Source organism: Pollachius pollachius, assembly GCF_949987615.1.
Source record: "Pollachius pollachius genome assembly, chromosome: 12".
Classification (NCBI taxonomy): Eukaryota; Metazoa; Chordata; class Actinopteri; order Gadiformes; family Gadidae; genus Pollachius; species Pollachius pollachius.
In genome coordinates, this window is record NC_136945.1 from 3,004,480 (window position 1) to 3,075,306 (window position 70,827).

Genomic DNA, 70,827 nt, shown 5'->3' on the forward strand with positions numbered 1-70,827 from the left:
CTCGACAAGCAAGCAGCGCAGAAAAACAGTGAACAAATGTGAATCTATACAGAGCGCCCAGTGGATATTCATCCACCGTAGCACCTGGTTTTCCTGGTCAGTGTGTAGAACAAGGTGTTCATAGGTGAGTTATACAAGAAGAGGTCAAGATGTCGGCGAGGGTTCAGGAGATCTGGTCGTGTTTGGTGCCGGCACACTGACCCCCCCCCCCCCAGCCTCTGTATTGGAAGCAACAGTCAGTTCAACAGATGGCATTATGGCTCACGGTCAGAGGACAGTACGGGAGGCCAATGGAGGGACACACAGGAAAATAATGAAATACAGCCATGTATGTTACATTCTTACAAGGTTACATACAAGGTTAAATAAGTTAACACATGAGAAACATACAGGAGACGGTTATGAGGAGGAGAAAGGAAAAGGGGGGATGGTGATTCATGTGGTCATAAAGATATTGAAAAAGACTGCTGAGTTCTGTCTTTTCCAAAATAAGTATGTGAAGAACTGTAGCAACACATTTTTTAATTTCAATGACCAGAATAAGTTTCTAATTAATAATTGATCATTGAAAATAACCTAGTAGAACAGACGTTTCACCCTTAAGCTAGTGAAATAAGTTTCAGTTGATGTGTTCTACAATCAAGACTATTTTTTCCTCTTTCTGCGCTTAATTTGGTTAAAAACACATTTCTCTGAAATGTTTTCCGAAAAACTAAGTGAAACCTTTCCTCCAAAAGCTCTACAGAAAAGATACGAGGCGAAAATATAACAATTAAAAATAATCTAGAGACATCGTTGCCATGAGGATTTATTTTACGGATTTGAGTTAGCACAGATTGTGTCTAAACTCTTTGAAATGCAAACCCCTTATTTAGTATGCACATGTTGTGGGGAGAGCCAGACAGTGTGATTATGAATTATACATTCTTCATTCTGTTGCAGTGTTCCCCGAGGGAGCATGCGCTTTGGGATTAGTTCCTCGATAAAGGTTGGGATGGGGAACAACCGTAGAAATGAATACATGTTGCATTAAGCAACGAAGAATTACTCCCTTGTGCTTCTGCTAAAGCGCCACACTTCAGGAGTGACGTATGATCTTTGGTGAGGTGGCAGAAGTGGTTGGAAACCTGCTTTCCAATGCTTTCATCAAAGATGGCCAGCAAAACCTTTTGCTCAGTTAGAATAATTTCCAGTAGCATATAACTAATTTAACTTCCCCCTGCCTTATTTTCCCGCCCTTCGTCTCTTGCTCTTCCTCTCTCGCATCTGCCTCTGTCTCATTCTCACGCCCTCGCTGCTGCTGTATCTCCTCACTCTCTATTCTTCTAAGGCAGTCTTTTTTGTGTCTCGAACTTCATTGTGGCTCCCTTGGGGATGGTTGCTTTTACTTTTCCCTCTCTTCTCCTCCCTCCCCTCCCCTCTCCTTCTCTCCCCTCTCCTTCTCCCTCATCTCCCCCCCTCTCCCCTCCTCCTCCCTCATCTCCTCCTCTCCTCCCCTCTCTCCTCCACCCTTATCTCCTCCTCCCTCTCCTCCTCTGCTGTTGTGGCATGTGATTCTGTGGACAGGGCCTCTACTGACAGGGGAGTAGGACAGAAAAAGAAAAGATCAGACAGATAGAATAACCTTGTTTGTTGAAACCTCAAGGGGGGAGGGAAGTGGTGCTGGTGGTTGGTGGAAAATACTCAACCAAGAAAGTCTAACTTTGTATGGCTTAGATCTCATAAGAAGTCTCCAACTTGTAGTTTACACTGTTTATCTTTGCCATCCAATGTGATTGAAGTCAAGTTGAATAGACGGATATAGCCTGGATGTGAACTAAGTAGAAGTTGAGAAAGTAAAAATATAACAGTGTCTAAAACTATAGCCTAGTTTCTGTCACTTAAATAATTCAAGTTTGTGGTGATTTAAGGTGGATGAGGGGGATTTTGGTGCGGAGCAATAACGTCAGCTTCATTAAACAAGAAAGGCTTGTGGAGGCCGCAGACAGATGGAAAGCTGACTCTTCCAAATGGGTGGATGGCACCTCGCCTTTGGGGCTGAATAGACCGGGTAGCTGGGGGCAGAGTGGGGCTCATGGTGGTGTGGGGTTTTGTATAGCCTTGAAAGTAGGTGTACAGCAGCTTTTAAACTACCCGGTTGGTGGAAGGTGGATGTTTGTTCATCGGGGAACACAACGAAGTCAACAGGGTATGTTAGTCGACAGCTGTATGATAATGAGCTCCCGCGCGTCGCTGAGTACCGGCACGCGCCACACAGAAGGCGCGAGCTCGACAGAGAAAGCGGCCGCGTGCTGCGGGTGACAGGAGCGCTCGGTGAGACTATGCACTCGCGCAGTGCAGAAGGATCTCTGCGGCATCTTCAGAAACTTTAAGGAACGTGGCGGTTCAATTATTTATTTGTTTTATGTCACATTAGGCGATCTACTTTTTTATTTTAGTTTGCAAGTCATTGAAACCATTTTTGTGGTCAATATGCTTCTGGATTCCGCGTTCGTGAAGATGAGGATGTTCGAAAGACTTCATTGTAAACTGGTGAGAATCATTGAAAAGAATGGAAAGTTAAATGATGCGAGTTATTGATCTAGGTGTGTTACTGTGCAATATGCGGGTGTTACGTGAGCCGTGAATGGACCTTCAGTAGGCCTATCCCGGATCTAAACATTGCAACAACTATACATTGTCTCTCCGATTATTTTTTTGGCCATGTAATAAAATAAATAGGCCTAAAGCAAAAAAAAAAAAAACAGCATAACTTCGATGGATTTAAGAGATCGGTGGAGAGAAACGGCTTGGTCTGACTATGCTGGTTTGTTCCGGGTATGTTACGGTACAATGTTTACGTTACCGTGTTGATATTGAGTCCAGACCTCGGGTCACCTGCTGAGTCGGAGACGGAGAGACGGGAGAGCGGCGGGGAGCAGACCCGCCGTCATTGACCCTTTGGCCTATTTTTGCTTGTATTGTTATTTAACGTATGCTACCCAATAACAGGTTTGGTCTCAATTGTATTTTGAGCAGCTTTGCACACATCGGTTAGATTGCACTCTTCACAAAAATAATTACGACTGCATTACGCTTTCTATAGTCGCCTATGTGTATAATCGTGTTGACCGGCGTTCAGTTACACAACAATACTCTCGAACCAGTTTTTGTAGCTTGTTTGTAATGATATCTATAATGGTGAATTTCTACATTTCGTATTTCTAGTGCACACGTGTGTGTGTGTGTGTGTGTGTGTGTGTGTGTGTGTGTGTGTGTGTGTGTGTGTGTGTGCGTGCGCGTGCGTATTTGTGCGCTCACGTCTATGTTTGTGGTTGACCATATGGTAGCCTACGGTCTTTCTCGGAAAGTGGGAGAGTGAAACATAAGCCTTAGCTGACAATTCAATCTTGGCCTTTTTGTATTTATTTTCCACTGGGCAGGTGGTGTTTGTCCATTCACTATCAATACCACATTCCATTTGAGCACAAAAGTGTTAAGGAAACAGACTCTAGTATGCTCTCAGCTAGAGGTTTGAGGCATCATGCTGGGCTTGTAGTCATTAAGCAAATGGTCAGAAGGAGAACACAGACCTAGAGGCTTGTTTGTGCTAAAGATACTTAAGGTCAGGGGCCATGAACAATAGGCAATGACAGCTTACTATATGTACAGTAGCCTACATATAAACTAAAAACTTTTACAACAAATGTATTTTGATTCGACCAGCGTTAGAGGTTATGGAAGTCTTAATGACATCACTTAGACTTTATAAGTCCATATTGAAATAAGAACATGTTGTTTAAAACGGGTTATTGGTAATATTGGTAAAAACAAATTGTACGTAGTCCTGGGTAAATGCATGATTCAATGTATATGTGTTTGGGTTAGGGTTATGTGTTTCTGGGGATGACTCGTTGTGTTGACAATTATACAATACTCCACAATGTTCCAAACTAAAGTGTTTGTGTGCATGTTCCCCAGGACTTCTCCTATGATGACACTAAGGTGGAGTTCAACGTTGACGCTCCTAATGGCGTGGTCATGGAAGGATACCTGTTCAAGAGGGCCAGCAATGCCTTCAAGACCTGGAACAGGTGAGATAGAGACAGAGGATCACCATGAAATGCCATTATAGAGATGGAAGGGACTTCCAAACCTCTGCTCCATTTGATTTTAAACCACACTCATGGCTGGAATCTTTTTTTTTTTTGATGCTGTAAGGAAACAGCATCAGTAGCAGGTAAAAGCTCATACAACAACTGCCCGGACACAATAATTAATTAAATGCAGAAACGGAAAATAATTAAACTATGTTTTGTCTGACCCATCACATTTTAATTCCTGAAAACATAAAGCATTTCGATAGCGATTATTTTATTTCCGGAATAACTCTTTTAATAATCATCACTTCCTTATTCCAAGTCAATATTTCCCTCTTTGACTCAACTCTTTTCCTCCTTCCTTTTAAGGCGATGGTTTTCCATTCAAAACAGCCAACTGGTTTACCAAAAGAAACTCAAGGTATAGTTAGCTGAGTTAGCATTTGGACCTGACTCACTACATTGCATTTCACTAACTACAGAACAGGGTTAACTGGCCTCTTGTGTTCAGGACTCTCTGACCGTTGTGGTGGAGGACCTGAGGCTATGTTCTGTCAAGCCAAGCGAGGACAACGAGCGGAGGTTCTGCTTCGAGGTGGTCTCACCTACAAAGTAAGTTCATAGTAGGACCGATGTAAATCTTACACACAGAGTACACAGGACTACCCCGGTTCCCTCATACACTTTCAACACACGCTTTGCAGATATACACTTTTAACACGTATATATCTTTGTATAGTGTAGCTTTATTTTTATGACTCTCCTGTTCCTTCTGCGACACACGCTTGTCCTGTATCTTATAAATAACATATTTGTGTACATTATTTGAATTATTTTGCTAACTGTTAGCTTGTACCATCTGAGACATGTAGCAGTGTTAGCGTGCTGGCAGTGATTGTGTTGTTATGGGTAATACATTGTTGCATCTTACACCCATGTCTAGGAGCTGTATGCTGCAGGCCGAGTCTGAGAAACTGCGTCAGGCATGGATTCAGGCGGTGCAGGCTAGCATAGCCTCTGCATACAGAGAGATCACCGACAACTACTACATAGAGGTACACACAGACACACACACAGTGAATAAGTGAAAATACATTCAGATGGAATGGGTTTAGACGTTTTATTGATGAGTCGTAATTGATTTTGGAGAAAGTGACACATTTATTTGTTGAGAACTGATTTAAAAGATGCTGTATGTAAGATTTGAGAGTTGTAAAGAGAAAGATCACAAGAGAGTATTACTGAAATACTAAACAGCCCAAAAATAATTTGCATTTCATGCACCTGTTATTGAAAGGCAAAGATGAACTCTCAGACCCAACCAGGGAAGGTATACCCTGATATATCAGAAACAACTCGGGACTTATCTGAACACAACAATGGCTCTTTCAGAAGCAGGCTCAGTCAACGTGAAATGAGAAATAATAGCCCTTAAATATGACCTACGGCAGTTTTAATTGGGGGATGTATTGAAGGTTAATCTAGAGTGAATATATTATCTATGTAATTGTAGTGGTGGAACCCCAGTGGATCCAGTGTGTCCTCTCTGAGTCTGACCATCCCTTCTCCATCCCGTGACAGCGTCTGGACCGCACTGCCTCTCCCTCCACCAGCAGCATAGACTCGGCCAGTGAGCCCAGGGAGGGCAGAGGGGGAGAGCGGGCGGGGGACAGGGGGGTGCGTGGGGGAGGGGAGAGCCTCCTCCAGAGGGTCCAGAGTCTGCCCGGCAACGACCTGTGCTCCGACTGCAGCCAGACGGCCCCCTGCTGGGCCTCCATCAACCTGGGGGTGCTGCTGTGCATCGAGTGCTCCGGGATACACCGGTAAGAGGCAGTGGGAGCACACTCCGTTGTGATTGTGTCATGTTATCTGGTTCTGTGATGGTCTTGCATTATGGCCTTGTATTGTGTTCAGATGGGATAAGATGGACTTTATTTATCCCAGGGAGGTTGTCTTGTATTGTGTTATATATTCAGTCGATAACCATCACTGGCAGACGAGAGATAAAGTGTTAATAGTTATCAGTGGATAACCATCACTACGGGTGGCAGACGAGAGATAAAGTGTTAATAGTTATCAGTGGATAACCATCCCTAGGGGTGGCAGACGAGAGATAAAGGGTTAACAGCTGGTTGGGAGGCAGCAGGTGATCCATCCAGTATGTCAGCATGTTTTTCACACCTTATCATGGCTGTTTCACTGGCATCATTTATATTGCATTCTGCGTCGCTGAGTGTGCCTCAGAGCAGGAGAGACATTGACACAGAGAGAGAGACACAGACAGAGAGAGAGAGAGAGAGAGAGAGAGAGAGAGAGAGAGAGCGATGGAGAGAGAGAGAGAGAGAGAGAGAGAGAGAGGGAGAGAGGGCAAAACAGCAGATGTCGAGCCCAGGTTGGGATGGAGAGGTGCACATTGTAACACACCTGCGGCAAGAAATGGCTGATGGTAATCTAGAGGTGAGTGAGAGGAGAGCCCTCTGCTGGGGGTGGATGTAGTTTATATGTCACTGGGCCCAACTAGTGCTCCTCTTTGATAACCCTGTGATGTAGGATGTGTTTACACCAGATGGCAGTTTGCACGGTTGTAAAGCAGCGCATTCTGTGGGAAAGAGCAACAGCAAGCTGATCTGGTATTAGATTGAGGAAGACACAGGGCTCCCTGGTCTCTACTGACTGTATGTTGTGTCTCAATATCGGAAGGTGCATCAAAAATATGTCTAGTCTGAAAATGTGTATATATATATATATACAGTGGGGCAAAAAAGTATTTAGTCAGCCACCAATTGTGCAAGTTCTCCCACCTAAAAAGATGAGTGAGGCCTGTAATTTTCATCATAGGTATACCTCAGCTATGAGAGACAAAATGAAAAAAATAAAATCTTGAAAATCACATTGTCTGATTTTTAAAGAATTTATTTGCAAATTATGGTGGAAAATAAGTATTTGGTCAATAACAAAAGGTCATCTCAATACTTTGTTACATGCCCTTTGTTGGCAATGACAGAGGTCAAACGTTTTCTGTAAGTCTTTACAAGGTTTTCACACAATGCCTCTGGTATTTTTGCCCATTCCTCCATGCAGATCTCCTCTAGAGCAGTGATGTTTTTGGGCCTTCGCTGGGCAACACGGACTTTCAACTCCCTCCAAAGATTTTCTATGGGGTTGAGATCTGGAGACTGGCTAGGCCACTCCAGGACCTTGAAATGCTTCTTACGAAGCCACTCCTTCGTTGCCCGGGCTGTGTGTTTGGGGTCATTGTCATGCTGAAAGACCCAGCCACGTTTCATCTTCAGTGCCCTTGCTGATGGAAGGAGGTTTTCACTCAAAATCTCACGATACATGGCCCCATTCATTCTTTCCGTCACACGGATCAGACGTCCTGGTCCCTTGGCAGAAAAACAGCCCCAAAGCATGATGTTTCCACCCTCATGCTTCACTGTAGGTATGGTGTTCTTTGGATGCAACTCAGCATTCTTTCTCCTCCAAACACGACGGGTTGAGTTTTTACCAAAAAGTTCTATTTCGGTTTCATCTGACCATATGACATTCTCCCAATCCTGTTCTGGATCATCCAAATGCTCTCTAGCAAACTTCAAACGGGCCCGCACATGCACTGGCTTTAGCAGGGGGACACGTCTGGCACTGCAGGATTTGAGTCCCTGGCGGCGTAGTGTGTTAGTGATGGTAGCCTTTGTTACTTTGGTCCCAGCTCTCTGGAGGTCATTCACTAGTTCCCCCCGTGTGGTTCTGGGATTTTTGTTCACCGTTCTTGTGATCATTTTGACCCCACAGGGTGAGATCTTGCATGGAGCCCCAGATCGAGGGAGATTATCAGTGGTCTTGTATGTATTCCATTTCCTAATAATTGCTCCCACAGTTGATTTCTTCACACCAAGCTGCTTACCTATTGCAGATTCAGACTTCCCAGCCTGGTGCAGGTCTAAAATTGTGTTTTTGGTGTCCTTTGACAGCTCTTTGGTCTTGGCCATAGTGGAGTTTGGAGTGTGACTGTTTGAGGTTGTGGACAGGTGTCTTTTATACTGATAAGGAGTTCAAACACGTGCCATTAATACAGGTAACGAGTGGAGGACAGAGGAGCCTCTTAAAGAAGAAGTTACAGGTCTGTGACAGCCAGAAATCTTGCTGGTTTGTAGGTGACCAAATACTTATTTTCCACCATAATTTGCAAATAAATTCTTAAAAAATCAGACAATGTGATTTTCTGGATTTTTTTTTTCATTTTGTCTCTCATAGCTGAGGTTTACCTATGATGAAAATTACAGGCCTCTCTCGTCTTTTTAAGTGGGAGAACTTGCACAATTGGTGGCTGACTAAATACTTTTTTGCCCCACTGTATATTTATTACACGGCTCTTCTCAATGCCGTGGAACGTTCCGTTCACTTGCATAGGCCCTTCACAACTTCTGGCGGTGAATTTTATTTGATAATTCACCGTTGCTAAGCAAGTAATGACCGCTGTCAAGGAAAGTGGATTTTTTGCTGTCTTTCGTATCACTCCGCAAGTAGTCCAGTAATTTATCAACCCCAGCGTACTCGGTTGCTAAGCGACATCAACGTCTTTCGCAGACTATTTCTCTACTGTTAACAAATACATTGTAAAAAGCCACACCGTGTGAAGTTATTTTTTCGTTTTGGCAAGTAGCTGTGTAATAAGCGGGATAATGTATAGAACGTCGCCGGTCATTATCCAAAATAAGCGAAGCAAGACACCTCTGCTTCGCGTCGGTGTCCTGTTCGCCCTGTCGGGGCTTATTTTACCGATAATGACCGGCGTTGTATACATTATCCCTTACATATATACCGTATATATAACATAAAAAGTATAATATATTTCATCATATAAATGTTTTTGTTTTAGATTATCTAAATATCGTCATCTATAATGTGTGCTGAACAAGGCTGTGGTGGTGCGTTGGAAGTATCTCAAGAGCAAATAACGTCTGACGAATGGCTCATAGCAAAAGAGATCCTTCTGAAGAGGTTCTCACTGTGTCCTCTGTCCTCCAGGAGCCTGGGCGTCCACTGCTCCAAGGTGCGGTCCCTCACGCTGGACTCCTGGGAGCCAGAGCTACTCAAGGTCAGTCGGCCCTCGCTGCTGCCATGGCGCTCTTGTCCAAATCATTCCGAATCATACTGTCATGGGTCACACATGTATGCTGACGTTCTTCTTTCCTCTCTCTGCCCATGTTCTACCATGTTCCCCGTGGCTCTCGGGTCCTGCTCAACCTGCTCCCCCGCTGCAGTTGATGTGTGAGCTGGGCAACACTGTGATCAACCACATCTACGAGGGCACCTGCGAGGCTCTGGGGGCCAGGAAGCCAGGGCCCACCAGTTCAAGGTCAGCCTCCTGAGCCTCACGCCAGAGAGACAAGTCATGACAACAATAGCCTCTCCTAGGGCCTTAGAATGGAACTGGTCATCGTTTAGAAATATTTAATTCAGTACATTTGAAAAAACATCAATTATATATTATAAGATGAGTGATACAGATGTTGGCAATTTACATTACTGCAGGCCTGAGTTTTGGGCAATTGTCTCAGAATATTTGTGTTTGTAATTTCTAGTTTAAGTAATATTGTTCATTTAACTTTCATTTTAGTTTTTTGTGTTCTTTATTTATTTATTACATTATTATTTCTATTCATTTCTATTTTGTTATATAATCATTTGCGTTATCGGGATCTGCTGTTACAACATAATTTCCACTCGGCGATGAATAAACTCCCCATCATAGTAATCTAATAATACAATATAATATTTTATAATTATAATAATAATACTGCTCTTGACCCATCCTCTCCGTCATCAGGCAGGAGAAGGAGGCCTGGATCAAGGCCAAGTACGTGGAGCGGCGCTACCTGAAGAAGATGAGCGGCAGCGAGGCATTGGTGGAGGGGGAGAGGAAGTCCCGCCCCTGGACGGTGAAGAAGTGCCCGCAGCACCGCAGCTCCTTGCGTGCGCCCCACAAGGCCCGCAGGAAGTACCATCGCTACGACCCCAGCGGCCCGTCCCCCGCCAACCTCTCTGCAGGTGGGTGACCGGCTGATGCACTGCCATCCCCTTAGTGCACACACATATATACATATACATACTTATGTATATATGTATGTATGTATGTATGTATGTATGTATGTATGTATGTATGTATATATACATATATATATGTATATATATATATATATATATATATATATATATATATATATATATATATATATATATATATATATATATATATATAATGGTTTAGAGCTTTACACCAGTAGAACATTATAGCTGGCCTTTGGTTTGAATAGAAGTTGGCTCTGCGAACATTTAACGAAACTATTGCCATTACATAAACACTAATACAATGTGTTTATGTAGAAGTAGGATTAGAAAATATTGGGGATACCCATATCAATATGTGGCTCTACTTAAGGTGTGACAATATTCAAATAATACAATTAACAAGTGTGGTACTAAGTTCAGTATTTACAGATCACTTTAATCCCACCCTGACCTTTGACCCTGTGCTCCCCAGCAGCAGCAGCGGCCGCGGCGGCTAAGTTCCGTCGGGACTCTCTGTTCTGTCCCGATGAGCTGGACTCACTGTTCTCCTACTTCGACACCGGCTCTGGGCCTCGCAGTAAGCGCCCTTTGCCATATATCTACTGTTACGTTGTGTTTGTCATTAAAATGATCCATCCAATACTTCTCCTGCAATTACATGAAAAAGAATTGTGTATGATGAGAAGTGAAGCCAAACATTCAGGATTAATCAAAAAGAGTAAGGTTAGACTTGTTAAGTTAATTGCAAAAAGTTCATTTCAGATTCCAATGGTCAGGATATCCCATCTTCACTCCAAGGCTTTTGTCCCCAAAATTGTTTGGATGAAATAGTCCTACTTCTCTTCAGTGAGCTTCATCTAGTAGAATAATATCAACGTTGTGGTCGTTGAATTGGTGGGTGACATACATCAGCATTAGTAGGGAGGGACCCCCTTCATGGTTGTATGGTTGTCATGCATGTGTTAGCGCCCCGGTGTTGCAGAGATTAATGTGTCCGTGGTCTGGGCTTTTCTTGGCCCGGCAGGGCTGAGCAGCGACAGCGGCCTGGGAGGAAGCACTGACGGCAGCACTGACATCGTCTTTGGCGCCGTGGTGGACAGCGTCACGGAGGAGGGTGAGTTTGTGTGTGTATCGGTGTGCTTGTGTGTGAATTAGGGCTGCACGATTCAGGGAAAAATCTGAATCACAATTTTATTGCTTAGAATCAATATCACGATTTTCTGCCACGATTTTTTTCTCACAAATAAAAAAAACATTTTCTTTTTATTTATTTTTTTATTGCACACATGAACCATGACAACAAAAAGGTGCAGTATCAAAAACGAGTATACTGAACCAACTTTAACTTTAACATAAATAAGCATAAATAAAACACAAATGTTTTCTTTGGAACATGGGCCTCTCATATGACCCTATATGTGACCCTGAACATGGCACTTAAAGATTCCTGGCCAGAAACACAAGTCTGTCCACATGCTCTGGCTTTAGTGATGCACGGTGGCATGTCACAATGTTGCCCGCTGTACTGAACAGCTGCTCAGAAGGTGAGCTGGTAGCTGGAATGCATAGGTATTTCTTCACCAACACAGACAACGGTAGATATACAGATGTATTTTGCCCCCACCAGATTAAGATTAATCTTCACCATATCCATAACCATATCCTTTGCTAGATGGTAAGCAATTACTAACTCCTACTGGAGTTATGTGGGTATGGGTTTGCCTTGTGCAAGGTGTCAGTAATGGATGTCTGTGTTGTTAATGTTGGACGACTTTCAGACTTTTTCTTGCCTTGTACAGCTTCATCATATTGCACTTTGTGGTGACGATTGAGGTGCTGGTATAGATTTGTGGTGTTACTTTGCGGTGCTGCAACGATCGCAAAGCATGCCTTGCAAATCCCTTTAGACTGACCCTCGTTGTTTTGCTTAAAGCCAAAATACTTCCACACCACTGAATGCGAGCCTTTTTTTGGAACAAGTTCCGTTTGTGTCTGAGGGGTTGGCTGATTCTCGCCACTAGTAGCTGGGTCCTCATCATAAAAATCCATTTTGTCTTCACTGTTTATCTCTTGTCGCACTCGCAGTCGCACTATCTTTCCGAACTACTGCGCTCTCTGCTGCTCCATGAGTGAAACACGTGACTAAAAGGTGCTTCGTCATTGGCTGAGGGTGAAGCCCTTCTCAGAACCTAGAAGGGAGAGAGTGCTTGGGAGTGCTTTTAAACCATGGACCTATGTTTTAAACTCACAGAAGAAAGTCGCGTTTGTCAGTTGGACTCGGCTCATAAAAAAAAGAGAATCGAATTAGTCGATTAATTTAAAACTTAAATCGACACAGGGGTGAATCGAGATCGCGATTTTATAACGATTTATCATGCAGCCCTAGTGTGAATATGAGATTTAAAGCCAAAAGCTCAGAATGAGTTTTCAGTTCATATTTGTACTAAATTCCAAGACCTGGGAATGTAGCAGGGCTGTATTCTTCATCCTCGCTTCTTTTAGGACTCAAGTCTATATTTGACACAGTATTTCGTGTTTTTCCCGACATGATGCTTTTTGGGCTTAATGATATTAATTTATGTAATATGCAGTATAATATGTGTTCATGATAATGTATCGTCATAATTAATTATTATAATTAAACAACTGTATCATTACAATACCATGAGGGCACGCAATTTTTAGCACAAGGATCGAACCCCTAACCCTGGCCGTGTTAAGGCCACACCCTCCCAGTGGAGCTGGACAGGAGGAGGCTTCCCTTATGGTATCACAGCGTTTTATTATGCATGCTACAAACTCTAGTATTCCTCTCATCTCTCTCTCTCTCTCCCTTGTTTTCCCTGCTGGCCCTCCTCTTCCTCCTCCTCCTCCTCCTCCCCTCCCCTGCCCGCCCCTCCTCCCCCCTCTCAGAGGAGGAGTCGGAGGAGTCGTCCAGCGGGGACGTGGAGATCGAGCAGGAGGTGGCCTCCGACCCAGAGGACCCCCGGGAGCTGCACCCCGGGGCCCTGCTCCACCGAGCCTCACGCCTCCACAACCTGCCGCTCATGGCCGAGGCGCTGGCGCATGGTGCTGACGTGCACGCCCCCGGCGAGCAGGAGCACGGCAGGACGCCGCTCATCGAGGCCGTGGTGGGGGTGAGTGCCGGGGGGGAGAGTAGCAGGGCGATGAAAAAGCAACATGCACTGAAGTCAGATACATGTCATTAAGTAGCAGGAAGCCGGCCACACACCGGCGCCAAAGCGCAGCGGTGCGCATTTCACGCGCGTCAATTGCCACCCCTAGCCCCAATAGGAACGGGCGCGCTGCAGCACCGTTGTGATATGTTTTGAAAGAAGCAGATCAACAAACTTAGTCGGGATAGGCTACCATACCGTCATACCAGTTGTTTTATGACTACATATATGGCCCTGATGCCCATGATCCTCTGTTTGTGCTTACAATGATAGTCACATTAATTCATAGTTACTTTATGTGCTGTCAGGCACTTTGTTTACGGTTAGTCACTTTACACACTTTATTAACTTTCATTGCTTATTCTTTTTGCATTGTGGAATTATTCATCTAGTGCATCAACAATCTCCATATGTACAGGACCTTGTATCAAGCCGAGATGTACAAAACAGCTTTAAAAAAGCAATTTTTCAGGGGCTAGGGAATAGAACAGTGGCGTGAAGCCTAGTTGGGTGCAGTGCGCCGCGCGTCTAGTCGGCGCCGGTTTGGGCTAGTACGTCCGGAATAATGACAGCGTTCTTTTTGCGAGACACAAGAGAATTATGAGACTTAACTATGAGGATGGTAAAATATTCCAATGAGAAGCTATTCGAGAGGATATACTTGATTCAGAGGATTGATTGATATTAACTCCCTTCCTCTCTGTCTCTCTTTGTCTCTCTGTCTGTGTCTCTATCTGTCTCTGTGTCTCTCTTGTGTCGCTCTCTGGGCCTCTCTGTCGCTCTCTGTGCCTCGCTGTCCCTGTGTTTCTCTCTGTCTCTCTGTGTTTCTCTCTGTGTCTGTCTCTCTGTGTCCCTGTGTCTCTCTCTCTGTGTCTCTCTCCAAGGGCTCTTTGATAGCGTGTGAGTTCCTGCTCCAGAACGGGGCTGATGTGAACCAGAGGGACATGCGGGGGAGGGGCCCACTACACCATGCCACCAACCTGGGCCACACCGGGTATGTAACACACTGTCTGACCCTGTGGTTTGCACCCTGGATGTTCACCGTCTACCTTAGGATAAGGGACATGGACTTCATCTATTTTGGAAAGAATTCATTGTTGGATTAATTTACTTTGCACATATTTCATGCTGAACATTTGTTGACAGGAAATCATTAAATTTCCAATAATGTCACATGTGATAAGACGAAGAAGAAGATTAATTTGTTCATATCTGAAGGTTGTTAATAGAGGAATCAATGAAAGCCTCTCTTTGAGCACGTTTATGCACAACACTGGTGACAGTAATAGTAAATCTAGGCCTATTTACTGATCTACACACTGAAGTTTTCACTTCTATTAAAAACATTGTATTGGAGTCCTACATCCTACACAGTTGCATATGCATGTGACAGTTGAATGCTGACCTCACTTGTTGACTGTGACCTCTCTATCTCTCCATCCCTTCATCTGTCTCCACAATCTGTCTACTCCTCACAGGCAGGTGTGCTTGTTCCTGAAGAGAGGGGCATCGCAGTCAGAGGTGGACGAGCAAGGTCACGACCCTTTGAATATCGCTGTCCAGGCTGCCAATGCAGATATCGTCACCTTGTGAGTCCACCTCATACCCTTTATTTCAGAATCAGAATCAGTTACTTTTATTACATTTTAATGTACAAGTACGCAAGAGTAGACTGGGTAGCCCCGCCCATTCTGCCGGCGATTTGAATTTGCCCTGCAGAAGGGTCTGGAGAGGAGCAATACATTTCTTTCTGCTTCTGATACTTTTTTGCGGGAGCTAATCACCAAGCTGGCTTCTCCCACCCCTGGCGCGCTATTGGCTGGTTTAACACAATGACGACAGGGAAGCGGAGGCAAGCAGCCAATTGCGTACAGTCATTTAAACTAGGCCCGATGATCACGCCTCTTGAGCTGAAGAAAATGACATCAGCTTCCCCAGACCAACGTGCAATCTACAATTGAGCCTAAGAGTACAATTCTTAGGCTTGGTTCCTCAACAGTCACATAGCAGGAACAATACAAGATAAACTTAATAAGTAAAATAAATAAAAATAAGTAAAAATGAGAAGCAGCATCAATAGATCACAATAATAAATAATAATACAATCAAATAAAGTAAGTGATAATGAGTAGAGAAACTAAACAGTGGTCGAGGTGTTGTAAAGTGTAAAGTGTAAGTGTCAGTGTAAAGTGTTCAAGTGGTAGTGGTACCAGTTGATACTATAGTGGAAAAATGTTGTGCAAATTACAGAAAAATAAGTAGTAAAATAGTCTGTTGTGGTAGTGTGCGTGGGGTTTATTTAGGGCAGACGTTTCTCTCTGTGAATGTGTTTATGCGTGAGGGTGTGGAAATGAATGAATAATTTAAAACTTGTTCTTTGATATTTTTGGGATAGTGAATAAGAGCTTGATCGCCTGCAGCAGCACTTAACTCACCGACGATGATGTCATGTTGTTCTCACTTTCACTGCCGCCGTCTTGTCTCCCCTTCCTGTGGTGTCCAGGTTGCGTCTGGCGCGGATGAACGAGGAGATGCGTGAGGCCGAGCCACCGCTGGGCCAGCCAGGTCAATACCCGGGCGGCAGCCCCACTGAGCAGCAGTATAGGAAGTGCATTCAGGAGTTCATCTGTCTCACCATAGAGGAGAGCTAGGGGGCGCCATGAGCATCCCAGGGAGTAGCTTCCCCGTCCCTCCCTTGTATTTATTCCCAGACACCCCATGGTGTAAAGCAGTGTAGATGAAGTTGCCCCTCAGCATGGGTACACAGTCTCGTTCCTCCTCATTTGCAAAGTCAGTGGAGAGGTACTAGTTCAAGTTTTGGATCTGTGGCTCAAAGGCAACTTTGTGAAGAACTTGAAGGGTTTTATTGTGAAAAACCTCCAACTCCCATGTGGGATGATCTTCCTTCCTGGCATAAACTGTTTCTGTTTCTGGTCACCAACTGCTTTTTTCCCCCCTCTTAACACAACTTGCTTTTCTGCTTCGCTATTACGAACTCTGTGTTGCTTACTACTGCGCTAGACATGCACAGAACAATTCAATGACGGCTGCTCTGGGATTAAGACCTCTTCTCTGTATGCTGGGGTTGTGCTAAACCTGCATTGCCTTCTAACCTGTTGTTTCTAACTGAGGTCTAACCCCTTCCGGGACACTAGATTCTTCCCATTGCACTTAACATCACCGTCATTCAGGAGAAGCTCACTTACTCACAGTAAGAATAGATTCCACTCAGGCAGGTAGGCTGGCGCCAGAAGGGATACAAACCCAGGAGCCTTTGGGCTGGAAGTGAAACAGCCTAGACACCCCAGGCTCCTACTTTTGGTTCACCAAGAATTACAACGGTCATCTCTGAATAATTGTATGTTCTACTCTGTGTGTGGATATATATATAATTATATATACACATCCATAACACACAAGCCATCGGAGGGGTTTCTTATATATATAGATTTAGGACTTCTAAGGTCAGTCTTGAAACTGTACTGTGGCATGAGGTGACGCTGAGGCGTTTCATAGAGAAAGAAGCGAGAATGGAGTGGTGCAGGTGGTTTAGGGCTGATGTTTACTGTGTGTACTGAGCGGAGATCTAGGGGTTTATTGTTACAAACTGTGAAGCTGATGATGAAAATGGATTGTCAGGAGGGAGGGGGGACACATGGCTGCTTTACCATATACCGACCATGTGATGGATTTGAGCGAGAGAGAAAGAGTGAGAATGAGAGAGTTAATGAGTGCATGTGTCTAAGAATACTGAGAGACAGAGTTAAAAGCTATGATGTTGTCATGTATACCTTTATGTACAAAACAAATGTGCACTTTTATCTAACGGCAGTATCATCATTATTATGATTTTGTTTGTTTGTGCTTGTTTCGTTTTCTGTCAGTTCTTTTCAGCAGAAACCATTGTCCCTCTTATCTGATTTTCTATTTATGTTGTTGGTCTGCCCGGAGGACGTGCAATGCAGTAAATAAGTTCTTATTTTTTTATATTTTGCAGTACTATAAAAAAGGATGTTAGCTGATAAGCTGTATAAAATGCCACTCACCGTCTTTATATCCTTTAGTACATACACAGAAAATTTTAGTTATTCAATTTTTAGGGACAATCAGTGAACAAACATGTGTTTGTTTCCTGACTATTCCAAAGTTAATTATCACTCAACGCCAGTAATGAATCAGTAATATTATTCTTTACTGATGGTCGCAAACATAACTTACTATAGGAATCAGTAGTGCAGCAGTCCTTGAGACAGAGTATTACCCATACATGTTCTGATGTGTTTATGCTGCCATCAGTGTCTGGTCTTACTCAACGCCTGCCACAGCGATGTTTCCTATGTCTGGAAAGACTCAAATTGATTATTTATTGTAGAATTTTCTCAGCCATAGATAATGTTATCTTTGGTTCATGTCATTGATTCCACAACTCCTTTGTTTGCAACAGAAACCATCCTGGGGCTGTGCTTGGGTAATACACAGAGTGAACAACAAGCACCAACCCTTATCTTAAGGTCTACTGTATCTGCTCAATGTGACTGCCAGACTTCCCCCAGAGTCATATGTGGACCAGACATGGCACTCATGTAACCAACTAGGGCCAACTAGGGACTCAACATTCTCTTGAATTTACAGTGTACTTTACTCATCGCTAACATACATTTTCTGAGGTTGGCTCACTTCGCTGACCAAAATACGCATGCTTTATCAAAGTTATCTTTGTGAATGCCAACATTATCTGCGTTCCAAGCATGATGAAGTGCTGTTTTTCTTATGGTTTGCCAAGTGATGCTGTTCATCAACACATGAACCACACTGGTTCTGATGATGTCTTTATTCCACTATTATGGGACTCTCCATGTGAGCCAAGGTCTTATCTTTGATACACTCACACCAGAACACCAGTTCGGTTTCTTACTACCGATGTCAGCCAGTTGTGTTGCCATTGATTTTTCTCTATTTGAGTTTCCTCCTGCCAAAGACTCTAAAGGGAACGCGTCCAAATTAGATGTTACATGTCACCTTTTTTTATATACAAAGAAATGTCTGAGTAAATACAATGTTTTACCATGCTTTGTGATGTGAAAAGAGAGGTAATAATGCACTCTGGATGTAATCATTTTTGGGAAAAAAAAAATAATAAAGTTAGAAGAAATAGAGATATGGTACAGGCTCATAACATGTTGGATATATTAGCAGGTAATATGCCAATGCTCAGTGTACTGCGAGTAGATTCAATCTTAAGAGTGTGATGAGATGTTACCAAACTGTTCAGGGCACTCGCCCTTAACTCAATGTTGGATGTTGTTTCTCATGGTGTGTGTTTTAACATAGGAATAGTAAATAGGTGCTTGAAAATAACAAAAAAACTAACGCTGTACATAGCAATGCTTCTGGGTGTTTGACCTCAAATGTAGCTCCCTGCCTCTCAGCATTCAACTGTTCTGACTGATCTGTTTTAAATAGGTCTATATATTTCCTTCCAAAATAACATGTCACACTACTGGAATGTCGTGTAGCTCTCTGCAAGTTGGAGTTTATTTCTGAATACTTTTGTTCCTTGTCAATAGAAAACGCTCAAAGGGGGAAATCTTAAAAGCAGAAAATAAAAGGAAAAGAAACTCTTGCAAACTAACCCAGCTTCCGGATTGTGCTGTCATTTCTGCTTCTTACTCATCTCTCTTTATGTAACCATCTTCCCAACTTCACCCAAAGTTTCATTGACTTTTAGAAAAACCCATCAAGAACTGATGTTTTTTTTTGTAACTGTCAAATACCTGGTCACAGAGATGTTGTCTCTGGAAACAAGCCGAGATTGAGAATGAGAATGTCATCTTGTTGAAACTCACAAAACATATGAGTATCACTCCAAAGACGTAATTTGTGGTGGTTAATATCAGCTTTGTCCAGCCGCAGGCCCAAAAAAAAGGGCATCCCCTCGAAACAGTACTAACATGTAATGAATCATTGAGGCTTAACTTAAATCTGTAGAACACATTTGGTCCTGCAAGCCAGGCCACACCACTGTGTTACTGTACACATGCTCTGTCTCACACACTGTTATTGATCCAAACCTTTCTCCCTCTATTCTGAGAGGACAAAAAGTGACTGACCAATCATTGCTTGTCTCGCCACAGGGGAAGCAGCGAGCAGCAGGAGGGTTAAACACAAGGAGGGACGGGAGAGAGTGAGTGAAGCATCTGGGACCGCCGCACAACAGAGTGCCTTCTTTGGCTATGGCTTCTTTCTTTTTGACAATCTTGGTCTATTCCACACATTTTCTCGCTCTCACTCCCTCATTCGCTCACCGAGAACAGAACATCTCTTAGTTCTGTTGATGATGAGAGAGAAATGGTCTTGATGCTCATCACTCTTTCCCTGGGGTTCCCGCATTTTTTATTTTGGGTTATGATGTTGGTACACTATAACCACACATACAAAATTTGGATCTTCACTTCAAATTTTCCAAAAGCCCCTTCTGCGTGTTTCGCTCTTCCTTTCTGATCATTCTGGCTTTCCTATTGGGTCTCCAATGTGTCCCAGAGTTGTTAAAAAAAACACTGTAGTAAATGCCTAAGACACAATCCAATCTGCCCTGAAGATTCTGCCGTCACAGCACTGGCAATCATAGCAGTGACATCATTGTTCCCCTATTACAGGTTACATCACCCGTGTTGACGTCTTTCGCCAGTTTTCTCTCCTCGCGTCGTTACGGCCCGAAAAGCTCCGGAGAAGGAGCCTTCAATTCAGCCACAGCCAGGAAACATCCTAGCGTCCCGAGCCAACCAATAAACAAGTGACTTGTTTGTCATGTGATTAAAGGAGTGATATTTTGCTTTTTCCACTTTTCCCTTTGCTTAAGATATGACGTATGTAAACATGTTTTACGTCTGCTAAACTCGAAAAATCTAAGTCCGAGCCAAGGGGAGTATCCACCGAGAGTGCCCCTAAATAAAAATGGTGCGTGAAACAGCTTGTTTGTTCGCTCAAACTTTACTGCTGTAACAGTGTGACGTCAGACACAGTGTAAACATGGTGCAGTGGGCGGTGCTGAAGTGCCGAAGTCACCGACACACGCACAAAGCGTTCGACCAATCACAGGAGAATGGTTTTTGAAGGGGTATTTCTAACATACAGGCATGTAACCCTATTCTAGTAGTATCCCCAAATGCAATTCTTAACCCTAAAAAAGATATGATATGGGATCTTTAAATCAGACTAACCTACTTCTTGAAAAAAGACAGACCAGGTGAGATGAGTAGGTAGGTTGGAATGATTCTTCAGCCTCAAATTATTTTCTGTGCATGTGTAAGAGTGTGAGTCAAGGTCACAAGATTGACAACTTGTATGGCAGGTGGAATGTAATTTGTAAATATAATGCCTCCATTTTGACAGACCTATTTGTTTATAGCTTTTAACACAGGTGTTGACAAATGAAGCTGTAATAGTTTTCCCAAGGAAGTCAGTCAGTTCTCTTTGATCTAAATTCAAGATTTTAACATTTTAGAAAATACTTCTTGCATTTTCAAAATACTGGAAATAACTTATTTGCTAAATTATGTAAGACAATTTCTATATTTTGTGTCTAGATAATGTTATAATAAATTATTTTTGCATTCTATGTGACTCATCCTTTCAGAGCAGAATTGATGTTATGTCCTGGTTGCTTCTTCCCCTAAAAATAGCAACAGGTGGACATGGAGTAGCCTAAAGAGCCAGTGAACTATGGGGGGCCGTTGGATAACTTTTGCTGCTGGAAGACCTGCTTCACTTGTTCCACAATTAGCTCGAGCTTTGCTTAATTTTCCCCATATTTAGCAAATAGAACCTCCTCCAAAATGAAATGCAATTTCCCTTTTTCCACATATGTAAAATTTGAAATATGTTAAATAAAAATCCTAAATCTACATTTTATCTAAATCTAAATGCTAAATCTTATATAGAAAACTAAATCTTTACACATCAATCGAAATCTACATTTTATATCTAAATTTTTATGCATAAATCTAAATCCTAAATCTAAATGCTGAGCTTCACCATCCACACACCGAGGCGTTAAGTAAAAGTGTCGGAAAAGCTAAATGTGAATGAGGTGCAGGCTGAATCCAGTCAGGAAGATTCAGGGCCATTGTTTGTACCTGTATAGGCTAGCCTTCAGGGGCTCACCTCAGACCAGGTGCATCAACTCAATCAGCTCCTGGAAAAACACTGTGATGTGTTTTTGCGCGATGACCGTGATTATGGATATACCACCACAGTAATCCATAGTATTCCTATGGGTTACTGTGGTCGCCCACCCGATTAAGCAACGGCACCGCAGAATTCCGCCCCATATCTTCCAGGAAGGAAAGCAGCACGTTCAAGACCTTGTTGCCCAGGGTGTGTTAAAGGAAAGCTGCAGCCCTTTGGCGTCCCCTGCAGTTGTGGTGATGAAGAAAGATGGGACTGTGCATTTCTGTTGTGATTACAGGAAACTAAATAGTGTAACACGCAGGGATGCCTACCCACTTCCTAGAGTTGAAGAGTCGCTAGATGCTCTAGGCCAGGCAAAACTCTTCTCCTCTTTGGATCTGACTGCAGGGTATTTCCAGGTGGCCGTAGCTGAGAAAGACCAAGAGAAAACCGCTGTAACGACACCATTCGGGTTGTACCAATGGACACGCATGCCATTCGGGCTCTGCAATGACCCTGCTTCATTTCAGAGCCTGATGGAAGTGGCCCTGGGCGACTTGGCTTTTGAGGTCCTGTTGATTTACCTGGATGACGTCCTAGTGTTTTCCAGGGACTTTGAAAGTCATGTGGAGAAGCTGAAGTTAGTCTTTAGACGTTTACGGGAACACGGCTTGAAACTTAAACCTAAAGAATGTTTCCTGTTCAAGACGGAGGTAAAATTTCTCGGGCATGTCGTGTCAGCCGATGATGTGCAGGTGGACATGGAGAAGGTGAAGGCCCTAGAGGATTGGCCTGTCCCACAGTCTTTAAGGGAAGTCAGACAAGTGGTGGGCTTCATGTTGTATTACAAACGGTTTGTTCCCTGTTTCGCACAGTTAGCCCGGCCCTTGCATTTACTAATGGGCAAGGCTAAAAAAGGGGTTGGTAAGGCTGCAACTCAACATTTCGAATGGAGTGAAGAGTGCCAGGCAGCATTTGACAGCCTGAGGAAGTGTTTAATGGCACCACCTGTTCTCGCCTACCCTGACCGTAGCCTGCCATTCATTGTAACAACGGATGGAAGTCTCAATGGTCTTCGGGCAGTTTTGAGCCAAAAGCATGCAGGAGTAGGGCGCGTTATAGCGTTTGCAAGTCGGGGCTTACATGGGCCCAAAAATAATGACAAGAATTACAGTGCGTTTAAACTGGAGTTACTTGCCCTTAGATGGGCGGTCACTGAAAAGCTTCGTGACCTGCTGCTCTTTTCTAAATTCACTGTGGTTACGGATCATAACCCCCTGAGGTATTTGGAAACTGCGAACCTTGGTGCGGTAGAGCAGAGATGGGTTGCTCAGTTGGCTGAGTTTAACTTTGAGGTACACTACAAGCCGGGGAGAATGAACCAGAATGCTGACGTGCTGTCCAGCATCCCAGTAGCTGCAGAGCCTGAGACCCCAGGTGTGGAAAAGGACTTCCTGGTTATAAAGGAGGAGGAGGTGCGTGCCTGTTTGTGGCCATCTGATGAGGGTAGGGCAAGGAAGCCAGTTGCATGTTCAGCAGCTCAGTCGAGGGTGAAGGGCCAAATTTGTGGTCATAGCTGGGACGAGCTGCAGAAATTGCAGAGCCAAGATCATGACATCACTGCAGTGTTGGCTGCTATGAAAACCCAGGACAGGCCCACAAATGGGGGTCCCAGACACTTCGTACGATGAGCTGGCCCCAACGGAAACTCATAGGGCAGTGGGAGCCTGAAATTACGGCACGGAGTATTGCTCCGAAGCTTACGGGACCCAAGAGATGGGGAGGAAGTAAACCAGTTAGTGGTTCCATTGTCCCTGCAACGGGTTGTGTATGAGACACAACATGACCATGGAGGGCATTTCCATGAGGGGTACACTTGAGGCGATGAAACAGAGTTACTATTGGCCTGCTATGGCCAAAGATGTAAAGTGCTGGCTGTGGCAATGCAAGCATTGTGCTCTGACCAGGGATGTGTTCCCAAAGACGCAGGCCCCTATGACCTGAACCAATGTGGTAACCCCTCTGGAAGTGCTTTTTATGGATTATACCCTGCTAGAACCCTCAGTGGGGGGGGTATGAGAATGTACTCGTGCTTACTGATATGTTCACAAGGTTTACCATTACGGTGCCTACTAAAGATCAAACAGCAGGAACGACAGCAAGTGCACTGATTAAGAACTGGTTTGTGTTTTACGGTTGCCAGATAGCATTCTGATCAGGGCCGTATTTTCGAGGTCAGCGTCATTAAGGAGCTCTGTCGCACTTACGGAATCGCCAAGAGTAGGACAAGTCTTTATCACCCACAGGGCAATGGCCAATGTGAACGTTTTGATAGAACGATGCAGGACATGTTAAGGTCACTCCCAGCAGAAAAGAAATGCAAATGGAAAGAACATCTTCCAGAGTTGACCATGGCCTATAACGGTCATATACATACGTCCACAGGGTATTCACCCTTTTACTTGCTCTTTGGGTGGGATGCTCGACTTCCCAGAGATGTGTTGGCAGGAAAAGACCTGGAAATAAGTGATGTGGATAACATTGATGACTGGGTCCTTAGCCATCATCAGCGGTTGCAGACAGCAGCTGATGTGGCACGCAGGGCATGTAAAGGAGCCTCTCAGAAACGCAAGAGGATTTATGATTGCAGGGCACGTGGGGCCCTCATTAGGCCAGGAGACAGAGTCCTATTGCGTATCCATAGGCCGAGAGGTAGAAATAAAATCCAGGATCGATGGGAGTCTGGATTTTTAATTGTGTAAACTGAGATGCCAGTTTACACAATTAAACCTGAGGCTGGTGGGCCAACTAGGGTTGTTCACCGTGATCAGCTCAAGCCTTGTGTATTTGAAGTCCCCATTCCAGGACATCCCCAAGCTCATGATAGGTCTCAACGTAAGTCTATGTCTGACACTTATGATGTCGTTTACTTGCCCTGTAGCCTCCCACATACTACCCAGGCGCGCCACACCCCTGCTTGCAGTACATCACATACTGACACGCCTGACGCAGATGGGGTAGGGGAGCATAGTGAGCGGTCAGCAGTAGGGGAACACATAGAGAGCCCAGGCAGTGCATCAGAGGGAGAAGAATCATTTGAGGATGCAGATGAGACTAGCACAGATGGGGAGGAGCTGTCAAGGCCTATTCGGCCTCCAAGGAGTTCCAGGGGTCAGCTTCCTAAGAGGTTTATTGATTATATATTAAAATAGTCCTTCATATTGTAACGTCCACCTCACGTGGTGCAGCGTTGAATAAACAGTCGATGTCCGGCTTACAATCCTGCTCTTTATTTGGTAAATCCACAGTTTATCTCCGATCACTGTTGGCCGTGACCACTCGTACATCCAGCCGTAACACACGCCGCTTCCGGACCCTCCCTCACGTTGTCCCCCCCCCTTCTCACGAGACACCTGTCTCGTGAGAAGGGGGGGGGGAATTCGCACCTGTCTCCTTCCTTCCTTCCTTTCTCCTTCCTTGCAGCTGTACCCGGTACAATACTTCACCCAGCCGCTCCACCACCTGACAAGGCCCCCCCCATGACAGTCCAACTTGGGGCACCGTCCCTTCTTCCTGCGGGGGCGATACACCCACACCAGCTCTCCAGCTTGGAAGTGTCTTCCCTTCGACCTTATGTCGTAGTTCCTTTTTTGTTTCATGCCCGCTTTCTCCAGCTGGTCTCGGGAAAAGACATGGGCGGACTCCATCCGATCCTGGAGTCTCCTGGCATACTCTCTCCCTGGAGGAACAGCAGGGGTGTCAGGGGGCTTGCCAAAGGCCATCTCCACTGGCGTCCGTATCTCCCGCCCCAACATGAGGAGGGCAGGCGTGCTTGAGGTGGACTCCTGAACAGCGGACCTGTAGGCCATGAGGACGAAGGGCAAGTACGTGTCCCAGTCCCGTTGATGTTCCGCTGTGAGGATTGCCTGTGGCATGTGGGCATAAGCCCTCCTGGCTAGAGTTTCAATGTCATTAGCTAGCACACGGAGGGGCTCCCCAGGCCGCCGGCGCCTGATGGAAAGTTCAGAGCGTAGGAGACCGGGCTGTTCGCAATGTCCAAAACGCCTCTGCAGAGCCCCAACAAGAGCCTCATAATTATTTCGTTCCTCTGGGCTGAGCAGTAACAGGCATGCCAGTGCGTCGTCCGTAAGGCATAACGCTAGCTGTAGCGCTTTATCATCCTCCGACCAGCCTGCAGCTTGTGACAACAGTTCGAATTGGGCATGAAACGCCTGCCAGTCTGCCTTACCGGAGCACTTTGGTGTTTTACACGGGGCCCGGGAAGTATAGGCACCGCCCCTCTGACACGCAGGCTGTGCACTCCCTCCGCTGTCATGCTCTGGAGGAGCCGACGTGTCTGCGACGGAGCCTCCGCCATATCCTCTGCTCCGTCGGGGGTCGGTGGAGCCTATTCCCGCGTCGCATGCCATGCGCCTCGCCGTCTCCCTCAAGCGGGCCCTGGTCTCCGCAGCGCGCTCAAACTCCGCCGCCAGACCCCCGCAAGGGCATAACCGTAGCTCCCCTCCTCCTCCTCCTTAACTTTCGGCCGCGCTCCACTCCCGTGCGCCATGTCCGTTGGCAGTACAAACAGCAGCACCCCGTGGTGGGTCCGCAAGACGCTAGGATAACGGCTAACACTGGAGAAGAACCAGTCCGTCGTTTTACTTCTGACACCAGTGTAACGTCCACCTCACGTGGTGCAGCGTTGAATAAACAGTCGATGTCCGGCTTACAATCCTGCTCTTTATTTGGTAAATCCAGTTTATCTCCGATCACTGTTGGCCGTGACCACTCGTACATCGAGCCGTAACACAGGTCTCACTACCACCACACGCCGCTTCCGGACCCTCCCTCACGTTGTCCCCCCCCCTTCTCGCGAGACAATCCCTTATTAACCCACTAATAACATTAGTGCATAACCCAACACATGAGAACATTTGCATTGCTGCTGAACGCATAATAACCGAACCACATTAACCCAGCTCGTTATTTGTTTATTTCATTTTATTTTTGCCTTGTGATTGTTACAATGTTAAATATGGACAAATTATGTATACGTAATTTTTGTTTTTTATGTTTTTGTTTTTTTTGGGTTATGCATATGTCACCTGTTCTTTAGCAGGAAATCGGGGACAATATGACCATTGAACCACCTTTGTTCCCAGTGCTGTGGAGAAGTATTGGTTGTGGCAGGGTTTGAATGGGGGAATGTGACGGACACATAAGATTGACTGGCGTCTGGACCAATGGGAGTGGGAAGCAGATACGGAAGAGAGGCGGGTGGCGAGGGAGCGCGGGAGACAGGAGAAGATGGAGATGACTGGAGAACGGGAGAGGAAGTTTCATGGACGGAAAATAACCGTTTGGTCGATGAGACAAGTGAACCGGACCCGGGAGCTGGTGTGGAGTGTGGTGCTGGATGCTTCCAGCTGGAAGACGGCTGGCGAGTCTTGATAGGGAAAGACGGCGCCGGAGTCTACATTGGATATCATCCAGACCGGCAGGTCCATTGCACGTGTTTCTCCTCCAGTCTCACTCTCGTGACCCCCGTGAGTAATTCCCTGCCACTCGACTTGTAGCACTGGGTCGGAAGGAATATCCCCTCTTGAACTATTCGTCCATTGTTCCCGTTCCGCATGCGAATTAACCGTTGCCTGCGACTGTGTTCGAACAACTTTCGCCACCTGTTCAAGGAGATATGGACTCAATATCTTGGTTAAATTTGATTTGTTTTATGGCGATATCTGTGGCTACTGTTGATTAATTACAGTAAATGGCAGTTAATTTCTTCCATAAGTTATGCCACTGTTACTTTTTGTACTTTTATTCGACGAGCACCACTCTCTTTTGTAACTTCCTGTTATCGAAGACGCTAGACTTCCTGCTCCCGTCTCTGCAAAAATCACATGCTCACGATGCTACAGAGTTGGTCAAACATGCAAACGAACTATTTACATGCCATATCCTGTGTTAAAACTTGTAAAAGGTTATTTATTGTGGTTCACTCCGTGTTTTTTGTCATTGTATTTCTCGTGTAAGGACTGTTACCGCGAGGTGTGTGTGAGGAAGACGGGCTGCTAGCAGGCTGAGCTCAAACTTCGCGCCCTTGGAAGCAGAAGGAGGTAGTAGGAGACTAATGGTGTATTCATTGTAAAAAGAGTGGTTCATTTATTAAAACTGTCATTATTTTATTTGAATAAGAGCTGCAACTCATAACGGTTTAAAAACAGTAGTTTCATGTAAAATCCATTGCTTGAGTTTACAAAAATGTATTTGTTTAAGTTTAAAATGTGAACATGATTTCTATGTATTATTTACTGAAATCTGGTACTATGGCATTTGTATTTCTGTCCATTTTCATAGTTTTCAAGGTGTCAGAAGTCCCCTAGGTGGCTGTTAAAATGCCAGTGGTGAAAGGAGGAGAGAATTAAAGTCGAACACCAGTCGAAGCTCTGCATCCTGTGTGGTAATTCCAAGTGGGCAGCTACAATTACTGTGTTGTAAATAAACGTATGTTTAGTGTTTGACGTTCAGACTATCTGCAGGCCTGCAAGGCAAATATTATTATTTATTTGATTGCTATTTCATTATTTCTTAAATTGCCCAATGGAACTGCAGCTTAATTGAGTAACAATAAATGTATTGTTGTTTTTCTTTAGGATATTCTGTCTGTTTTTTCTGGACAAAAGGGGTGTGATATATACTAATGTTTTCTCACAGTTTCACTACATTGACCGCATCACTTAGCTGCCCCGCAGTAATTCCCAGTTAGTGCTCGCGTTACACATGCGCCCTTAAAATAGCATCTGAACGTGCCACTGACTTTAAACCAGGTATTTCCTGGTTTGTGACGGAATTGTTTTCTGAAACTGCAAAATAGCACCAGGGAACGTTTGCGCCAGAACACGTCTCCTCCTTTCGCTGAACCGCCCCTTGGGGCGCAAGATCATTCCCTAATTTAGCGACGCGTTCCTGTGGAGGAAAAAGAACGCTCCGCGCCAGTTGCAAACTAGCAACGACACATGCGTCGGTGTAGAAAGTCAATTGCGCTGGATGCAAGATAGGGCCCTGAGTGTCACTCGACGTCACGAAATGAAAGCCACCAGCGTGCGCAGCAGAGTCGAACGTGACAGTGTTTTGGGGAGACTGGCAAAAACATAGGATATTACCTATTTTTTCTAAATTGGGGACTTATTTCATGACTAGTACCATGGGATATATTACTTGTTTACTATCATATAAGCAATAAAAAAAAAATAACCACGCTTAAAACAAAAGAAACTGTGATACGAAAATATTTGGAAGATTGCTTCATAATTATGGATAAGTGAGCGTTATCCATACAGACCTACCTGCGTTGACATGCTGTGTGTAGCTTACACGCACATACTCTCGATTGTCTCAACTAGTCAGCTGTTCGGAGACTGAGAGGAGAACAACCGGAAGTGGCCTGCTTCCCTTTCCGGGGGACGGTGTTATTCCAGCTACGTCGTTGTTATCGGCGACGGTGTATCACCCTCCAGGATTTAACGACAAACGGCAGCTTCACAACGGACGGCAGCATTCAATATTCTCCTAAATCGGGGTCTCTGGAGAGGTGGGTCTTTGTTGAATGTCACGAGTGGTAATCGTACCGGACACCTCCGTGGTGGTCGTTTACAGCGCTGTCGTCAACAGCTAGCTCCTCGGAGGCTAAAGTAGCCGCGGCCTAGGTGGCTGATCAGCCGCTGTAACACAGAGCCGTCAACCGCGATCAATGCGTAGACAGTCTAGGATCTTACTACCATGCAAATAAAGTAACGCGTTTTTAATATTCAAGAACCGTGTAAGCATGTCTGTGATGCATATAAACGGCCTACCTGTCATGTTCGTTGTTATTTGGTAAGTTAGCCTCAAGCGGCTACGAGGAAGTTCCTATTACGAGTCGTATCTATTTAATGTTGAAAAACTCGCCTGTCAATGCGTAAGTGAGGCGGTCAATCACTTCGGAACTCTTTGAAAAATGCAACCCTTCACAGGCGTATGACCAAACGTTCCTCATACTCGATAAAGGTCGATTTTTGTGAAACCAAAGCCATGCCGATACAGAGAGGATGACCCTGGCTGCCTGTAGAGGTGCGATATTTGTTTAACCTTTTCATGCAGAAGTGACCCGTATCCGGGTAAAGCTACTAGTAAAGATGTATAAGCAAATTGGACCAGGGCATTGTTTCCCCTGCAATATGTACCAATAGTACCAATCGATACATTATTTAATTAATTGACGTAGAAACATACGATCTTTCTTCGAAAACCCAAAGTTGAACGCTTGAACCCCTGAAGGCATGCAGGCCGTCACACAATCCGCTGCCCCACGTTAACGCGTCCAATACGAAGGGAATGGGAGGCGAGGGGCCGGCTGGTCATGGATTTGGGTTGGAGCGCATCTGGTGCACCGGGCGCTTGCGTGCCCGGTCTAGCAAAGGGGTAAAAGGCCGTAATGCTATCGTAGTGGCCTGTGGAGAGTTCTTGGCTTGCTGCTTTATCAATGAGTGAATCAACGTAAGACTAGTGTTGTACAATAGTGTCCATCATTAAGACATACTACCAGGTTTTACCTTGTTCGTTAGAATGAAACAACTCAACCTTTTATGAGGTTGTGACTGAGCCAGCTTCCTCTAGTTATGGCCAAAGAGCCTCTCAGGTTGGATGACAATTATGTAAGCCATAGATCCACGGAAACTACTGTTTCCGTGGATCTATCCAACATTTGTAATTGAAAAAAATATACATTTGGCCTTGCTTATATGTTGACAGTGAATGGAATCTTACTTGCTCTATCCATTTCTAGATGAACAGTAACGGGAACAAGAGAGCCCCAACAACAGCCACTCAGCGACTTAAACAAGATTACCTCAGAATAAAGAAAGACCCTGTGCCTTATATCTGTGCGGAACCTCTCCCCTCTAATATCCTTGAATGGTAAGACCTCTCATCACCAACTCTCTAGGAAGGTTAAAGTGAGATACATTTGGTATTCATTTGCATTAGAGTCAAAAGGATGTTTAATCAAGTTGACTTGTATGGAACAGATGCATGAATGTATGGGAATATGAGTTTGTGATTGCACAATCGTGTTTGATTTTGATTTATGCAATAAGAAAATGTGTGATTATTTAATTCTGTACCGCCCACTGTGACCTCTATTCAGATTTTTGTAATTGAATGCAAAACATACAAAATGGGTTGATTAATGAATTTGATTTACTCCTTTTAGGCACTATCTTGTTAGAGGTCCTGAAAAAACACCATATGAGGGTAAGTGACAATTGAGACTATTGGATGAAGTGCGTGCCAGACTCAACCCCATTTGAGTAATATTCATAATACTGCAAATGCAAGGGCTTTGGTCAGCGGGCCATAGGCTCACTCACCACTGTACCACCTCATTCAGCGATAGTCACTGACCATTTATTCAAATTAAAAACGTTGGAGTTCTTCGAGATTGCCGCCTAAACAAAAAATATATATTTTTAGCTTTGTTCTATATTTCTGAGCTGACCTTTGTGATCTGTGACCCACAGGAGGTTATTACCATGGAAAACTCATATTCCCACGTGAATTCCCATTCAAGCCTCCTAGTATCTACATGATCACACCAAATGGACGATTCAAGTGCAATACAAGGTTAGGCATCAGAGGATTGTGGTTGCGTTGCTGATGGCTAGCTCATTCTGTATGACTGTCATTCATAGATCTTTTTTGTTTTTCTCGATGATCTGTGTTGATTTGCAAAAGCGTGTCCCCAGCCTCACCGTCTCGTTCTTCTACAGGCTATGTCTCTCCATCACTGACTTCCACCCGGACACATGGAACCCGGCCTGGTCCGTGTCCACCATCCTCACGGGTCTGCTCAGCTTCATGGTGGAGAAAGGTCCCACTCTGGGCTCCATAGAAACCTCTGACTACACAGTGAGGATCCACACCCTGAGGTCAATCCGAAATAAGCATGTGTCGAATTGGAATAAAGTTCTCACCTTGTCTTTGTTGTTTTTTGTTGTTTTTAGAAAAGACAGCTGTCTGCCCAAAGTCTGACCTTCAATCTCAAGGACAAAGTCTTCTGTGAACTCTTTCCTGATGTAGTGGATGTAAGTTTTATAATTCAGTCATTATCATGCTCCCAACCTGCTCCTCTACTGTACAACTATTCAATGTGGCTGGTATTTTCCTTTGCTGGTCTGACGTTCCCCTCCTCTTCCTCCTGCTGTGTAGGAGATGAAGCAGAAGCAAAAGGCCCAGGAGGAGCTGAACGCCCGCACTCAGCCCCTCCCCCTGCCCGACGTGGTCCCCGACGGCGACCCTCAGCACGCTCACTATGGCCACCCCGCCCTCAACGGCGGACCCGCCCCCCTGGGCGGCGCTAACCCCGCCCCAGGCATGCAGCATGCCAATCGTAACCACGGACTGCTGGGCGGGGCCCTGGCCAACCTGTTTGTGATTGTGGGCTTTGCGGCCTTCGCCTACACAGTCAAGTATGTGCTGAGGAGCATAGCCCAGGAGTGAGGACGGCGGGGGGACTACTCCCGTCTCAGGCTAGCGTCGAAGCGGGCTAGTGGACTACAAGTGAGATAGACACACACCAGGGCCAGCAGGGAGGATCGGCCCAGGCTGACATGCTGACAGACCCCCTACCACACCTGCCCCCTCCTTCCTTCCTTCCCGTATACCACCTCCGCCGTGACGACCACTTCCACCAACAACAACAAAGCAGACTTTGGAAGGTCGGACCTGAAGGCGACCCCACCCCAGGACGGAGCAAAGGGCCGAAGTGGCAGTAGGAACCGGAGACTGAGAGGAGTTGATGACATTTGTGATCCACCCTTTAGTTTTCAGATGGTCGTCCCAGCAGCCGGAGAAGGGCTTGGCTCATGGGTTCATCAAGGGGTCCATATTGTAATATTTTGCCTCCTCTTGGGGCTGATTGTGCAGCACTGTACTGTTTATCTTCTTCATACATGTGTTGTTTATTCCAGGAAGTACCATCACTAGCTGAGTAAATGTATCCTACCCTTGTACTTTTTGCCTCTAAAAATAAAAAAATTGGTTAGACCTCAACCTTAATGTAGAGAAACGCCATTGTTTGCACTTTTCTTTAAATCATTGATTTTTAATTGATTAAAAAACTGCTGTTCTGTATCTAAAATTTCTAATGGATAACTATTTGACAGACAATACCGTATGCTTTATGACCATAATGTACACAGTCTAATATATAAAAATAATCATACCGGACCCGCACTTCATAATCATACATTTTAATCTTGATGAGGTCATGCTCTATACATTTTGGCTGTAAGTGAGGGTACTTTCTGTAGCTTTTTATTTAGGCGATGCATAATTGGTTACTCTTATCTTAATTTAAACAATGTACATTCATATGTTCAATATAAAACCAAATGTCTTGCAACTGATGAGTCTTTGCGCACAATGCAATGCTGCCCAACTTCAATACTGCTGTGTTTTAAAAAGGTAAGCTTCTTCACGACCATAGCATGTTCTGAAGGAGCCTCGTGTTTTGGGGGAAATACAACATACATCTTATACGACTATCCAATCAGTATGATAGTCTCGTCTCCACTCGCCTCTTGATCAACCCATGAGCCACGACAGTCTCTGTCTGTCTGCACAGATGGTATTAAAAAGGAATACCTTTTTAATTGGCTTAGCTGACCGGTATAGAGACTTAGCGTCGTATCTGGGTCGAAATTAGAAGACACAAAAGACCCAACATGTTCTGGACTATGTTCTGTTTAATCTTGTTTTTTTTATTTTAATTTATAAGGCCTAGCTTTAGCTAGTCTTGTTATTTTCTGGTAACAAGTCCGGTTGTTGCCGTGCCTGAACTGAATGCGGAACACAGTGACAGACCGGCGCGTAGGCTTGTGTTACTGCTTACGACTGACTGTTTTTGTGTTGCATTAGTACAGCTGGCTTTACCGTGTATCAACTACTTTTAAAAGTTAAGAATTGTACACAAAGAGAAGACTGGCCTTTCTATGGAAGAAGACACTGTACGTGTGTGTCTGTTTGTTTTTCTTAAGCAAATTTCCATGCTTCAGTTAACTGCGTGAAAATGTAAGTTTTCTTAGTGACGAATAAATAACCCTGCTCGGCAGGACCTTTTCAGAGTTCTCATGGATGGGCATTTGACTTTTGGAAATGTACCGTGAACACGTTATGCGTTTCTCTCTAATTGTAGAAAATCACCTCGACAGAATCAAACAGGTTTTCATGAAATAATTTACATGGAGGTCTTCATAGACAAATGTCTGAATCGTGTGTGCGTGTGTGTGTGTGTGCGCGCGCGCGCGCGCCTCGGAGGGTTGTGGGTGGGGGGCAAACTGAACATCACGTTGCTTGTACCTGAAGGTCTATAAAGTAAAGTCATTCGTCAGGTGTTCACGACAGTGGCGCCAGAATGATTTCAGTGGTGGGGGGGGGGGGGGGGGGGGGGGGGGATGCGCGTGCATGTGTCGAACAGCGCGTGACACCTCATCATCCTAAAGCCGGCCACACACCGGCGCCGAAGCGCCGCGGTGCGCATTTCACGCGCGTCATTTGCCGCCCCTAGCACCAATAGGAAGCGGCGCGCTGCAGCACCGTTGTGATCCAAATAATGTGTCGTCACCGCAAAGTACACACTGAATCATCATAATAATCTTCTTCATGTCATCATTGACATCATAATCCTCATCATCTTCACAATCATCATTATAGATGGCTTTTGGATTTGACTGCAGAACTTTGGTCGTGTTTAATGCAGTGCTTCACGCAGCATCAAGGCAGCAACAAAGTGTAAATAACAATGGATTCCGAGTTCCTATACTAGGCATTATGATGGCGGTCCTCTGCGTAGTGCATTGAGTCTAGTTAGTAGAGATGCGCGGATGAGCTGTTATGTCATTCCGATTTTCAGTGGCGTGTTCCGCGTCCCGACAAAAAGCGGCTCGCTAAAATGTCCAACCACTATGAAATGTCCCCTGTTGTCAGCGAACATAGCCAACGTGGTCTTATATAGCCCGATAATTGACTGAAAGCCACATAGAAAGAGTAAAGCATCCAGCATATGATTTCAACAATGTGTGAGGGCATATGCAGCAGGGATGATCGCACAGTGGAATGCTTATGGAAAACCAGCGGACGAGCACTGGGCGGAGGTTTCAGAAGTAGGGAGATTATAGAAAAATATAATTTGTCAGTTTGCCGTTTGTCTAGTCAATATGTTAACCTACTTATTTATTTATTTATTTCAAATTTGTCTGCGACGAACGAATCGGGGCAAAATCGGGCTGAAATCGTGTAGTCTGAACCAGCCATAAGCAAGCAGCAGCAGCGCCATTGTGCGAATTCCCTACTAGACCAAACGAGACTCGTAATGGTACGTAAAAACAATAGTTTATTATGGCATGCAATTGTGATGTAGAAAGAAAGAAAAAGAAAACATAAAGTGCTTGCATGATAAGGAAGCCTACAGCGATCGTTAGTTAACTTGTGTGGCGGTGCCTTATCATTTGTTTACCCTTTAACGCTATTGCTACCTGCTGTAGTACTCTCATTGGCTGAATCGTTGAGAACGTTTTAGACTCAATCAATATAAGGTCGTGGGGAGGCGAAGCTCTGTTCATTTGTATAGTAACAATATTAGGCCAAAACATTACTAAGAGACGAAATAGTTCATCAATACAGGCTAAAAAAAAAAATATACTTTTTTTTTTTCACGAAAAGTGGGGTGGCCATTGGCCCCGCGGCCTCATAGGTAAGTGAGTGATAGCGAGTGATAGCAATCCCTATCACGAGTGATAGCAATCCCTTTAGGGCCCTCATTATAACATGGGAACACAAGAGCTGCATGACGCAGACAATGGTTACCAGGGTTGTCCTAATGGTTAGGTTATATTATTGATCCCAGCAAAAAATATATAATTTCAATCCACAAGTTCATAAACTACCACAGTAGTCCTAATGTTTAGGGTGTATTGATCCCAGCCAAAAGGTTATAAATGCAATCCCCAATAGACTACCTGCTTGGTGTATTTTTAAGGTGCAGGTCAAAAAACTGTTTAAATAATTTTCCTTAGATTAGAAAATGTTCTACCTAGATCAGTTAGTGTGTAAACGCAGTGAAATAGTAAAGTAATAAGGCCAAGCAATTTGACGTTACAAAACAATCTACTATACGACTCAAACAGTTTGTAAATAAACCAAACACTGGACTTGAGGTTATTTTATTGAAAAACAGTGACGATAGTTTGAACTGAAACCTTATCCCTGAATTAGTCTACCAGATAACTTCTTAACAATGCCATGGAAGGATGGGATATAAACAGCCAAAAATACATTTAACACAGCAAGACATGAAAACAAATAGGGATGAGATCAAATCCTAAAGCCTTTCGTTTCAGGATTCCAGGAGAAACTTGCTTGACCACAGACGGAGGGAGAAAGTCTGCCACACTGTTACAAATCTTAAATCCATGTGTATTTCCAACAGAGAGCTGATGACAAGTGTGCATCCGTAAGGTTAGGTGTACAGACAACCCATCAATAATCACGAGCGATACCATATTATGAAGGATGCAGTTGTGGTTTACATTCACCACAATACATCCGAGTAAGACTTAAAAATCCAACTTGCAACCTTTGCATGTATATTCAAATATGGTACTACTCATTGGGAATGGTTAAATAAATACAAGATTACAACAAATGAAATTAGTTTCTGATTAAAAATACTAGTTTGTGTTAGTACGTGTTCTTTGCATGTTAATTGCCGCACTTACTGCGTCCCATTCTGGACAGCGTAAGCCAGCAGAGCATCATTTAAGTATGTGTGGGTCGGTACAAATCAGAGATGACGCCGTTATAGCATCTTAAACATCACGCTACAATTAAATCCATTAGTACTGTTGGATCAAAGAATGGGATATTTTAGCTAAAGTATATTGATTAATATAATGAGCTAGTTTCTAAAACATGGAAAATAGTAAGAAATCTAGTCATATTTTTTAATATAAATGTATTCTAGAAAATACTCCACAAAAAGCAATTCTCTGGCTAATGATCAGCAGGTATTTCCAGGAAGTTTTGGTAATCTCGGAGTGTCGGGTAGAGGAGGGGGATACAGTAATCTTTCCCAAGTCCATTTTCGTTACATGTTAAAACTTGAGGATTCCTTTGTTCCTGAAGATGGGCACGCAATCCATCACTATACGTTTAACTTGATAAATACATTCAGCACTCACAGTTGATGAAGTTCAAATGTTTCTATTGCATAAGGTCCATATGCGCCCTTCCTAAAACACTTAGTACATTAATTGTGACACTATCACATGTGCATTTTTTAAATTAAAAACAACCATCAGAGTCCCATCGATGCCTTTTTCAGCAGAGATGGACTTCTCTTGGGTAGTGAATATATCTTCAACGACCTCACACTGACAAAAAACATAATTTATGCATTATAAAATAAGTACTATTTGTGATGAATGTAGTGATACAGCCAAAACACATGAGCCAAAACACAGGAAATATCATGGGATTAGTGCATCACATAAAACTCACTAACTTAACTCATGGAACACAAAAGGAAACTTTTTTTTTTGCCAGCGATCAACAAGCCTTTTGTGCAAGGCTTCAGGGCATAGCCAAAGTGTCATGTTACAGGAAGTATTCCTCTTATCACAGAAAGCCCTATAGCTTGAACAAAACAGGTGTCATAAACATATACCACAACGCCAAATCCCACTTCTGAATAAAATGGGGAGGGACAAAATAGAGAGGGTGTTAAAAACTAAACACACATCCTAAAATGATAATTAAACCGATACAAGGTCAAATAATGCAAGACGTTGGATAAAACATTAAAAATGAGTTTAAAAGGAGCAATTAAACTAGACATGTTGAAAAGGGGTTTCTTATAGTGAACTGCAGCAGTTTAAATAGTTGATATAACCCCTGTGCTTCCATCCTGACCACTGCCCTGCACTAGAGACGAGCCTTCTGGGCTCCCTTAGTGACTGAGTGAGCGAGTTAGGCCAACCCTCCGAGGCCTAGAGCAGCTCTCCAGAGGACTGGGTACAGGGAGAGCTCTGTGGGCCTAGGGGTACGAGGACAGAGGCCTCTGCCGAGGCGGGGAGACCCTCTTTACTTTGAGAACCCTTCTGTGGGTAAGGGCACAGACCTGGTGCATACAGGTAAGAAAGGGTACTCAGTGTTTCCCACGGACCAGGTAGCAATGTGTGGCGGGTTAGGGGGGGTGGTAAGACATGGAGTCCTAACGGGGGGGGTTGGACGAGGAGTTCAGCCGGGGAGTGGGGGCATTTCGCGAATCCTCATTCGCGTAATCGAGCAATCGCGCACAGAATACATTTCAAAGTGGAATCTTCCCGATCGATCTTCCCGATCTCCAGCCTGTGCTGCAGAGCGAATTAAAATCGCCGGCAGGGGGTCTAACACCGTCATATATATAAACTTAACCGCATTTCACATTAATCGCAATTATTCCATGGAACCCTCCGTTCACTTGCATGGGCCCTTCACAACTTCCGGCGGTGAATTATATTTGATAATTCACCGTTGCTAAGTATAATCATGAGTATAATTGACCGCTGTAAAGGAAAACAAAGGATTTTTTGCCTCTAATGACGTCTTTGGTATCACTCCGCAAGTACCGGTAACTTGTCAACCCCAGTGTCTTCGGTTGCTAAGCGACGTCAACGTCTTTGGCGGACTATTTCTCTGCTGATCAACACTACGAATGCTGTTAACAAATAAATTGTAAAAAAACACACCATGTGAAGTTATTTTTTCGTTTTGGCAAGTAGCCGTGTAATAAGCGGGATAATGTATAGAACATCGCCGGTCCTTATTGACAATAAGCCCCTTCAGGGCAAAGCAAGACACCTCCGCTTCGCGTGGGTGTCCTGTTCGCCGTCTGGGCTTATTTTTCCCGATAATGACCGTCGTTCTATACATTATCCCTTACATATCCCGCTGCTTCGGGTTTGCATTTGTAGGCGAGTTGAGAGGAGCGGGCGAATCCGCTGTCAGTCCGTGTGCATGAATGACACGCGGGTTTATCCAATAAGTGGTAGTGTACCATTGGCATGTATGTGCGCTTTACTGTGTGCGTGTGTGAACGAGAATGACAGGGAGAAAGAGTGCTATGCGGAGATGAATCAACGGAACGATATTTATATTTCAAAATCGCAAAAAAAATAAAATAAAGCAGAATCAATTTGTGGCGCTCGGTGTTGATTCTGTGGCGCTGCGCCACACATTGGTCCATGTATGGGAAACACTGGTACTGCCTGGGAGAAGCTCTGTATTTGTAAGGGTACTTGAAAGATCCCCTCTAAAGGGTACGGGTACAGCCAGGGAGACCCCCTCTATAGGTAGGGGTACAGCGAGGGAGACCCCCTCTATAGGTAGGGGTACAGCCAGGGAGACCCCCTCTGTAGGTAGGAATACAGCCAGGGAGACCCCCTCTATAGGTAGGGGTACTGGGGCAGGCGACGGGGGCTGAGCTGGTAGGCGCCGTAGGCCTCGGCCCGGGGCGTCACACTGACGTAGGGCGAGGCGGTGGCGAACGGGTGCTGGTAGGTGGCTGGGAGCGCGTGCAGCAGGCCAGCCGCCACCTGGTCCTTGCGTGCCGAGGCGTCCCGTCGGGCCGAGGAGGCGCTGGCGTAAGAGGCCGCCGTGGCGTAGCCGGCCGGGGAGTGTCCGTGGCCGGCGGCGGCATGCGCGTGGCCCAGGAGCTGCTCCATGGCCTGGGAGGCCGAGGAGAGCGCCGCTGACGCCGGGTAGGTGTAGAGGCCGGCCCCCGGGGCCGCAGTCAGGGCCGACGCGTCCGGGAAGCTGAAGTGGGTCGTGGGGAGGAAGGTCTGCTGGCGGCGGGCGGAGGAGCCGGCAGGGTGGTGGTGGTGGTGGTGGTGGTGGGACGCCCGGAGGCGCTCCTGGGAGGAGGACACCACCGGCTGCACCTGCACACAAACCCAGAGACAGGGTTCAGGTGAGGCATCACAGGCCTGGAGCACCAAGCAGCCCAATGGAGACATCCCGGGAACAACAAGCATACTTGCACAAAGTACAACAAAAATACATCTTGTGGCAGTGTACAGCGCTTATCATATTGTATAAACATCTCACACCGCACATCCTGCCCTGCTAAAAGGTACCGAGATTTATTTTTGGTTAGAGGGTCTTAGCTGGTACACAGAGGGTCTTAGAGGGTGTAGGCTGGTACACAGAGGGTCTTAGAGGGTGTAGGCTGGTACACAGAGGGTCTTTGGACTAGAGGGTCTTGGCTGGTACACAGAGGGACTTTTGGCTGGGCTAGAGGGTCCTGACCTGGCTGAGGTTTAGGGGGTGTGACTGGCTGGGTGCGGGCCCCTGGCGCTCAGCATCGTCCCGGGAGCCGCAGGGCTGGCGGTTGGCAGACCTCTTGGGCTTCATGTAGTTCACTGGGAGGGGAATCAGAGTCAGCACAACACTGGGGCAGAGCCACGCTCACTCAACAAGACACACACGCCAAGCAGGGGTCAAGATTAGTACAACTAGTATTCATCTATCATTATTTCATAAATATGAAAACACAAAATAAGTTATTGATTGATTCAGATTCAAAAATTGATTTGATAATCGTCGCTATACAAACATTATATTGGCCATAGTGTATGTCAATGCATTGGTAGTGGATTATTGCTTAAATAACAATGGAGATCAATGCAGATACACCTAAGAAGACATGAGAAGACATGAGAAGACATGAGAACATGCTCACTCACCAGTATCGGTGCGGGGGCGGGGGGCGGCGCCCCGGTCGGACGACGTGGCCTTGACAGAGGGCGCCACCACGGCCAGGGACCTGGCATGCTGGCGGGAGGACAACACGCTGGAGGGCAGGTGGCCGCGGCCCAGCGGGGTCAGGGGGGTCAGGGGGCTGGCGTTGGACGAGTCTGAGTCGTGCACCGTCACGCAGCTGATGACGTTGGTCCTCTGGCTGAGGCTCACACTGAGGCGCGCGCACACACACACACACACTAACTGGTTAGTGGATCTTAACAAGAGGGATAAATTGGCTCGCTGACCCTACAACTGCAAACGTTGGTTGCGAGTGGTTGATATCCCCAAAACACTACCGAAACCTAACCCTTACAATGTCTACATTTAATCTTGAACCCGACTAGGTTTAAACCTACACCTTTAATCCAACGTTAATATTATTACCAACACTTACACCATTACCAACAAAAACCCTATTAGTATGTCTAGCTTTACTCCTTAACCTAACTAGCTGTATATATCAACATCACCATTCCCAACTACAGACATACCTTTAGCCATATTTATACCTATTCAAGCAGTTGACCCTTGTTGACAGTATAATCCTAACAGGACCAGCATCCGCCTGGTCTCAACAGACCTGGACGGCCACAATGGGACCAAGCGTCCATCCTGACCCTATAGGTAACCACGGTTCAGGTTCTGACCTGGCGGGGTGGAACTTGCGCTCGTCCTCTGTGTCCGTGTCACTGTGGATGGTGATGATGCTGACTGCAGGGCTGGGCGTGTCGGAGATGATGATTGGCTGGGACAATACCGTGGGCGTCACGTCACTGCTGCTGAGCAGTGATGTAGTGGACAGACCCCTGGTGGAAGAGAGGGAAAACCAAAAGAACCGCACTGAGCCCGTGTAGATTCTCCAGGAAAGCATATTATGATATTTTAACAGACGATGAACCGAAAGGTTTTGCGTTTCCGCGCTCTACTGGCTTCTGTATTTACTATTGGTCTGAAACTGAGTTCTTGGTTCCATGCTATGACACCTGTCTCACATCTAAGTGAGACAGGTTATAATGGAGGGGAGAGTTGTTATTGATCTATTTGATCGAGTGGGTACTTAAGAGTACGATCCAACAGTGGTGTGAACATCAGTCACACTCTTAACGCCTGTCCACTTGGAAACTGCACACAACACACACACACAAATATTATACAAGACGTAAAATGCTGTTTTAGGCATGAAGTGCACACAAGGAATGCAAACAGGTAAGGGGTAGAAGGTGAGAATATTGCATGAATATAGAAACCCTGCCAAAACTATGGAGTCTGGGTGTATAATCCCCATGGATACCACTTTAATGAGATTTGCTTTACATGCTCATTTCTAGTTACTTTTAGGTATATTTGCATCTGCCTTAAGGCTCGGTCTAACAGCCATGGGATTGTGCTGAAAGGTGAGAAGTTTGCAACTCTGATACACTAATCTAGCGTTAACCACCCTCTATTATTGTCTGAAGTACATCCATCTGAAAACCCCTGCCTAACATTGGTGAGTCAGGCGTGGGAATGCTGATCGAAGTTTCAGTGTGGATGGAACGCATTTCAAAACACACAGTGTTCTGTGAGTGAGAATTGGAACGCACGCTGCCCATACCTGTTCCTGCTCTCTCCTCGCCTGGCCTTAACCTTCTTCCTCTCCGGCTGGGACCTGGTCTGGGCTGTGCTCCTGGTGGAGAACAAACAGGAGTAAACGTCACCAAACTGCCCCTTGTTCCAGCCGAGGAGCCGCTGACCTGGCCGGTCCACCCACCTCCAGCTGTGGGCCTGCTGCGAGGCCACGCCCGAGTGGAGCACTCCCAGCGGCGACTCCACCACGGCCGACGGGGGGGCCGTGCCGTGGATGGCCACGCCCGGGACCTGTTGCCAAGACGACGGGATGAGGATCTGCTGGGTGCCGGTGGGCCAGGCCTGCTGGGGGGAGGGGGGTGGTGGTAAAAGAGACAGAAGGGACAACCGTAAGTCACGTGGATAGGAGTCCTGACGAGTGACCACGCGACATGAGTCATCAGAGATCTCCCCGGCGCAGCGGGCGAGGCAGACCATGCTTAAGAGACGGGGGTGAGGGTCAGAGGCGGAGACGAAACCGTCCGTTTTTTCCCCTCTACAGTCAAAGAGCACAAAAGCAGCCTTAAAACAAAGCCATTCTCTTATTAAAAGCATAGCCCTGTGATACAGCGACCAGGTTCTGTCATGCAACGCATTTGACACCATGACAACTGAATCAGCTGATCTCGGGTAAGACCTACACGTGCAATTAACACCGCCCCCACACACACACAACACACGACTAACACAACCACACACACAGTCCCTGTTGGAGGAAAAAAAACACCCAACAATAGTGATTAGTTTAAGGTCACCGCGGCCAAACAGCAGGTTGACAGGCTGTCATGGAGGAAAAGGGCATGCCACCGGGTCTGAGGCTCCTCCGTACCAAGGGAAAGTATCCCCAGGCACACGGTTGCAGGGGAGCACTTATTTGTGTGAGTGCAGTTCAATATTCCTGCACCCTCCTCCAGGGAAGGGGGGTGGGGGAGAGGAGTGAGGAGGACAGACAGAACAAGAAGCTGCAAGCAAAGCGAAGGCTGGGGCAGCCGCTCATGCGCTCCATGCGTTCAGCAGACCTATGGGGGACGAGAGGACGAGGGGAGAGAGATGGAGGAGAATGGATGGGACACCCAACCAGCTAGCATTCCACAGCGTTGGACTGAATCGGTTAGAATGCCAGCAGCGATTTAAAAAAACAATTAAAAAAAACGTAGAAGCGTTGCTCCTAGTCCTTTTGTAGCGCTATTCCAAGAAGGAAACTTATCCCTCATTCAATAATTTTTGAAAGGCAGTTATATTATTGGGTATCCCTATACATTGGGATTGAAGGCAGAGGAAAGAGGCAGCATGTAGACAGAAGACTTGGCTACAGATATCCAGATGCGGCACAGGATGATAGGAAATGGGAGGTACTGGGGAAGGGAAGAGCTGGAGGTCGATGGAGGGGAGTAGAGTGACGGCATTGTTAGTGGTGCAGGGAGTATGTGCGTGCGCCCGCGCGTCTCCCGCGGAGGGTTTATCGGGGGATTTACCAGCACTGTGGCTGTATGCTCCAGCAGGGTGGGCCGGGACACCCCGGTGCCCAGCCCTAAGGGCAGAGAGTACTGGGGGGCTAGGCCTGCTGACGGAGGGTGCAGGGTGGCCACCATCAGGGGTGTGCAGGAGCCCTAGGGTTGGGGAGGGAGTATATGTGGGCACAGGGTTAGGGTACAGTGAAAGGCCTAGAATCTGTTTAGGCTTCTCCACGTCGCTAGGAAGAGGATTTCCTTGAGGGCAGGGTTAGGAAGGAAATATAGCAGTAGACTGGCTAATAACAGATAACCACGAGCATCCAGGTCATCTGAAAAAGGGAGGCATAGATTTATCCATTTAATTCACCTCCCGACTCTGAAATTAGTGTTTGAATCAGACAAATCAGCAAAAAAACAGTGTTTCATTGGAAATGTGTGTTGTGCCATGTCTACATTTAAAATAGTAAATGAACCACCACAGATGTCTGTACAGTCTCAATGACCAACCAATCAGCTTTCAGTCCATTCTAGGTAAGCCACCTATCAGCTATCTGCAAATTGTGTGTGAGAGGGCATCATGACTCACAAGTGAGGTTTTTTAACAGTTTATATGGCAGTCTGGGAAACTGGCTACACAAGGTTTTGACGGATAGGAACTTTAATGTATTTTAAGGAAATAGTTTGCAAGTATGACGGGAATATGAGTTAAATCAGTGGTGGACGTGTTAAACGGTAAAACTGCTTTCACAACCGTATTTATCATTCTTGAAGTGTTAGGGTTACCAATTCACTTTCCATTGTCAACATATTATCTTACCAATTAAAGTTTACTTCCATTGGGAAGTTTCTTTTGTCAGCTTACTAATCATTCCATTACTACTCGTATTCTCATAGTCTTTCGGTAAAACTAGCTTTGTGACGTTTACCTTAAAATGGTTTCACTATAATGAAACTCCCCACACAACAATAATGACACAACAGTGGCCATTGATAACTTGCGAAAGTTGTGCCATCTGTTTACTCAACCTCAAACCCTTCCCTGACTCTGCGTCGGATTTGTTTGAACACACTGCTATGCTAAACAACACGAGAGACCGGTTTCTAGTACAAACCTGGGTGAGCATGCTGGGCGGGAGCTGCAGTGACTGGGCTGACTGGTTCTGAGGTACTATGGGCACAGAGTTATCCATCCTCACGGGGTAGGCGCTGCTCTTGTTGGAGGACTGCAGCCCTGCAACCAAACCAGAGCCCTCAGTGGACAAGCTACAGATTTCAGATTTCAGACTTTATTGTCATTGTGCAAACTTGTACAACGAAATTCGGGTGGTGCTCCCTACCAACAGTGCAAAATAAAGCAGTGCAAAAAGCAAGATGCAAACAGAAACAACAGCAATAGGCAACAATAAATATGTAATATATAAATAAATAAATAAAATATAAGTGTCTCTTTAAAAACAACACAGTATATAGTGTTCAGAAGGTCCTCCATGTCTGTTTGTACATTATGAGATTGTGTGTTTCTATGAATAAGATCGTCTCTCACTTTGAAGAGATATACAAACTTGTTTTTCAATCAGATTACGGGGGATTCCTGGTACCTTGGATGGTGGTGGGGGGGCAGACGATGAGCGTCTGCTGGAAGGGCTCCGCCTGGCTGCACAGGCCGGCAGCGCGGGTCTGCAGCGGGACGCCCTGCTGGGTCAGACCAGGAATGTTGATGGTAGCCTGCTGGTACAGAGCCGGCTGGTAGTTAAGCAGTGGCACCGTCCCCGCTGCTGAAGGCACCTGTTGTGTGAGAGAGAGAGAGAGAGAGAGAGAGAGCAGAGTCCAGCAGATTAGCCCTGGTACGACTGCATCATGTCTGTCTGTGAGTGAGTGAGGTAGAATGGTGCGTGCCTGGTTGTGCTGGTTGAGCTGACTGCTAAAGGTGACCGTGAGGTTGCCCGCGGAGGCACTGGGAACAGTGTTGGTGGAGTACAGGGATTTGCTGTTTTCATAGGAGGAGCTCCGTCTCTTGCAGATCTCCATGTTCTGAAAACACGACTTCACACTTGGAGAGGAGGAACAGACACACATTAGCCAGGCAACCCAACAAGCACCTATACACCATAATTAACTATAGTCCCTATTATATTATTGATCCAAGTGAAAGTGATGTTTGTTGTTGATGCATGTAATATAGGAGCAGGTAGGCATCTTGTGCAAGGAAGTCTACAGGTGGACGATGCAATACAATCTCAGACCTTTTCGGCTGGGATCAAGCTACCTAACCACTATACTATAATGCAACATTCATCTCTATTCACATATTATTAGTAGAATTAAATGTTAATATACACTCACTGAGAGCTGTGGGGGTAACTAGTAGTATTAGTAGTACTCCAAGTGAATATACACTCACTGAGAGCTGTGGGGGTAATTAATAGTATTAGTAGTACTCCATGTTAATATACACTCTCTGAGAGCTGTGGGGGTAACTAGTAGTATTAGTAGTACTCCATGTTAATATACACTCACTGAGAGCTGTGGGGGTAACTAGAGGTATTAGTAGTACTCCATGTGAATATACACTCACTGAAAGCTGTGGGGGTAATTAACAGTATTAGTAGTACTCCATGTTAATATACACTCACTGAGAGCTGTGGGGGTAACTAGTAGTATTAGTAGTACTCCATGTGAATATACACTCACTGAGAGCTGTGGGGGTAATCCATGAGGTGGCTCATCGTGACGAAGGGGTGACCCAGGGTTTTTGTGGGCGTGATCCTCTTGTCTGCGTCCAATCGGAGCATTCTTTTCAAGAGGTCTATGAATTCCCGCCGGTCGGCCTTCTCTGCCAGCATGTCTGTTCCCTCCAGGTGTGAAGACAAGTTGACCTTGGAGGGAGAAGAAGAACAAGGCAGAGTCAATGAGCTGTTACTGCCGTTGTGCATGTTTGACAAAGCATGAAGGAACAAAAAAAGCCTAATAGAGACGGGTACATGCTGCCCTCAGTGTCAGCCAAGAGCAGGGAAAGCCTACCTGCATCATATCATCCAGACAGTTGAAGATGTATTTCCTGGCCTCCTTTGACTTGATGCCCAGCTCCACCTCCTGCTCCGAAGGAGTCTGAAAGGAGCAAAGAACGTTACTGCTGATTTAACACACAAACAAGGCAAACATTTAGTAAAGGACTGCAACTAACGATTATTTTAATAATCGATTAATCGTCGATTATATTTTCAATTAATCGATGAATTGGATAAAAAAAGGAAACATCTGCTGCATCTTTATTAAAAAACTGAACATTACTTCAAATTCACAGTGCAGACTGAAGTGTAAAAACACCAGGTTATTGCTCCAACATCCCGGAACTATTAAAAGTAATATTAAATGATGAAAAAATTAAAAAAACATAACTGGAATAACACAAAAAAAACATACAATGTATGAGAGAGATATATATATATATATATATATATATATATATATAAGGGCTGTCCATGGTTAACCGGTTAACCGATAAGATCTTTAACCGGTAAATACTAATGGTTAAAAATAAATTAAATCATCTTAAAGGGGAACTATGCAACTTTGGCGACTTCTTCGCTGTTATCTTGGTTTGCGCTCGCATTGAGCTCCCCCTACAGCTTCGGGGGACATATTTTACAACACTGTCGTAACAACTCGTTGAAAACCCTTCCCCATCCACTTCTTGTGCATTTATTTTCAAAGAAACCAGCGAATGCGTGGAGCCATGTCCGAGGTAGATGTTCATAAAGACTAGACAAGGTTATACATTTTGAAAGGGTGCATGTGTTACAATAAACCATTCCTTTTTGATAGTTGACGGGGAGATATATATCCTAGATTAGAATTGTTTTATCTTTGCTTGATCAACAGAACGATCAGTGTAAGAGTGTTGGCCAACATAATACATAATAGCATGAACAATTTGCACAGCAATCGTACATTTATGTATCTGCTCAAGTACGTCACTTGTGTACGGAATTACAGGGAAATGGATTCAGAGATCGAGACGGTATGCTGTCGCTAGTCCCTGCAGGAGAGTTGTCATAGTCAGATGCTGTGTCTGGAAGATTAGGGACACATTTATGTTTACATGTAAATGCTTGCAAATAAACATTGTAAATAAATATTATTGTTTGTGGTTTTAAAATGTTACCATTTTTTAAATAACAGATGTTTGCACCACCTTTCTTTCATTTGTTCAATAATACACAGTTTAGTTAGAAAAATATTTATTTTGGATATTGAAAGAAATGCAAGTGACAGATCTTCATGGTTTGTTTTTTGCCTTACGGCTATTGTGTCACATCTTCTTGAAGGTTCTCTGGATTTCCTCGTGACACTTGTTCCTGCACACGTTCGGATGTGGGTGGTGGCTGTACCGGGGCAGGCAGGCCGAGCCGTCTTGGGTCATCAAGCCTCATAACAATGCTGTTTGCCAACGCTTGTAAAAAATACAAAGTAATCTTTTTACAAACATGTTTACAAGCGGGGAATTACACCAAAGGTATAACATGGCTAAAGCTATAATGGAGATTCACGTATCGTAACAGTTCTGTTAACAGTGAATATGTGCTAACTAGCAGCTCTCGTGCAGCGCACTGCATTATATGGCCAGCCGGACATATCACATGATAGGCTATATACTCTTAGAAAAATCGGAGGCATTCGAATAGCGGTCTAGTGATCTAAATAAACAAGAACCTGGATTCAGGGATTTAGCCTGTATCTGGGGGACGAGACAGACGAACAGCAAAACTACCATGAAAACAAACGTGCTCGGTAGCGAGTACGCTAACACCCCAGCAAGCAAACAAGCTAGAAACATACAGGGCTCACAACAAAACGGTCGAGCAAACACATTTTTACAGAGACTATCAACATCAAGAAGCCACAATACAAAGAGGACAAAGTTCACCCAAGGGTACTTACAATTTCAAGAGCAACACGGCCACGGCAAGTCGGCATCCGGTTTGCAGTCTTTTTCTTTCAGTTCACGCTATTTCTGAGAAGCTCGCCCAACGTTTACTCGTGTGTGGCCTCTGTCGGTCAGTCTCCATTTTCTCTTCTATTGTTTCTCCGACATTGGGTTTCTCCGTCTCTTTTTAGTCGGCTGATCCATGATGAATGTAACAATCCCTTCACTACTTGTGTTTATATGTAGCCGGTTCCGTGTTTGTGGGTCTGTAGTGCCGTAAAGCAATTCGGTGCTTCGCGAGACGTGAGAGTGGGCGGCGGGTCGCCGGCAGAAACTTGCATATTCCCTTTTTCCACCAAGATGCGCTAGGGGGAGTCGAAACAGCGAACAATCGACCCTTAAAGTGTTATAGAACCATCACAATCACTCTTAACCTGTTATATTAAGGTAAATTAAGCCAAAAAAGTTGCATAGTTCCCCTTTAATTTCTCTCAGATGACAGGAGATAGTTAATTTTTATTTATATTGATACCATTTTCGAGACTCCTTAAAGGGGAATTACACCGGTGGAAACATGAATATGTATTGAAATTGGGTCCTATATGTAGTTGAATAATAAAATATATTTCTAATTTGGTGCCGTCTTGACCGAGAAAAGGCAGAAAGTGACTTTTTGGTGATTGTGGATTGAAGACAACAACTCCCACCATGCACCACGATGCACAGCTTCGCAGGCCACTCCCGCTGATCTAGATCTCCGCCTATCAGAGACCCTGCGGTTACTAATGAACATGTTTTAATTAGTCCTATCCATTCCCTCTTTTTAATTGCACACAGGGCCACTGGAGATCTTTCATAGTGCTCTCTGAAATACCTCCCCAAACACCAGGCCTTCTCATAGGATGGAATGAGGGAGAGGTGCTACCTCGCTATCCAAGAGCACAATGAAAACATTATGAAAAGAAAACAAGCCACCACAGTGACAGGTGTGTTACCATGTGCTATTTGAATAGTATAATAACCAAAATTAAAAAGTTCACAGCTAACTCAATAGGCATACGTCGCTGAAAGGTTTAATCTATTCCTGGGGAGAGAAGTCTACTATACAAATCTTCATTCAGATTTTCTGTGTAATCATATTCCTTGTCATTTACGGGAGAACCATGGTTCAAACAGGTGTACTGCAAGAAGTTCAAGCAATGGATATTGAAAACAATCTTCACACCACACACCACTAGGCCATTCACGATAACATTTTTTCTGGGCGATTAATTGCCCCAGAAATTTTTGCGATACGCGATAATATTGCAGTTTTTCAACTAATATAATGATAATGGCATAATAATGCAAGTACACCCTTTCGAAGATCAATAAACATGTTACTTAGGCCTACTCTGCTAAATATATATAATATATATATATATAAATATATATAATGTATAGAACGCTGGTCATTATCAGGAAAATAGGCCCAGACAGGGTTATAAAAAAAAAAAAAAATTAACTTCACATGGTGTGCCTTTTTACAATTTATTTGTTAGCAGCATTCATAGTGTTGATCAGCAGAGAAATAGTCCGCCAAAGACGTTGACGTTGCTTAGCAACCGAAGACGCTGGGGTTGACAAGTTACCGGACTACTATCTATGCAAGTGAACTGAGCGTTCCACGGCATTGAGAAGATCCGTGTAATAAAGGCCTATAATATTTCTGTTTATGGCATAGATTTCTTCTCAGATTAGGCCAATAAAGCAATGATTTAAAAAAAAGTGTGAATAGAAATTATTGCGGCCGACAAGAAATTATTGCTCATTTTAATTTATCGTGCAATTAATTGATTTATTGCTTATCGCGACAGGCCTACACACCACCCAGTTTATCGGACATCTAATCAAGACGGTCATGGACAGAAGACATGACCCCAACACCAAGTTCAAAGTCCCAACCTCCTCACTCACCCTGCTTTGACACCTAACATTGTCCCTGTACCTAAACCACCAAAGGAGGCTGCCACAACTTAGTTCCAAAGCCGCTTCTGAGACCTCTTCCCATAGCACCCAACTCCATCTCTCTCTATTCTGCTCTTCTGGGACACGTCCAGCAGTGCCTTTTTAGATTCTTCCTCTACTGCATATATATATATATATATTATAATTTATTTAGTTTTACCCTGTTTATTTTAATTTGTTGTCTACCCATGACACAATTCTTTAATTTGTGAATAAAAAATATAATGTAACTCCTGTTCTGTCTACACCAAAGTTCAACATATAAACTTGGAAGGAGGTAACTGATATGCAACTAACTTATATTGCAATTTAGACTTATAATACTTTATAAAAATGATGTATGACCGTTATTCTGCTATTGTTTTCATCTAAGACAACAGTAGCTAAGTAGCTCCACTTGTGAAATGTTGGTCATCCAATAGCATTATTTCTCGAATATATACTTGGAGCAACACTACTAAGGAGTACAACAACATGAATTTGAGCCATTTATTTCAAGAAATATAAACAAAAAAATATATGTAAACAATGAAACTTATAGTTCCTCCTGAGCGTCGTCAGCTTCTTGGAGCCGGCAGTACTGGCCGTCTGGAGCTGGATATTTCAGTCGGATGGTCTGCAGGACACAAGTTGGTGAAACAACACGACAGCCTCTGCCCAATCTCTCGCCATGCAGGACCCATTCCAGAAAATGTCGGTAGGCTGTTAGGCGATATTGTCTAAACAAAACATTGAGCACACAGTTAGCGATAGATGGTCTTTATGCAGTTAACATGCCACGATAGTAACAGAAAGAAAATAAAAACACTCACTTTACAGTTAAACGTCCGTTCTTTGGCTGACGTTTCCAGTTCAACTTTGGGATTCTGAAATAGGCCTCCAGGATGCCACTGTCCATATGCGAAGCGAAACTTGGATGCTCCATAACACATAGTGAACGTCCGTGTCCTCGTCTGATTCCGAGATTTCGTCCAGAAGAAATCAACATCTTTGAAATTCTTTGCAGCAGACGGACTCTACCTCTGTGTCCATAGGCGCACAGTGAGAGCACAGGCACCACCAATCCGCCCCAGCTCGAGCCATTCCGGGCTTCTCGTCCGTGACAGGCAGGTCTTCTGCCTCAGCTGTAGCAGCCGCAGCAGCCGCCTCCTGTTCCTCTAACAGTTTCAGCTGCTCGTCGCTATATTGCGGCTCGTAAACGTAGCCACAAACATCTGATTCGAGGATCAGATCTTCGAAATCCCCATCTTCTATATCAGATCGAGTAGCTTCGCCATTGTCGTTAATTCAGTTTTCTACACAGCGTCTGTTAGCTTAGCTTCAGACGCTGTGTTTTTGCTGGTGAAGTCCCACCTACTGGCACTGACCTAGTAGGTCTGTAGCGTCAGTGGGTCTTGTAGTCTTACGAGAATCCTCCCCTCTTAAACTTCCTGCTTTAAATGACGCAAGAATCGTCATATTGCGTAATTTCAAACAGGAAGTGTTAGAGATCGATACGGATCTCTCCGGTCTCAGGGAAAAATAAGGGAATGATGCACGACCTATCAAAAATATTAGTGGGTTTCTAACGATACAAAGCTTAATGGAAATGGGTGAAGTTTCCCTTTAACAATCCAAGTCTTTATTGATACCACTATTGATACTTTTCTATTATTTTGTTGAAATAGAACTTGTATTATTGCTTTAATTGCTGATAAGATGATCAGAGCTCAAGATAGGATGTTAACGTTATCTTTACTATCTATTTTATATTGCTGGGAAAACAAGTTTGCCAAAATCTCAAATTTCTTTTTTTTTGTGTTGCATTTGAACACATCAATCATATTACTGAGCCGACCTGAACACAGACACTGTTTGCTACTTTTTTTAAAGCTAACTAGCTCTATATCCTGCCGATTTTAACATGGATTTAAAAACTGGTTTATTTTTAACTTTACCGTCCGGTTATGTGATTACTACCGCTGCTTTGAATGACTGTTGATGCACGCGGTGCCGAGCCCGTCTGCACACCGTCTGCAGCAGCAGCAGCTGACAGAGTTTTTGGTTGGACTAGACGGATACTGAGTTGAAGGAGTTTAACCCAAAGACAATAAAGGTACAACACTTTTATATAGGCCTACAATCCAGTGTTAAGATATGACCAAAATACAAGCTGTGGTGGCTTACACTAAAGTTCGCTGTGGGCGTGCATGAACCATGAACCAACCTGTCGGTGGCTGGCTGTAAACAGTGCCGGCCCCTACGAGTGACCTATTAATCGCGCGACTCACCGAATCGATGACCAAATTCGTTGCCAACGCTTTTAGTAATCGATTGTCATCAATTCGTTGTTGAAGCCCTAATTTAGAAGAACATTATGGAATATAATTGCATGCAATCATGACGGGGTCCTACTGTATGACAAGTATGGTTAACTAATGAATACAATTAAAAAGAGAAAAGCCTCTAGAATAGTACGCAAAAAGGCTGTCTCACGGTTGGTCTAAATATGACATCCCCACTAGTCCACACTAGCCCTCAAAAGGGAACATATTGACATGTAATCTTAGCGTACCTTGAGTCTCCAGAGGGGGTAGCTGGAGTCTGTGCCGCGGTTGAAGAAGCGGCTGGTCTTTGTGCCGGCGCTAAGCAGATATTCTGCCGGCAGGCCCTGAGTCTGGGAGATGTAGCGAATCTGGACAAACACCAACAGTTTGAGTTTTGAATCCCAAGGAGGATTGGTAACAGAAGATACACACTGTTTTTAGTTTTTAACAGTTGATATCTTTAACCCTATAGTTTTAAATCAGACTTGTGCATCAGAATGCATCATGGGATTTATTTGGCAGATACTCCTCCATTTTGTGATGCCTTGAGAGTTGAAGTAATGTAAAATCTGAAATGAATGTGAATGTACCCCAACATACACTACCCAAAACATTTTTTCACATCTAGAATTAGTAACATTGGGGCAGTTTCACACAATGTCCCCCATAATGATAAAGAATTTCAGGTCAATTACAAAAACATTATTACTATCATTACTACCGATAACTTTCCTGCTATACTTCCGAGATGGAGGCAGTCATTGGGATGTGGCATCACGATGTGTCGTTTTAGTCAGATTTTATACTCAGTTTTGGACATTTATCTATGTAAACTGAGTATTAACCAGAGCACTTTGCATATATATTTATTCATATTACCCCTCGCAGCAAATCAGCATTGCATTTCCCATATTAAAACACATTGGGGGAATAAGTCAATACTTCAGTGGGGTAGGGCTTGTAGAAATTTGGCACCTACCTGGTCGTACTCTGAGGCTCCAGGATACAAAGGCCAGCCCAGGAACAGCTCTGCGATCACACAGCCCAGGGACCACATGTCGATTGCCTCGCAGAAGGGCAGGCCGAGGATGATCTCTGGCGCCCTGGGGGAACCGACCGGAGGGTTATGTGAAATCCACCACGGCAAGAACATAGTATAACATCATCATCACATTGGTGCCTTCCATGCGGGAATTTTTTTGTGCACCCAGCCTTTCGTGGAATAAAATGCGCTAGAGTGCGACTCTCATGTGACTTCCAGTACTCCTATATAACATGCACAAAAAGGCCGACCCCACGAGGACAGCCCCTATCCAGCACCGCCTATCTCTGCATCTGAACATATATATTTTATTTACAAGTGGTGTGATGAATTATTTCTTTGATTGCGGGCATATTTTTTCTTCCGAAAAAACACGGCCACGAGACATGAGATGCCCATGGCTTTCAGCGTCACTCTGGCGTGTTTTGATTGCGGTTCTGCAGAACGCAGGCTCTAACGTTTGTTGACGACAAAGGGGAGCAACTTTTCTATCCCTGGCATGGGAGCTTCATTCTCTTTTACTAGCACGTATGGTAGCATGAGTCTCTTTAACAAGCATGGATGGTAACTTGCGTCTCTAACTAGCATGTATGGGAGCTTCCGTCTCTTTAACTAGCACGGATGGGAGCTTGTGTCTCTAACTAGCACGGATGGGAGCTTGTGTCTCTAACTAGCATCGATGGGAGCTTGCGTCTCTAACTAGCATGGATGGCAGATTGCGTCTCTAACTAGCACGGATGGGAGCTTGTGTCTCTAACTAGCACGGATGGGAGCTTGTGTCTCTTTAACTAGCACGGATGGGAGCTTGTGTCTATATCTAGCACGGATGGGAGCTTGTGCCTCTATCTTGCACGGATGGGAGCTTGTGCCTCTATCTTGCACGGATGGGAGCTTACGTCCTTTACCTGAGAGTAGGGCTGCACGATAAATCGTTATAAAATCGCGATCTCGATTCACCCCCGTGTCGATTTAAGTTTTAAATTAATCGATTAATTCGATTCTCTTCTTTTTATGAGCCGAGTCCAACTGACAAATGCGACTTTCTTCTGTGAGTTTAAAACATAGGTCCATAGTTTAAAAGCACTCCCAAGCGCTCTCTCCCTTCTAGGTTCTGAGAAGGGCTTCACCCTCAGCCAATGACGAAGCGCCTTTTAGTCACGTGTTTCACTCATGGAGCAGCAGAGAGCGCAGTAGTTCGGAAAGATAGTGCGAGTGCGACAAGAGATAAAAAGTGAAGACAAAATGGATTTTGATGATAAGGACCCAGCTACTAGTGGCGAGAATCAGCCAACCCCTCAGACACAAACGGAACTCGTTCCAAAAAAAGGCTTGCATTCGGTGGTGTGGAAGTATTTCGGCTGTAGTATTTGTATTTGTTTTCGGCAAAACAACGAGGGTCAGTCTAAAGGGATTTGCAAGGCATGCTTTGCGATCGTTGCAGCACCGCAAAGTAACACCACGAATCTATACCAGCACCTCAATCGTCACCACAAAGTGCAAGATGATGAAGCTGTACAAGGCAAGAAAAAGTCTGAAAGTCGTCCAACATTAACAACACAGACATCCATTACTGACACCTTGTACAAGGCAACCCCATACCCACATAACTCCAGTAGGAGTAAGGAAGTAACGGACGCAATTGCTTACGATCTAGCAAAGGATATGGTTATGGATATGGTGAAGATTAATCTTAATCTGGTGGGGCAAAATACATCTGTATATCTACCGTTGTCTGTGTTGGTGAAGAAATACCTATGCATTCCAGCTACCAGCTCACCTTCTGAGCGGCTGTTCAGTACAGCGGGCAACATTGTGACATGCCACCGTGCATCACTAAAGCCAGAGCATGTGGACAGACTTGTGTCTCTTGCCAGGAATCTTTAGTGCCATGTTCAGGGTCACATATAGGGTCATATGAGAGGCCCATGTTCCAAAGAAAAGATTTGTGTTTTATTTAAGCTTATTTATGTTAAAGTTGGTTCAGTATACTCGTTTTTGATACTGCACCTTTTTGTTGTCATGGTTCATGTGTGCAATAAAAAAAATAAAGAAAATGTTTTTTTTTATTTGTGAGAAAAGAATTGTGACAGAAAATCGTGATATCGATTCTAAGCAAAAAAATCGTGATTCACATTTTTCCCCTGAATCGTGCAGCCCTACCTGAGAGCCACTTATCGCACGCCTTGGTGCCTCAGTGAAATCGAAGTCGCTGTCAAGCTTGATTTGCTTAATGCAAAAGAGAAACTAACAGCGGGATAGTTTGGTATGTCTGAGTCCTAGCCGAAAGGTACAAGGTTCAATCCCAAATGTCCGTAGACTAACTTAGGCAAGACACCCAACCCATAATTGGTCATTGAGGCATTCCTTTTGATAAAAGTGTTAACTAAAAACCTTCATAGTAAACAGCAAAGCTCCAGGTTAGCTTCTATCATAAATAACTTGATAGTGAAAAGCTTAGCCTTAGATTAGCTCCTATCATTTGGTAATTGAAAACCAGTTTATTGAATATCTTGAAATCAAGGATGAAGTAGCAGCCTTCCCTTAGCCAACGTACCTGTAGTATCTGGACTGCAGGTATGTGGAGCAGACGGCCTTGGAGACGTGGCTGGCGGAGCCAAAGTCGATGACCTTCACCCGGTAGGGCTGTCTGAGGGGATCCACCAGCATGATATTCTCTGGCTTCAGATCGGCGTGGATTAGCCCCAAACTCTTCAGCTTCATCAGCGCTGTGGCCACCTGGACAGCAGCAACATAAAACCAAAGATTACGCACTACCACCCCTATGCACACTGACAGAGATAGAGCCTGAGGACGATTGAGCTGAAGAATATCTCAAACGCTGGTCAGGGGAGCTGACCTGTTGTAAGATTGGCCGGATGTGCCGCAGAGGAAGCGGGCTGAACTTGCTGTGCTTCAGGAAGTCGTACAGATTCTGCTCCAGCATCTCAAACACCAGGCAGGTGTGGCCCTTGTGTTGGAAGCACTCGTACGAACGCACAAAGTTGTACTCATCCGCATTCTCCGCACTCAAACGATTGAGGATACCAACCTGTGAATATAAAAACATCGCCTTGAGTAACAAGTCCCAGAGAGAGCTTGTACATTTTGGGGAATGGAGTCTAAATGAATACTAATTACAACTAGCGGTGAACAACCCCATACCTCGATCTGGCCCTGGCGAGCGTAGGAGGGGTGGTTCTTGAGGATCTTGATGGCCACTATCTCATTGGTCCCCCTCTTCCAGCACTTGGCCACCTGTCCGAAGGTTCCCCTGCCGAGGAACTCCAGCACCTCGTAGCTGCAGGCCATAGAGCACAGGATCTCGTGCTGCACCAGCTGATAGTCCCCCTCACCGTTGGAGCTGCTGCTCTTGGTGGTGGTGGCCGAGTGGGGGATGGACTGCCCCGTGCCCCCTCCCCCGCCACCCACCGTGCGGGTGGAGTAGGTTGCGGCGGGGGCCGAAAGCTCCTCCAGGATCTGGACGCTGCCACAGCCGCTGCCCTCGCTGGCCTCCTCCGCCTTCCTCTTCTGGCCATGGCGGTGGGCCCGCGTGTCGGAGGCCGCCTCGGCATGAGTGTGGCCATAAGAGGTAGCCTGTTCGTTGGCGAGGCGTCGGCCCGAGCCCCGCGGGGCACTGCCTGTGCTGTCGGCCGCCCTCACCACCACCTGCCCCCTAGAGCCAGGCGCCACTGGGGGGAAGACCAGGGAGGGGGCGAAGGGCGGCACAGCCAGGGCCGGGTTGAAGCTGTAGGCTGAGGGGCCGGCCATGGAGCCATAGCCCTCAGTAGTGGACACATCCCACACGTTGCTCTCCACCTTCAGCTTCTTGACCCGGCAAAAGGCACTGGAGGAGATGGAAGGAGGGGAGAAGACCTGCAGCTGGGAGCTCATGGCTGTAAGGACATTGAGAAGAAGAGGATTGGCAGGGGAGGGAGGTTAAAAACAGGAATTAAAAAGAGTGCTTGAATTTCTTTCATATTCATTTAGGATGAGAGTATTTCACATTAAAGGAATTTTATATTTGAAAACACAGCTTGTAAAGGCCAACTGAAAAGGAGCCTTGATTGCAGAAAAACGTACAAGAGCCCCCTCTAACAGAGTAGTCCTTAGTACAATAAGATGCCCATGTCGGGATTTAGTACTGTAAAATATATCTGCAAATATGACCCCTCACCATAAAAACTCCTAATATCATTGGACATTTATATACAATTTAAGAAATATACATATATTATTATACATTGGCTTAAATCGATTTTGGAAATGGAGGAATGTTTTGCTTTTATGTAGCCAAGTCATGGGGAAGTTGCACCAGCTGTATAACTGGCCTACTGGGCACACAGTTAAAGAAGAGCTTCACTCAGTACCAGTTGCAATAAGCTCACATGGCTAGCCATAAGACTACGTCTTCAAAAGCCATGTTTAGTGGCCAACTGTGGTATTGATAGAAATCCTTTTCCAAATGGAGACCCAGTAGAAATCCCATTTCTAAAGCAATTTGGTAAACTAGCAGAATTTGGAAGATTTGTTTTCTTTGTACAAGCCACATCATCATCCCGAATTGTTGTGGAGCCACTTCTCTATGACTCAGAGTGTCGAGTGTTGTTAAAGTGGGTAAACACATGCAATTGTTTGGGTTGAGTCAAATTCTTGACAGTCAACATCAGAAAATAGTCTACGCAATAACAGCAGTCTTGCTTATACCAACAAAGAAAAAACAAAAAGTTGCCTTAGTGAAGGAAGCAACGTAACACCGGCCTTTTGGCGGGCCTGTTCACAATTTCCACTGAAAGTGATGCTTAATGTCATCGTTCCTTCAATATAGATGTGTGCGTAAGTGACACAGGAGATTCTTCGCACCAAATACTGACATGGTAAACAATTTCTGCAGGCCGATCGCATTGGAAGGCCTGCAGAAAATGACCTGCAATGGACCCACGTAGCAAAACAACAAGCACGACGTTATAAGCCATGTATCACTTACGGCAAACCGATTACATTAAGAAATAATGTGCGACTTTGTATACGAGATCAGTGTTATCAATTGATTTCTTATATAAACATGCAGACACTAAAATGAAAATGCGAGTGAACTGGCTCTCTGATCCGAAAGGCCGAATACTGATCCGGATTTCCCTTCTTGCAAACCGATAGGCCATTTGTTGGAAGTCTTTGCCAAACGTTAAAGACATCGCATAACACAACAAGCATTTCAAATACACCACATAAACAGATGAAGCTTGTTATTTTAATATTTTGCATACATCATTATTTTTTACCAACTCGGTGGCCTCATGATTCTATCCGAAGAGTTGCGATCATCAATCGTGGGGTTTGAATCATAGTGAATATATTGTACTATAGTTTAATCATTAAGACAGAATCAAGACACTGTCTCCTATCAGTTGCGACCTAAATGTGTAATAGCGTTGCTAACTACATATATAAGCTTTATAAGAGGCAGGCTAACATGTTTAGGCCAGTCCCCAGCCGTATTCATATAACTTCTCAGGGTGGGATAATGTCTGGCCAATTGTTGACGATAGTTGGTCAAAATATGTACACTAAGTACAGCAGATGTAAAAGATGAACCAATAGACATCCATACAACAAGCAGGTCGAGGTGGCATACCGAGTCCTGTCCCGTCGAAGTGGTTTCTATCTCGGGTTTAAATCCCACTGCAGTCCCAGAGAGCTGTGGCTAACGCTAGCTAGCTGTTAGCTAGGCCTGCATTGTTTCTTATGTGAGAAGGCTAACACATCAGTGCTAACGGTGTCGACGCTTTGGAAAGAAACAACTACGGGGTGCCATTCAAAAACCGATGGTCTTCTTCTTGATAAAACAGTGGGTAATTAACGATATTAAACAATAAAAAATAGATAAGAAACACAGTATAAATACCTGTATAGATACAGCAGCCCCTCTGGCAGCAGCAAATCCACTTTTCGCCGGAACAAACCACGTAATGAGAGCCGCGAAATTGACGTCATTTCCTGTAGATGCAACGTAAATTACAGAAAACACCCAGGAAGGTGTATTTTATTATTAAAAGGGTGTTCTGTATGTATAATTTGATATTCTATTATACCCCCCCCACCCCATACCTTCAGTAAATTGCTTTCAATCCCACTGTGGAATAAACATCGTTTACGTGTACATACACATTCACATTTATAAACCAGGAACAAATTTTAAAGTGCAAATTTTTTTAATTCTGATTTCATTTTACAGCAGAAATTATGTAAAGCATTCAGAAGACATTTTCCACATATGAGGGCAATTCAAAAACACTTGGCCTCAGCAACCAAATATTATTTTAAAAGCATCAGCTATCCAGTGATGCTTGTGCATGCACAATTGTCCAAAAAAATGAATACATAAATAAATAAAAACTAGCCCACAAAATGGGGTAATGACAGAGAAAAGAGACATGTCAAATGAGGAGGTAGACGGCAACACAATGAGTGCACAACTGCAGGCAAGGGTGGAACCTAGCAGGGGATGGGAGAGCCGAAAGTCAGAGTGAGAGGAGATGATGGGAAGGAGAGGTCAAGCCATAGAGTTTATCTAAAAGGGGTCTACCATTCTAGCATGCAGTGTGGTGTTTGGCCATGCTCTCCTAAGACAAGGCCTGTGTCTGATCAGATCTCTGAAACATATCACAAGACCTCTGAGGACAGAGGACATTTACAAACTTCTTGGCCAGTCGGGTCTCTGATGGAAATATTTTATGTATTGTATTGTATTTTCCTATAATAACGAGAATTCTCTCTGTGAATCGACAATGTGTGTGTGTGTGTGTGTGTGTGTGTGTGTGTGTGTGTGTGTGTGTGTGTGTGTGTGTGTGTGTGTGTGTGTGTGTGTGTGTGTGTGATTAGCGAGGGATTCTGTACAATGTCTGCGTTCCAAAAGGTTTCTGGTAAGAAGTTTGAGAAGAAGAAGAGACACAGGCAGAGAGAGGAAAAGCAGTGCAGTGGGGTCAGTCTCTCACTTACACAAGAAGGTTGCTCCAATTGAGATTTTTAGCAAATATTAAATTATAAAAAATTCTAAAACAGCTGGATGGATCCATTATTTAAATTTTAAAAAGGTTGTTGTTTATATAAAAAATAGGGATTTGGGCCTTCCAAGTCTTCTGAACAAAGTAAACAAAATAAAGCTATTTGCAATGCACCAAATAGTTAGAGGTTGATGTAATTTTGATGCAAACATCTTACATTACATTGCTTCATAATCTAAATAGAAATTTAAGTAGGCCAATAATGACGTCATCTTTACCTATTACTCTGATAAACGACATTTTGTGAATAAATGTAAAAAAAAATCCCAATACTTATACTTATTAAAAGCTATTCAGTTACCAATACTAACTAAACAATGACCAAGTGGAGCATCTCTAACCCACATACAATCTCTAAATCTTTCTCCCACAAACACACATGCATACAAAAGCGCATGCACCTGTACACACGCACACACACACCTACATACACACTCACACAAATACATGTTTGCGCTGGCATGCACACACACACACACACACACACACACACACACACACACACACACACACACACACACACACACACACACACACACACACACACACACACACTGTGTTCTCCTTCTCCCCGTTCTTCAACCCTGAGTAAAACCTAAGTCTGAACTGTTCCCAAAGACATGAGTGCAGAGAGAGGTGGGTGGGTGGTTGAGTGTATTCATATATGTGTGTCACATCTGTGTACATTGGGGTGCACATGAGAGAAAATCAAAATGAAAAGGATAGAGAAACACAAAGCAAGAGGATGAGTAGGACATAATTGGTTTCAGGAAAAACTGCTTGGTTTCGCTTTATGTTAAACGCTGGAAGAACATTTTCTAGACAGTCAAAGAAACAAGTTCATGCAGAAAAAAAACATATCTCTTTTAACAATGACATTGAAACTTTGAATAAACGCTTGTGACAGCGCCTACCACACAAAGAAACTGAATTTCGTGTTTTTTTTTCATAATAACATTGCAAAAAAACAACATTGAAGTAACCCGAGGTGAGAAGTATAACTGTTGTTACGGATTTCTGACATTAAGCAAAACCTCACATCATCAGTGCATAAGCATCCATTCACACCACCGACAAACTCATCTTTAACTCAGACTTGGCTCATCAAGTTCAACACATTTCCTTGAGCAGAGTCATCTACAGACAATTTAGGAAAATAAACAGGTCATTTTTTTAACCTTTAAGAGTACATACAACAGATGGTTCCTGATATTATCTTATCTCCTTTACGTTAGTGAGCAGGCACTTTCTAAACAGAGCTGTCTAGAATTATAGGGTACGGATCATACAATGGCAGTAGGATGAGGAGACCAAAAGAAAAGGGGAACGAAAAGAGGGAGAAGGAACATTCTAGATTCAACTGAAAGCTTTGGCTGGAGGCCCAAACTGTCTGTCTTATGGCGATCTCCTCAAAATCCAATATTTTACTGTAAAATAACCCTATTTCATTATACACAGTGCCTTCTTACCTGTAACTGTGATCTGTCATTGCATTCACAAAATTCAGCATAATCATCATGTCATCATCATCATCACTCCATCATTGTCATCTTCATCATCATCACCACCATCATCATCATCAAGCTTGACCTCTAAAAGCTAACATTTTAAAGGTCTTTACAGATGAACTAGTTCTAGATCTTCTACATGTTATGCTCTGTTTGTATTGCCTCCGTGGATCTAAAATGTTCTGATATTTTGGGTTTACTTTTTTCCCAAATATAACATATTATTAGGCAAAATAGCATTCAAAGTAGTTGGCACCACTGGCAAAAGGGGTTTCACTTTTGCTAGCTAAGAAACAAAAGCACAAAGTGTAAATGTTCTGTTTTGAAAGATAATTGTTTCAGCTAACTTTGTTTTTCCCACTTATATTTCTAACATTTTTCAATTGCATGCTTAAAGAAAATGTTATTTTCAGTAACACTTATATTGGATACTCTTAAAGTGAAGCAGTTAAAATCATCTCAGTCCTTAGCCACTAAGATGCTCTTGTTGCTGTTTCTTTGTCTTAAATCTCATGCACATGACTCGGTTTGTAATATCTACATTATTTACAAGCAATACAGTCGTCATGTTTACCCAGGTCGTTGTCTTAAGTTCTCATAATGGGAGTAAAATAATTTATAATCTTAAATACAGTCCTCTTATGAAAAAAGATTCAGGGTTTTCATAAGCCCCTTACCTCGTCAGTTTATATACAGGAATATGCAATAGTCCAAAATATGGATTTGATGGGCCCACGTGGGCTCGTATGGGGACCCATTCCCTGTGAAGGGGGCGCAGGTGTCGGACCCGTCCTCTACAGAGCAAGCATAGAGACCTCCCAGAGATTGGGAGAAGTCAAGGCAATGGCATCTGACACTCCCCTCGAAAATCCGAGGCCTTTCGAGGTTCACGCGAAGAACACAAACTAACATAGACAAAGTTTAACTGTTTTGGGAACATGTCACATTTTTAACCACACAAGGAGTGAAAGAGAGACTCAAGCGTCAACCGTTCTCGAGGCCAAATAATTAGACCATTAAATAAATAATGAGGTTTAAAATAAATAAATAAAAATAAAGAACTTAAAAAATGAAAATAAGTCATTTTTTCCCCTTACACAGTTCACATTACACAGGGCAAGGATAAGTTTGATGAGGACATAAGTGAAGACACAATTACACAGAGAAATACAAAAAAGAAACGACACTAAAGCAGTTTGGCAAGCATGCAGGAGCTCCTAGCTCAAACACATGCATTGGATTCAACAAACACGGACACACCACATCAGGCCAGCAAAGTGCGGCCTCCGGGAACGACTCCATACAAAGTCCATGTAACAAATTAAGACATCGTAATTCAGACCCCGACCAATATCTGACAATGTCCCTCTTACATTCAAGTGTAGTTCATCCGGTGTGTGTTCTTTTTTTTTTACTGGGTGACTGATTAACAGGTTGGTAAGCCTGTAAAGTCGAAGTGGCTGGCAGGGGGGAGGGGGGGGGGGAGTAATGTCATAAATGTCAGCAAACAGGGTTTTTCTTTTTGCTGTGATTGCTCTTAACGTGTCATGAGGAGAGAAGGAGTAAGCAGAAAAATAAAGATCCTGCATGCAAATGCAACATGGAAGTGATATTTGGTTTATGTTTTTTTCTTCCTCATCCTTACGTGGATCACGTTTCGGATACCAAACGCACCAGGTTTTGTTCCCTCCTCCATGTCTGTGCAGCATCCACCTCCAGCCCCCCGGCCCCTCTCTCTCCCTCCTCCTCCCAGCTCTATGGTGATCCACGGTGGGAGATCGTATCGTCTGACGTATCCAAACACTTTAGGCTCGCTGACTGGCACTAGAGATATACCATACCCATGAAGAGTGCAAAGATGCCATGAGGTTGTTTTATATTTTTCTTAATGTGATGGCCTCCCAGCGACATTGTGGAGTGGGAGCAAGAGCAGGAGGAGGGAAGTAGGGGAGGCAGAGGCGGCAGGATAGAAGGAGGGGATGCTTTGATGGGAGCCAGGCTATCTGGGCTCCACCCATCAGTCTGTCAGAGCTGCCAAGATGGACACCTGTCTTGTCCTCAGTCCGTCTGGGAAGAGTTTGTTGTCACTCTTGGTGTAGAGAAGTTGAGGAGGAAGGGCAATTGTGGAGGGGAGAGAAGGGGGGAGTGAAAATGTAGAAGAGAGGAGGAGGAGGATGGAGAGGAAAGGGAGGAGTTACATCAGAGGCTGAGGGGGTGGTGGGCGGGGCCACGTGTAAGGCCCTCAGGACCCCTGGCCTTTCTCTGTTCTCTGGCCCTGGAGGAAAGAGACAAAAAGATGCTAGAGAAACAAGCCTACCATGTGTGTGCGTGTGTGTGTGTGTGTGTGTGTGTGTGTGTGTGTGTGTGTGTGTGTGTGTGTGTGTGTGTGTGTGTGGAGGTGGGGGAGGATGGATAAAACATGGGACAGAATCTATGTGCTCATACAGTACAATGCCCTTGTAAGCTCTCACACACATCAAGAGGCATATGTGCACTTACACACACATACGCGCACAAACATACAAACACACACACACACGCGCACAAACATACAAACACACACGCACACAAACACACAAATAGACAAACACACACGTGGCAGGGAACGCTGTGCTCTCTGCCACGTGTCACGTCTGTCGTCATCATAAAAGCCTGAGAAAGAGATAGAGAGAGAGAGAGAGAGAGAGAGAGAGAGAGAGAGAGAGAGAGAGAGAGAGAGAAGAGCGAGAGACTGGCAGGCCAGGCAGGACACAGTCCCTTAGTGTTGTGATTGAAGACATGCCCCCCAGGCAGACCTTATGGTAAAGTCCTCTCTCTGTCAGTCATGCACAACTACCTACATCATTCCACAGTCCCCTGAGAGGGAGAGAGGGCAAGAGGGTGAGGAAATAAAAACCAATAGAAATAAGAAACAGACTGAGGGCATGAGAAAGAAAGAGAGGGGAGAGTGATAAAGGAGAGCATACGAAATAGTGGAGAGGGTAAGAGAGAGGAAGATAAATAGTGTTTGAGAGAGAGATACAAAGAGAGTGAGAGTGAGAGAGACAGCGAGATGGAGGGGAGAGAGAGATTGAGAGATGGAGGGGGTTCAGAGAGAGAGAGAGGAAGGGAGAGGAAGATAAATAGTGTGTTTGAGAGAGAGATATAATGAGAGTGAGAGTGAGACAGAGAGAGAAGAGGGAGAGAGAGGGAGATAGAGGGAGAGATAGAGAGACGGAGCAAGAGAGAGCGGGGGAGAGAGAGAGGATATTCAAAACATCCAGACTCCTCTCTCTTCTTCTCCCTGAGGAGACATGCAAACAGGCATCAGAGAAGTAGGAGAGAGAGAAAAGGAGACAGAGAAAATACTCACCCTTTTCAAAGGTCTATGGTCCATCAAGGGGCTTCACATAACAGCAAAACAACACCAACTATTAGCTACTACTGCGGTGGGCCTGGCAGTGGCAGTTGGCTATGTGCATGCTTCATGTGTGTCTTAATGGTGGTACTATCATGATTGAAATGATTTCTTTGCGTGTGTGTGTGTGTGTATGTGTGTGTGTGTGTGTATGTGTGTGTGTGTGTGTGAGTGGTCCTTACCTGTGACGGCACCGTAGCAGAAACCTCAGGATCTTGCGGGCAGCCTGGTTCTGTCTCTTAGTGAGGAGGCTGCTGTTGGAACACAAGCATGTTGAGAACACAAGCAGTAGGGAGTGTGTGTGTGTGTGTGTGTGTGTGTGTGTGTGTGTGTCTTTGTGTTTTACAGTGTGCGTGTTTATTTTCATATATATGTGCATGTATGTGTGTGTCTTTGTGTTAGATTGTTGATGTACCTGTGTTCGTTTTTGTGTTAGCGTATGTGTGCATGTGTGTGTGTGTGTATATGTATGTGTGTGTGTGTGTGTCTTTTGTGCTTTACAGTGTGCGTTTGTATTTGCATATATATGTGTGTCTCTTCGTGTACGATTGTTGATGTGCCTGTGTTTGTCTTTGTGTTAGCGTATATGTGTGCATATGTGTGTGCGTGTGTGTGTGTGTGTGTGCGAGTGTATATGTCTGTATGCGTGTGTTTGTGTGTGTGTGTGGACCTCAGCGAGTGTCTGTAGGAGCGATAGTATTGCTGGATGAGAACTGCAGCTCTACGGCTCTGCTGGAACTTCCTCTGCTCATGGAAACTCCGGAAACGGCTCTGGATCAAAATGGCTGCCAGGGTCATCCTCTTATAAAGTGCATACTGAGAGAGATAGAAAGAGAGAGGGGAGACTTAAAGTATTACTGTAGCATGGGAACCACACAAATCTGTGAGCTCATGTTTGATTTGCTCTGGCATGTGCATCTGGGCCGAATCCCGTTCAGACAGATGTCCAGCAGACCGCCAATCTTAACCGTTAATCGAACATGGGGCAGGTTTGATGTGATGACAATTTCGTAAACAAACAAGATGTCTGCCACTTATGTGTCACATTGCTGTGATTGGTTCTGAGTCTATCCAAGGAGAGGCATTTGGATGCCCCTTGGAAATCCAAAAATTAACTGAGAGGATTCAAATTAATACACATTTGGTCTGGTGATGTCTGGCTAGAGTTTATAATGAATGAAAGATGAAAGTTCACAGGGATATTATTTGGCTCATACCTGTTTGTATTTCTTGTAACAGCGCTGGATCACTGTTGCGATCTCTTTGCGTTGTTCCTGAATGGTACCCTGGGCGCAAGTAGATCAGAGCCCATTTCAGTATCTTACTCCAGTGAGATCATTTGTTTATTAAGAGCATGCCACAGCTATGCTACAGTAAAATAAGTTATGATCATCTTTATTGTTCTGAAGAATATGTCAATACAAAACAAGAGTCTGCGACTGATGATTTCCTTCCTCAAATCATGACTCACATAGGTACTCATGTAAGCTTTAGAGTAGTGCTGAAGTATTCCTTTTGGACATTTATCCAATACAAATATTAATGTTTCTACAATACAGCGTTTCAGAAATGCAGTTATCAGGTTGTACTGCACTGTTTCAAAGATTTATGGATATGTTCTTGGCTGCTTGTCAGACTAATGTAGTTAATGTAATTAAAACTTTGGGCGTTGGCAACCTGTGTACAACCTGGTAATCTTTATTACCTTTTATAGCCTGAAATGGTTCATTGACTCATTCTTTTAATCGCCAATCAACCATTGATTGATGGTTTTAATGGACAATAAAATAATACTTCTGAGTTGCAGCCCTGTACATGAGGTCACAGACAGAGTGCTTTTAATGGTGTATACTATGTCCTCTAGGATGTGCAGGTGCACACGCAAATTTAGGAGGACAAAGTGTACACGTGCAGTTGCATTACCTTGTGTCTTCTGAGGTTTTGTAGAGCATGCCTAATGGCCTCATGCAGTTCTCTCCGCTCTGCCTCGCTCATGGCTAGACGGGACGAGTCCACCTTCAGCCTCCCCTCCTTCGTAGCTGCACACAGGGCAGAGGCCCAGTCCGAAGGGGAGGCCAGGCCTTGCTTAACCTGGGGACTTTCCTGAAACTCCGGCCCTGAGAGAAGGTTGAATCTGGGGCATTGAGTCTGGGGCTTGGCGTGAAGGAACCTAGAGAGAATCCGGCACATTTATATTTTAATTTCATAGTGCCCAAAAGGCTAATTGAGGAGGATATTTAATAAAACATGTATGTGTTGGGAATGTTTTAAACTCACCTTTCAATATCGCCAAGGTAACCAGCCAACAAACTGTTGATCCCCTCCATGGCTGCGTCGGTCTCCATGGTAACCGAGGACTCCTGCTTCATCCTATCCGGTGAAGCTTCCATGATGTGGTCAGCCAGCATCATGATATCCGCCTTCAACCAACACACATGCACAAACACAAACACACACACACACACACACACACACACACACACACACACACACACACACACACACACACACACACACAAGCACACACACACACACACATTAACACTCATTAACACAAATGAACGGCTCAAAAGCATGTAAAGTATAACACAACAAGGTGGTAAATAACTTGTTTGTCCCACCTGCAAATCCTCTGGACTGTCCTGATAGGTCAGCAGTTCAGACTCCTCCCCTCTGTCTGACAATATTCTCTGGCGGAGGTGAATGGCCAATCTCTCTTTTCCCAGAATACTCCTGGCCAGGCTACGTCGGCCCAGGGCCTGTCTCAGGCTCCACCTGGTGCCCACTCCAGACCCCCCTATCCTGGCCTGCAGGTGGGGGAGTGGGGCGCTGGGGGACGGTTGGGGACGGTTGCGGCCCGAGGTATTGGGGAAGAAGCCGGGGCTGACAGTTGGCATGGGCGAGGGTCTGGGGGGCACTGGGCGCTGTGTGTTGGAAGTGGGGGCTGATTGGGCTAGCTGTTGCTGGGTGTCTGTGCTGGGCTTGAGTCTCTTAGCAGGAGGGGGACCCCCCGGGTCTGGGGCGTTGCCCGGAGGTGGCCTGTGACTCTGGTTCCAGCTGGGGGTATGGCTGTCTGGCTGGCTCTCACTCCGTGCCTTCCCTGGCTCTGGTGGGCCCCCAGGAGGAATGATGGGAGGTTGAAGAGACTCATATCACATTGTTGCTTTTGCAAAGAGAACATTTCAATCCCCATCCCGAAGGCACAATACAGCTTAAACCAAACGTGTTTTTCAGCAGTGGGTAAGATGTAAAAGATGTCAAATATAACAAAACAAGAAGCCATGTACTGTATCTATAAATATAATATATAAACTCTTTACCTTGATTAGAGTTACCGTTGGATGTGTCACCTAGACTGCTGGGCTGTGATTCGCCGCTCCACCTGTGAATCCAACTTTCGGCAGGTTGACTGAGAGTGTGAGGAGCCTGTTGAAGTTGCTCCAGAAGATCAGCCAATCTGGTGTGGCCCCGTGAGCGGGCGATGTTTAGTGGCAGGCGGCCCAGCGAATCAGGTATACCCAGGGCTCTGGGGTCCCACTGGTAGAGCACCACGGCTGCTTCAGTGTGACCCAGCGCACACGCCCACATCTGGTGAGGATAGCAGGAAAACAGAAACACACACACACATGTTTATAGATTTGTTTTGTAGATCGTCAATTTTTTGTCAATCTTTTGCGTATTCTTATCTCTTTTTAATTTGTATTGCTGTCCAGTGAAACCCGCAATTCCTTTCTTATCTTTATGATGGTAATGACATTATCACAAGGCTCGTACCAGTGGGGTGCAGGAGAAGTGGTCCACGTTGAGAGGGTCCACCTCCAGCTCCAGGTCTATGCTGTCAGCATGTTTGTTGCTGCGGAAAAGAAATTGAACAAAACCCATTCACCTGTTGTTCTCTGCACACCCATGTTTGTGTGTGTGTGTGGGTGTTTGTGTGTGTGTGTGTTTGTGTGTGTGTTTGTGTGTGCATGTGCGTGCGTACCGCCAGCGTATGAGGGTCTGAATGAGCCCGGCGTAGCCCTGTGCGGCGGCCAGGTGCAGTAAGGTCATTCCTCTGGAGCTCTTGCTGTGCACAAGCTGATTGGATGAGACCCAGCACGGCTGAGCCATCATCTTCTCACAAACCACCACGACACGGCCCTCGAATGACCCCTGTTCCGCAGTGAGCTGGAAACAAATGTTGACGGAGCGTTCAAGTTATACAACGATAACGGAAGCGAAGCCAGGAAACAAATGCATGGATGGAAATGACCCGGAGGCATTTTAGTGGCTGACAATCTATAGAACAAATGTGAAAGGTTTCGATTGAAGCCTTGCCACCGGAGAACTGGTATAATCGAGAAACAGAACTGTCTCAGATCCCTTACAAAAAGGAAGCAGGTAAGGGCACCTTTAATAAAGAGCATTTAGATGGAAGAATGTCTACTTTTATTTCTGAGCCTCACAATTGCTGCACAGTTCAAGATTAATTTCAATATTAGGTATCACTTTCAGTAAGGGTACATTAACTAACTATTAGTAAACACACAGTTAATGCAATAATAATCATTATTACATAGCATTAGCATAGGATTTAGGGTTAGAGTAAGGGTTGGGGTAAGTGTTAAGGCTAATGTTAGGGTTAGGGTTAGTGGGTACGGGTTAGAGCTCAAATTATTTAAAATTAATACCTTAGTTAACATGAACACCATTAGTGAACATTAACACCATAAGTAAATGATTACTAGACCCATAAGTGAATTGTTAATTAACTGTAAGTTAATGCTGAGAGAAGGAACACAATTATTCATAACTAATTATAAATATGTATACAATGAATTTAACCAGAGGAAACATCTTGAGATCATTTCTTTATCAAGGGAAGCGTCCTGTAGAATAAACCTTGATACACATTGCGTTGCCCTTGTGTTTGTTTCACCTCACTCCTGTGAACATCACCCAGCCTTTACCATTGCTTGTTGGCTGTAAATCCATCCGACGGTCACTGTGGTACAACAACACTCACCTGAGATGGTTGATCAGTGCCTGCTCCTCCTCCTCCTCCTCCCTCCGCTCCTCTTCCCTTGGCTGCCATGGTTTCTGATCCAGGATTCTGATTAGATATCTCAGCCATCCTCTGTTCCATCTGCTCCAAACGCTCCA

At 44.7% G+C, this 70,827-nt stretch overlaps 4 protein-coding genes across 12 annotated transcripts in view; 2 read left to right on the forward strand and 2 right to left on the reverse strand.

Moving 5' to 3' along the window:
• The window catches only part of acap3b (ArfGAP with coiled-coil, ankyrin repeat and PH domains 3b), a 56,898-nt gene extending 35,955 nt beyond the window's left edge, over nt 1–20,943 (forward strand). Inside the window, exons 11-26 of one of the 4 annotated variants that reach the window (XM_079748686.1) lie at nt 3,961–4,073; nt 4,449–4,500; nt 4,591–4,691; nt 5,023–5,134; nt 5,661–5,902; nt 9,108–9,177; nt 9,344–9,438; nt 9,910–10,130; nt 10,624–10,728; nt 11,167–11,265; nt 13,065–13,288; nt 14,212–14,321; nt 14,806–14,916; nt 15,831–15,892; nt 19,462–19,511; nt 19,984–20,943. In XM_079748686.1, the coding sequence (XP_079604812.1) occupies nt 3,961–4,073; nt 4,449–4,500; nt 4,591–4,691; nt 5,023–5,134; nt 5,661–5,902; nt 9,108–9,177; nt 9,344–9,438; nt 9,910–10,130; nt 10,624–10,728; nt 11,167–11,265; nt 13,065–13,288; nt 14,212–14,321; nt 14,806–14,916; nt 15,831–15,892; nt 19,462–19,511; nt 19,984–20,124 (1,908 nt within the window). In that variant the 3' untranslated portion in view covers nt 20,125–20,943. Of the gene's footprint in view, nt 1–3,960; nt 4,074–4,448; nt 4,501–4,590; nt 4,692–5,022; nt 5,135–5,660; nt 5,903–9,107; nt 9,178–9,343; nt 9,439–9,909; nt 10,131–10,623; nt 10,729–11,166; nt 11,266–13,064; nt 13,289–14,211; nt 14,322–14,805; nt 14,917–15,830; nt 15,893–19,461; nt 19,781–19,983 lie in introns of those variants that run through there. The other 3 variants (XM_079748687.1, XM_079748684.1, XM_079748685.1) reach the window with 3 other exon arrangements.
• Nucleotides 20,944–28,957: 8,014 nt separating this feature from the next.
• ube2j2 (ubiquitin-conjugating enzyme E2, J2) lies at nt 28,958–33,660 on the forward strand. Its single transcript, XM_079747463.1, has 7 exons — nt 28,958–29,093; nt 30,327–30,457; nt 30,753–30,793; nt 31,060–31,162; nt 31,309–31,447; nt 31,543–31,623; nt 31,748–33,660. Exons 2-7 carry the CDS (start codon nt 30,327–30,329, stop codon nt 32,036–32,038), a joined length of 786 nt encoding a protein of 261 aa, XP_079603589.1. The 5' UTR covers nt 28,958–29,093; the 3' UTR covers nt 32,039–33,660.
• A 2,084-nt stretch (nt 33,661–35,744) lies between these two features.
• On the reverse strand, nt 35,745–59,666 carry LOC307083641 (homeodomain-interacting protein kinase 1-like). Of its 6 annotated transcripts, XM_079747581.1 has the most exons (18): nt 59,622–59,666; nt 56,882–57,612; nt 56,577–56,768; nt 56,274–56,455; nt 53,657–53,780; nt 52,926–53,045; nt 46,459–46,545; nt 46,129–46,313; nt 45,334–45,487; nt 45,036–45,222; nt 44,550–44,668; nt 43,459–43,593; nt 42,129–42,289; nt 41,973–42,044; nt 41,026–41,184; nt 40,321–40,547; nt 39,884–39,996; nt 35,745–39,516 (listed from the first exon to the last, which is right to left on the reverse strand). In XM_079747581.1, exons 2-18 carry the CDS (start codon nt 57,608–57,610, stop codon nt 39,022–39,024), a joined length of 3,441 nt encoding a protein of 1,146 aa, XP_079603707.1. In that variant the 5' UTR covers nt 57,611–57,612; nt 59,622–59,666; the 3' UTR covers nt 35,745–39,021. The 6 variants fall into 6 exon arrangements, with proteins under 6 accessions (XP_079603707.1, XP_079603706.1, XP_079603705.1 ...); XM_079747580.1 differs by having other exon boundaries at nt 41,973–42,289; XM_079747579.1 differs by having other exon boundaries at nt 42,129–42,286; nt 45,036–45,487.
• A 4,821-nt stretch (nt 59,667–64,487) lies between these two features.
• Nucleotides 64,488–70,827, reverse strand: part of LOC307084251 (calmodulin-binding transcription activator 1-like) — a gene marked incomplete at both ends in the record, with an annotated part of 62,273 nt that continues 55,933 nt past the window's right edge. Inside the window, 11 exons of the mRNA XM_079748555.1 lie at nt 64,488–64,563; nt 65,868–65,939; nt 66,356–66,501; nt 66,903–66,971; nt 67,609–67,855; nt 67,963–68,105; nt 68,307–68,791; nt 69,006–69,273; nt 69,460–69,538; nt 69,668–69,852; nt 70,691–70,827. The exon at nt 70,691–70,827 is cut by the window's right edge and continues 24 nt beyond it. Coding sequence (XP_079604681.1) covers nt 64,488–64,563; nt 65,868–65,939; nt 66,356–66,501; nt 66,903–66,971; nt 67,609–67,855; nt 67,963–68,105; nt 68,307–68,791; nt 69,006–69,273; nt 69,460–69,538; nt 69,668–69,852; nt 70,691–70,827 — 1,907 coding nt within the window. The remainder of the gene's footprint in view (nt 64,564–65,867; nt 65,940–66,355; nt 66,502–66,902; nt 66,972–67,608; nt 67,856–67,962; nt 68,106–68,306; nt 68,792–69,005; nt 69,274–69,459; nt 69,539–69,667; nt 69,853–70,690) is intronic.

Bases quoted from the DNA above. Each gene is read 5' to 3' on its own strand.
- ube2j2 (XM_079747463.1), top strand. From the start codon at position 30,327: ATGAACAGTAACGGGAACAAGAGAGCCCCAACAACAGCCACTCAGCGA. The intron at 30,794-31,059 runs GTAAGTGACAAT...TGTGACCCACAG, and splicing joins TGAAAAAACACCATATGAGG to GAGGTTATTACCATGGAAAA. The intron at 31,624-31,747 runs GTAAGTTTTATA...CCTGCTGTGTAG, and splicing joins TCTTTCCTGATGTAGTGGAT to GAGATGAAGCAGAAGCAAAA.
- LOC307083641 (XM_079747578.1), bottom strand. From the start codon at position 57,610: ATGAGCTCCCAGCTGCAGGTCTTCTCCCCTCCTTCCATCTCCTCCAGT. The intron at 56,456-56,576 runs GTCAGCTCCCCT...GCTGCTGTCCAG, and splicing joins TCCGGCCAATCTTACAACAG to GTGGCCACAGCGCTGATGAA. The intron at 41,185-41,972 runs GTATGGGCAGCG...CTCTTCCACCAG, and splicing joins CGAGGAGAGAGCAGGAACAG to GGGTCTGTCCACTACATCAC.